A 60,948-nucleotide genomic window follows, 5' to 3' on the forward strand; every position below is an offset into this window, starting at 1 on the left:
TTATGCTGGTGTGAAGGTATAAGGGATACCATTCCTCTGGGGTCAGAGGCCTGCAGCTGATTAGCTCTTCATGGTTGTGTTTTAACATAACATTTCCTAGCAAAGACCAGCTGTTTGCAAGATACTATTGTTACTCATCCCTAGATATATTCCGTTGAGGTTAGTGTTGAGTTACATTGATTGGATGGCATGAGAGCCTGTATCACCACTCCTTGTGTCTCCTCCATGGCTAAACAGACAGCTTCATTTTTTTCAGAATTGTCAATTTGTTATCAAACTTAATCAGTATGAAATTCACATTCAGGCACAAAGGAGATATGGAAATTTTAACAATATTATAATAGGCACTTTTTATGCATCATCAAAGCTTTGCATGGAACTTCATAGCCAGATAAAATTATAGGTACCAGCTGGCCCCTCTGAGTCCCATTTTAAATCCCAAAGAACAGCTTGAGCGCCAAGGCTCCTCCGTTTATAACTCACATAAATCGAAATGTTGTATCCTCTTGTCCTAAATACAAACCAGACCTAAGCGGAACAGAAAACGTTCCAACCAGATTTTAGGTGGGTCCTATTTCAATCCGGGTTAGTCCAAAGTCATGTACAGCTCTTAAAAACACAGAGCCTTTCCTATGTGCGCCATGAGACTATGAAAGCTAAACATACTTCGGTCCTATTTCCACTTTGAGGCCCTAGGAAATTGCCAAAGGATCCACAGAGATGCCTTGCCTAGGGCTAGCCTGGAATATATCATAAGCTCTACTATGTGTTGGTACTAAAATCAGATGGTGTGCATTTTTTTGAAAAATGATCGCCTGTTAATATGGCATGATCAACAGCCTGAGCACATCCCTTTGATTTCTGAGACCATGTCTATACTACAGAGTTAAGTCAACGATCGTAAACCGCTGTAATTACATCACTTGTGCATGTTCAAACAACACTCATTGTGTCAGCGGAGCACATCCACAGTCGGTCCTCTAGCACCGAGAGCAGAGCACCATGGGTAGCTATCCCACTGTGCCAATCGCCACTTTCTCCCACTAGGAGTTCTGGGAATGGATTGCAGTGCATCTTGGGGACAGGATCACCGTCACATGATGCAATTTTCTCCATCCCGTAATTCTAAGGGCTTCCAACTGCATTTCACACTGTTTTTCAACTGCCCCTGTAAACCTTCTGCCCGCCATCTCTGCCTGAAAGCATGGATCCTGCACAACTCACCAGTCTTGTGATAAGTGTTATGAACACAATGCGGCTGATCCTGCAGTATTTCATGAGCTGAGAATCTGAACAGGAATCTGTGCTGCCTGCCCTGCTGTGTACTATGGAAAGAAACAATTCAAGATTGATGTTGGCATTTATGAAGCAGCAGCTGCACACAGTGGACTGTGGTTATTGGGCTCAGGAAATAGATTGTGATGCAGGTATGGGATGATGAGCAGTGGCTGCAAAACTTTCATATGCACAAAGCCACCTTGAACACTCTGCAGAGCTCACCCCTGCCCTGTGTCACAAGGACATCAAAATGAGAGCTGCCCTTACGGTGGGAAAGCACGTGCTGATCGCTGTGTGGAAGCTAGCAACTCCAGACTGCTACCAGTCAGTTGTGAATCAGTTTGGAGTTGGGAAGTCCACCACAGGGGTTGCTGTGATACAAGTTTGTAGGGCTATTAATCACATCCTGCTACGAAGGACTGAGACTCTGGGCAGTGTGTGGGAAATAGTGGATGGCTTTGTGGCAATGGGATTCCCTAACTGCAGTGGGGAGATAGATGGCACGCATATCCCAATTTTGGCCCCAGACCATCTTGTAATGGAGTACATCAACAGAAAGGGCTATTTCTCCATGGCCTTGCGGTGGATCACCAGAGTCACTTCATGGACATCAACGTTGGGTGGTCAGGGAAAGTGCATCTTCAGGAACACAAGCCTGTATAGAAAGCTGCATGCAGGAACTTTCTTTCCAGACCAGAAGATTCCAAAAGGGGATGTGGAAATCCCAGTGATCCTGGGAGACCCAGCCTACCCCTTACTCCTGTGGCTCGTGAAGCCATACACCAGAAACCTTGATAGCAGCAAGGAGCGCTTCAACAACAGGCTCAGCAGGTGTAGAATGACTGTCGAATGTGCGTTTGGCAGACTAAAGGGTTGGTGGCACTATCTTTTTTGGCAGATTAGACATCAGTGAGGAAATTATTCCCATCGTCATAGCAGCCTGCTGTACTCTGCATAATATTTGTGACACCAAGGGGGAAAACTTTCTGCAGGGGTGGAGCATTGAGGTGGATTGCCTAGTGGTTGGTTTTGAGCAGCCAGTCACCAGAGCTATTAGAGGGGCTCAATGATGGGCTATTCAAATCAAAGGGACTTTGAAGCAGCATTTTGACCATGAGCCCCAGTAATGCATCCATCTGCAATGAATTGAGCCAGACATTGTTTACTTGCCACATTGAATGCCTCCTGTAATGATTTCTGCTGAGCATTAATTGTCGTCTGCAAATGTGCCGATTGCCACTGTTTATGAATTTCTGTTGCAACCACCCTGCATAGGTCACAAATAATCACAGTCTTTGTAAGACTAAATTTTTATTAAACAGCAATACACAGATCATGGGTGGTGGATAGAACCCTCCCTGTGGGGAGGCTATCCGCCCCTTTCTCCCATGCCCTCCCCATGGCCGGAGCCCCAAGTTCCCCCACCCCACCCCCGCATGAAGAGGCCTCTCCCCTGGCCGCAGGAGCCCTGGGCTGGCTGAAGTCCTGAGCCCCCTCCACCTGCCCGGAGGAGCCCTGGGCCACCTGCAGTGACCCCCCCCCACCTCAGCTGGAGGAGCCCTAGGCCAGCCTCAGCCTGGAGTGCCACCCCCACCCCCCGCTTGGAGGAGCCTAGGGTTGGCCAAAGCTGCACCATGCCTCCCCCTCCTTGGACCCAACCCACCCAGGGGAAAAGCATCCATTAGAAGATGCTTTTGATACGCCCCATGCAGGTTCTGGGGCAGCTAAGGAGGTAGTATGTGCCTCCTCAGCCACCCCGGAACCTACATGGGGCATATTAAAGCAAAAACTTCACCACCAAACCCTGGAACCAGGGGTCCAGCAGCCATGACAGCGCTGGAGGAGGCAGAGCCTCCCCTGGCCTATTATACCCGCAACCCATGACATAGATTAACATTTCTTACAAGGGACATGACAGGGAGCAGCACTCTCTGAAGTGGGGAACTCACAGCTGTGTGGAAGTCCAGCTGTCGTTATGGAAAATGTCCCTAGGGGTGGAGCGTAAGGGGTACTGTGACAGGCTGGGAATGTGAGAGGAATGTGTTAGGGGAGTTTGGGGACGGCAAGGAAGGCAGTTCTTTTTGGGCTGCAGGGGGAGTCGAGCATGCATGTGTTCCACCTGCAGCACAAACTGGGACCTCAGCGGCTTTATTTGGTCCTCTATTATTCACTCCTGACCCTGTATTATCTGCTCCTGGCCCAGTCTCCTCTCCTGGCTATCCATTTCTAGTTTCTTGTTTATTGCCTCTCTCCATGCTGTGTGCTCACTATCAGCCTGATCTGACGATTGCAGCATTTTGCGAAACATGTCCTCCTTACTCCTCGGTCGCCCCTTATCTGATGGAGGCACTCTGCTGGTGTGTAGGAGATGGCCCTGAAGGGCACATCTGCATAAACAAAAGAAACAATACACAGAGTCAGTGCTGTGTGTGCACTCACAGTCTTGAATCATAAGAGTTATATACACCTCTTTCTCACTTTCCGTTGGCAAGCATGCATCATGGCCAGAGCACTAAATATAGTGAGTTCAGCCTCCAGGATGGGAGTGGTGCAAGATGGGACAAAGGGTCTAGGTAGTTTCAGAAGGGGATCAGTACAAGTGCTTATGGACACTATGCTGAATACTGACACAGTTTTACACAGGTGGCGGTGATCGAAGCTGAAATCACACTATGGAGGGTAACTGAAAATGCAAGGGCGCATCTCCTGTATGTATGCAGCTTCAGACCAGTTCCGTATGCTATTTTGGTTCCTCCAGAAGTAATTGCAGATTGGCATGGCAAAATTTCCTACAATGGGGGAAGAAACAAAGCAACTCTGCTAAGGAGTCTTCAGCAGAGGATTGCAGAGTATCTGCGAGAAAGTTTCCTAGTGATCTCTATGGAGGATTCCCAGGAGATCTCAGTGTCCATTAACAAACTTTTCCACAGGGCCCTGCTGTATAGGGGAATGTGAAACAGGTGCGAACAGTACTTAGCGTCGTTAACTTCGATCCCTTCTCCCACGTGCACCATGTAACCAAATAAAGGATACCTTTACCTCATCCTACCATGCACTATCAAAGAAAAATAAGTACTTACTGGAGCTCCCCTCCCTGCTTCAGGAATGTCAGAGCCGGACTGCTGGGACTGGCTAGACCCCTCTGGAGTCACAAAGAGGTCCTGGCTCGCCACGCCACCGGACAAGCCTGTTGTCTGTCCCACATCCTCCTCCAACTTGGCCTCCTCGTCCATCACTTCATCCCCAGGGTTGACTCTGCTGGCTGCTGCCTCCGGTCTCCCACAGGTATCCACAGGGCTCTTGGCTGTGGAGGTGGGGTCGCTGCTGAGGATGGCATGCAGCTCCTTGTAGAAGTGGCATGTTTTTGGCACTGCACCAGAGCAATGGTCGGCCTCCTTTGCCTTCTGGTACGCCTGCCTCAGCTCCTTGATCTTAGCATGGAACTGCTGCATGTCCCTTTCATGCCCCTTCTCATCTGTGCCACAAGCAATCTGCTCATCAGTGTCAAAGTTCCTATGGCTGTATCGGACTGTGACTGTACAGCCTCTTCTCCCCACAGATCCAGTAACTCCAGTGTACTCCACATGGGAGCCCATTTGCTGCAGAAAGTCAGCATGGTCAGCTGGGAAGATGCAATGTGAGCTGTCCACGCTGAGTAAACAGGAAGTGGAATTTCAAAAATTCCTGGGGCTTTAAAGCAGGAGGGGCACATGCCTGTATACCTGGCTATAGGGCAGCAGAATAGAAACTGCTTACCAGAGCGGTCATGATGGGAATTGTGGGACACCTCCTGGAGGCCACTTAGGGTGACATAAGCAAGTGCAGTGTCCACACTGACACTGCATCGCTCTAACTTTGTCAGAAAAAGATCTATTCTGCTCGTTGAGGTGATTTTATTAGGTTGGTGTAGCAGTCAGTTAAATCAGTGGGAGGAACATTGTTATGCATACACCTCCACCGTTCTGTCCACAAAACTGTGTAGTGTGAGTAAGGCCTAAGTCTACAATCCAACAGTGAAGTCTGTGCAGGCAGAATCCTGTGCACATGCAAAGCTCAGTGCAGGACTGGCACCTAAATCTGATAAATAAGAAGGGAGGCTTCACATCAGAGCTACAAAAATGGAGAATTGCTTACACTGTAGTTTGGTTTCTACAGGGAAATCAAGAACAATTAGTGGCTTTTTGATCTGTTTTAATGAAGTTTAAAAGCCATTATTTACAAATCATGTTTATTTCTTTGCTAAAAGTTTGTATAAGGGTGAGGCTTGCTGTGTCTGTGAGAGACAAATATAATTGGCTACAGCCTGGCAGGAGTTATGTAAATTTTCCCTTCAAATCACTAGTAATGTACTTCAATTGGGATCCCAAATACTAGTGTAATTACAGTCCCAGGTCCCTCATGAGCAGAAGCTGATAATCATGCAGTGGTTTTGGATGTGGACTAGGATAAAAACACAACATTAATTTCTGATCTCCATTATACCAAGCTCTTCACAATGGCTAGGGTATCCTAGTTTTACAGGAATAAAAGACCTATCTCACTCCAAAATCTAGATCCTTGGTTTATTTGCCACACTTTAAGATTAATCTGGGAGAATCTCTGTGTATATGACAAAGTGCACATATTCAGCAGCAGAAAATAGCAGATTAAAAAGGGGGTAAAACATTTGTTATCCCATGTGTGACCAAAAAGCATGGGAGTGGAAAAAGAAATAAATTCTTGGAGCTATGGAGTAATGATGACAATGAGGCTAGAAGACCAATTTAGGAAGCAAGCATAATCTTGGTAAATAGACTCTTTCAGAAAGGGACAGTCTTTTTGTTGTAAATGTGTACAGTGCCTAGCACAATGGAGCATAGGCTCTGCTGCTTTACAAATAGTAAGTAGGTTGTGTCCTTTTCTCTTGGAGGTGGAACTTCCCAAGGTTAGACTATTGCAGTGCACTCTATATGGCAGAACCTGGATTTGGAGACCTTCACGGCATCCTGCAACATCCACCTACTTTCCATAGGGAAGAGGGTTTGATTGGGGGCTCACTGAAGGATCCAAGAGAGAAGGGGCTGAGAGAAGGTTGTAGAGGTCCTTCTATCCTTTAAGATTTACAGGTATAGCTCATGTTCAGATGTCCTGTTTCGTGAGCTGTATTACAATGATTATATTACATCTACCTGCTGCAGAGTATCTTACATCTTCCTCTGAAGAATCCAGTACTGGTTGCTGTCTGAAACAGGATACTGGACTAAGAATCATAGGACTGGAAGGGACTTTGAGAGGTCACCTAGTCCAGTCCCCTGCACTCGTGGCAGGACTCAGTATTATCTAGACCATCCCTGACAGGTGTTTGTCTAACCTGCTCTTAAAAATCTCCAATGATGGAGATTCCACAACCTCTCTTAGCAATTTATTCCAGTGTTTAACCACCCTGACAGTTAGGATGTTTTTCCTAATGTCCAACCTAAACTGCCCTTGCTGCAATTTACGCCTGTTGCTGCTTGTCCTATCCTCAGAGGTTAAGAAATTTTTTTTCTCTCTCCTCCTTGTAACAACTTTTTACGTACCTGAAACCTATTATCATGTCCCCTCTCAGTCTTCTCTTTTCCAGACTAAACAAACCCAATTTTTTCAATCTTCCCTCATAGGTCATGTTTTCTAGACCTTTAATAATTTTTGTTGCTCTTCTCTGGACTCTCTCCAATTTGTCCACATCTTTCCTGAAATGTGGCACCCAGAACTGGACACAACACTATAACTGAGGCCTAATCAGTGGAGAGTAGAGCGGAAGAATTACTTCTTGTGTCTTGCTTACAACACTCCTGTTAATACATCTCAGAATGATGTTTGCTTTTTTTGCAACAGTGTTACACTGTTGATTCCCAGATCCCTTTCCGCAGTACTCCATCCTAGGCAGTCATTTCCCGTTTTGTATGTGTGCAACTGATTGTTCCTTCCTAAATGGAGTACTTTGCATTTGTCCTTATTGAATTTCATCCTATTTACTTCAGACTATTCCTCCAGTTTGTCCAGATCATTTTGAATTTTAATTAGGGCTGTCAATTAATCACAGTTAACTCATGTGATTAACTCAAAAAAATTAACTGCGATTAAGAAATTTCAATTGTTATAAGTGCGATTAAATATTTTTGGAATTTTTCCTACATTTTCAGTATTGATTTCAATTACAACACAATACAAAGTGCTCAATTTATATTATTTGATTACAAATATATGATAAACAAAAGAAACAGTATTTTTCAATTTGCCTCATACAAGTACTGAAGTGCAATCTCTTTATTGTGAAAGTGTAACTTACAAATGCAGATTTTTTTTTTTTTTGGTTACATAACTGCACTCAAAAACACAACAGGGTAAAACTTTAGAGCCTACAAGTCCACTCAGTCCTACTTCTGCCAATCACTAAGACAAACAAGTTTGTTTACATTTACGGGAGATACTGCTGCCTGCTTCTTATTTACGATGTCACCTGAAAGTGAGAACAGGTGTTCACATGGCACTTTTTGTAGCCGGCATTGCAAGATATTTACATGCCATGCTAAACATCTGTATGCCCATTCATGCTTCAGCCACCGTTCCAGAGGACATGCTTCCATGCTGATCATGCTCGTTAAAAAAAGAATGCGTCAATTAGATTTGTGACTGTACTCCTTTGGGGAAAAATTGTATGTCTCCTGCTCTATTTTACCTGCATGCTGCCATATATTTCATGTTATAGCAGTCTTGGGTGATGACCCAGCCAGCACATGTTCGTTTTAAGAACACTTTCACAGCAGATTTGACAAATGCAAAGGTACCAATGTGAGATTTCTAAAAATAGCTACAGTACTCAACCCAGGGTTTAAGAATCTGAAGTGCTGCCCAAAATCTGAGAGGGACGAGGTGTGGAGCATGCTTTCAGAAGACTTAAAAGAGCAACACTCTGATGCGGAAACTACAGAAAATCAACCTTCTGCTGGTGGCATCTGACTCAGATGATGAAAATGAACATGCGTCAGTCTGCTCTGCTCTGGATTATCATCAAGCAGAACCCATCAATAGCATGGAAGCATGTCCTCTGGAATGGTGGTCGAAGCATGAAGGGACATATGAATCTGTAGCATGTATGGCACGTAAATATCTTGCAACACCAGCTACCAGGGGTGGCAGGTTTGTAGAAATTTTGGTGGTGCCCAGAACCTGCCCGCTCCCAAACTCCACCCCCCACCTGCCTAAGGCTCTGGGAGGGAGTTTGGGTGCGGGGAAGAGGTCTGGGGTGCAGGCCCTGGGCTGGGGCAGGGGATTGGGTTGCAGGCTCTGGGAGGGAGATTGGTCGCTGGGTGAAGGCTCTGGATTGGGGCAGCAGGTGAGGGTGATTAATTTTTTTAATCACTTGACGACCCTAATTTTAATCCTATCCTCCAAAGCACTTGCAACCCCTCCCATCTTGGTATCATCCAAACTTGATAAATGTACTCTCTATGCCATTATCTAAATCATTGATGAAGATACTGAACAGAACCAGACTCATAACTCATCCGTGTGGGACCCCACTCACTGTGTCCTTCCAGCATGACTTTGAACCACTGATAACTACTCTCTGGGATTGGTTTCCCAAACAGTTTTGCACCCACCTTATAGTAGCTCCATCTAGGTTTAATTTCCCTAGTTTGTTTATGAAAAGGTCATGCAAGACAGTATCAAAAGTTTTACTAAAGTCAAGCTATACCACATCCATTTCTCCCCCCCACCCCCCCAAGACTTGTTACACTGTCAAAGAAAGCTATCCGGTTGGTTTGACACAATTTGTTCTTGACAAATCCATGCTGACTGTTACTTATCACCTTTTTATCTTCTAGATGTTTTGCAAATTGATTGCTTACTTATTTGCTCCATTATTTTTCCGGGTACAGAAGTTAAGCTGACTGGTTTGTAATTCCCTGGGTTGTCCTTATTTCCCTTTCTATAGATGGGCACTATATATGACCATGGCATTGATTCCATCTATAGCTGTATTATGCCTAGAATTTCAGACAAATGCAGTCAGACATTTGAATAAATAAGCAATGGCCAATACTGCCCTATGCACTTAATTGTTAATAACACACCTTCAAGCTGAATAGACATCCAAATTGTAGTACTAGAGATTTCATAGGCTATGTCTACACTACCACTTAAGTCGGCAAAATGTATGTCGCTCAGGGAGTGTGAATATTCCACCCCTCTGAGTGACACAAATTACGCCAGCATAAGTGGTAGAGTGCACAGCACTATGTCAACAGGAGAGCTCCTTCTAGTTTGTTTTCAAATATTTTCTCCCTTCTACAACAAATTTGAAAAAGAACCACAGCAGAAGTATAACAAGTGTTATTTTGTCCAAGAATGCTCAATAACATTGTATCATTGTATTAGCTGAACATTTTGACACCTTTATTCTTCAAAGAGATGTTTAGAACAAGTGAAAATCCATAGGCCATCCTACAACAGCTGGGTAGCTACAGGTATGGGGGTGAGTATACTGAGCCATAACCTGCAGCAGTGAAGGGACATGCTACTCAAGATGTGGGGCAGGTGGGAATAATCATGTTGCTTGCAGGGAGGGTACCCCTATTTCACCCCCTTATAGGACTATGATACATTTTGTAAAAAGTATGCCCTATGAGGTATCATTTTAAAACATATTATTTGCTGATCATTATGGTTCTGGTAAAATGTGTGGCTGTATGTAAAATCCGATTCCACTATATGATATTACTAAGCCATGTTTTGGAGGGCAGTCACACACCAGTTCCCCAGAGACAAAAGGCTAATCAACGTCTCAAGATCAAGTGGACCATCATCTGATTCAGTGGCCAGTCTTCCACAGGAAAGAGGGTGTAGGCAAAAAGTCTACATTTTGATAAAGAAGCACCTTAAGGTTCCTGTCCACACAGACTTTCCCCAGATGATTCTTGTGCAAAACAAAGTGCTCTTAGAAGAGAGGGCAGACACCCCAAATCATCCTTCCCTTTCTCTATACTAATGGCATCAGCACTTGAAAGGAAGCAGCACGGGGAAGGGGGGAGATGCTGACTGAAGGATTCAGCCAGTTAAGACTGTTGGAACTTATGGTGAGAGAGACCTTTGCTTAAAGTTCACTTAGCTTGTTAAGTTAGATATTAGTTGCATTTTACCTTTTTATTTAGAATCATAGAATTTCAGGGTTGGAAGGGACCTCAGGAAGTCATCTAGTCCAACCCCCTGCTCGAAGCAGGACCAACCCCCTCTAAATCATCCCAGCCAGGGCTTTGTCAAGCCTGACCTTAAAAACCTATAAGGAGGGGGATTCCACCACCTCCCTAGGTAACCCATTCCAGTGCTTCACCACCCTCCTAGTGAAAAAGTTTTTCCTAACATCCACCCTAAATCTCCCCCACTGCAACTTGAGACCATTACTCCTTGTTCTGTCATCAGTTACCACTGGCACAGTCTAGATCCATCCCCTTTGGAACCCCCTTTCAGGTAGTTGAAAGCAGCTATCAAATCCCCCCTCATTCTTCTCTTCCGCAGACTAAACAATCCCAGCTCCCTCAGCCTCTCCTCATAAGTCATGTGTTCCAGTCCCCTAATCATTCTTTATTTGTAATCACTTAAAATCTATCTTTCTGTAGTTAAAACAAATGTATTATCTAAACTGGTGTGTTTGGACTGAAGTGTTTGGGAAACTTCATTTGGGATAACCGGATTTGTGTATATAATTTTCTATTAATTAAATGATGGACTTCATATGAGCGTGTAGTGTCCAGAAGGTTGCTCGGAAGTATAAGACATACATTTCTGGGGGAAAGTCTGGGACTGGGAGTTTGCTGGTGCTGCCCTGCAGTGAAATTCAAGAGTTGCTGGCTACCGGACTTTTACAATATAGCTGAGTGATTTACATGTTGGAGACTGTGTGAGCAGACCAGGAGTGGTTGCTCTCTCAGTTGAGCAGTGAGAAAGGCACCCCGGGTTGGAGAACTGAGGGGACACAGCTCTCCATCACTCCAGATTGTATCCTGGGGTATGTCACTGGGTTCTTAGTTTTAGAAAATGTTAACTTTCTAAGTAAGCAAACGCGATGTTGCTGATGCTATACGACGCTGCTGAGCTCCGCTCGAGGTCGAAGGCTGCTAACTTATCCCTGCAGAGGAAGCCAAGCCTCCTTCAGTCTCTTTGCTCCTGCCCAGGCTGTTTGCATAGCAACCCCGCGCCCAGCAGGAGAGCTGTCCCGGGAGTAGGAAGCGCCGGCAGACAAAGCCGGCTCAGTGCAGCCCGCTTTCCCCACCGCAACTCCAGCCGCAGGGCAAAGGGCCGGCCACAGCCAAGCCCTGCCGTGCGACGTGGGGCAGACCCTTCCTGACCGGGGCGCCCAGGGAGATGGCGAGCGCCGCTCTGGCCCCGGGGCTGCCGCGCGGAGCGTCTGAAGGGCTCCGGAAACACCACCTGGTAGGCGCCCGCCCCACCCCGGGCTTCCCCCCCCGCCCCTCCAGCCCGTGTCCCCCCCCCCGCGGGGAACTGGGGGCGCCCCCCCCGCCGGGCGAGCGCGGGGGGAGGGGCAAAGGTTACGCGCCGGGCGCGCTCTGCCCCTGGCCAGCTCGCGGGCTCCCCGCGCGGCGACGGTGGCGCGGAGACATTGCTTCCGGGCTCCCCGACTACATAACAACCACGGCGCATGCGGAGAGGCGGTCCGTTACGCTCTTGCTTTAAGGTTTGTCAGAGGCTGACCCCGCCGGCCAATCAGAGCGCAGCGCCTCAGACTCGTCCGCTTCTGAGGCCGGGGCAAGCACCCAATGGGCGGTGAGAGTGGGCGGGACCTGTCATTCTCCGCGTGAGACCCCGGAGAAGGAGTTCGGTTCCTTGCAGCCGGATCCCGAACAGGGAAAGGGGCGGGGTTCTGGGAGCACGTGACGAGTGTTGGGTTTCTCGCCCCCCTCCCGTCGCGTGATCTGGATCGGTCGCGGCAGCGTCCCCCGGGCTCTCAGCCTCCTGCTCCGCGCGCTGCCGGGGTGGCGGGTTCGGGGCAGCAGCGACCCTGCCCCCCGCCGCGGGCCGGGGCTCGGCCGAGCAGGACGCTCCTAGCTCATTTTCAGGTATCCGGCGGGGTGCGGGCTGCTGCGGCTTCCTAGCGCCGGTAACGGGACCGGCCCAGCGCCGCTGCTAACCCGCGGGCGGCCCTGAGCAGGGATCGTAACTAGTGGGGGGGGGCCCTCTGCATGCAGCGCAAATTAATACCCCCCTCCCCACCCCCAGGCTGCTCGGGGTCCTAAGCAACAACTGCTTGGTTTGCGTCTGTGTAGGGCTGGCTGCGGCCGGGCCGCGCTCTGCCCTAGCGGGGGTTTCGGGGAAGTCTGGGGTGATGGTGGGGAGAGCGTGGGAAAGGGGGGTGACTGGGCGGGTAGCTGCTGAGGGCAGAGCCTTTGACCCCGGGTTGCTCTGTGTGGGGGCTGATCTCCCCCGCTCTGTGTGGGGGCTGGTCCTTGCCTGGTGCCTTGTCTATAGCTCCCTCCTGGCCTTGGCTGCTCTCCCCAGAGGTGGCTGCATTTCGGCGCTGCTGTGCTACGGCTCCGGCGGGCCGGGCCCTGGTTGTTACAGATGCTCCGGAGCGACCCCCGGGCGGGCGCCGCGGTGGAGCAGGTTGAATGGCCTGTGTCTGGCGGGTCAGCGCTGGAGGCGCCTTTTCTCTACCTGGGGGTTTGGGTGGGTTGCACCTCCCCTCCCCCCCCAAATTTCTGCGGGAGACATGTAAGAGGGGGTGTTTGCTTTGGATCTGAACTAGTTCTTGCTGTTTCTTGGGTGCTCCAGTAAAACCTAGGAAAAACGGGAATGAAAAACAGTTTACAGAGCTTTGTGCTTAAGCTCATGGGTGAGCAAATATCTGTTAATGCACAGGGCTCTCTTTGAGACTGCCACAAAAGAAAAAACAAGAACTTAGGTTCGTGTGATATAGTTGACTTAAACCCTGAACTCCATGACATTCAAATTGAAATTAAGGCTGATGCTCTGCCTAGGGCACTGCAGCTATCCTGTATTGTGTAGCCATTTTAGCATATATGGTATGTCAAGCCATGCACTGTTCCGATATCTCCCCCATAAATAGAGAATTGTGCTACCTTGGATATAACAGGAGTGAGTTAAAGACGAAGTGACAGCCTTTACCCTTTCACTGCACTGTAAGACTGAATGTTCTTAGAGTTTAAAATACTTGTTTTAATTCCTTACACTTTTTTGGAACGTGACTGTCTTATGAAATCTCTCATGTTTTTCTGGGGTGTCCTCCACTTCCCTCATTGAACTTTAAGTACTGCCCTTTCTGTTCTCTCCTGCCTCCCACTTTACCTTTCTCTCCATCAAGGACCTCAGTTCTTGAACCCTTCTTTCTTCAGAGAACTCCACAGGATTCTTCAGTACTTGTTAATGCATGTCCATAGATGGATGACATAAATAACTTCTTCACCCTTAAGGGATGAATGTTTTATGACTGCAGTACTCTTAATTTATAAAGGAATAGGCCAGCAATCAAACTGGGATTAGCTGGATGGCATTGCAGAACACTAGTAAGCCAGCTTCTGGCAGAAACCTGAGTAATTCTCCAGTGATTACCTGAAGGAAAGATCAGGAAATACTTAATGTGTCAGAACACACTACTAGAGGAATACATATAGCACCTTACAGACTAACCAATTTATTTGGGCATAAACTTTCGTGGGCTAAAACCCACTTCATCAGGCTCCATGCATCTGACGAAGAGGGTTTTAGCGCACAAAAGTTTATTCCCAAATAAATTTGTTAGTCTGTAAGGTGCCACAAGGACTCCTTGTTGTTTTTGCTGATACAGATTAACATGGCTACCACTCTAAAACTTGTTACTCTAGGAATGTTTTCTGAAAGGAGTAGGTACCTGATTCAGTACCGAAGAGAGTAAAACTGGTAATTAGTCACAGAAAGGTACTTGACACTAACAACCATGTTATTTTGCTGTGATAGCTATATTATTCAGGTTTCAGAGTAATAGCCGTGTTAGTCTGTATTTGCAAAAAGAAAAGGAGTACTTGTGGCACCTTAGAGACTAACCAATTTATTTGAGCTTAAATATTTATGCTCAAATAAATTGGTTAAGCTATATTATTATTATTATTTCCAAATTTGAGTAGTAAAGATAATGAAATATGTCATAATTTAGAGTATTGCTGTTGTATAAGATAAAGAAACCATTATATTTACTGTACAGACTCTGAACTGTATTGGCCAGTATAGAAGCATATAACTTTTTCACCAAAGAGCCATATAAGAGTGTAGGGTTACAAAAGTCCTGGGAGGTTGTTCCCTTGTTCCTGGTATGCAAGCGTCTTAGAATCATAGAAGATTAGGGTTGGAAGAGACCTCAGGAGGTCATCTAGTCCAACAACCTGCTCAAAGCAGGACCAACCCCAACAAAATCATCCCAGCAGGGCTTTGTCAAGCTAGGCCTTAAAAACCTCTAAGGATGGAGATTCCACCATCATAGGATTCTTACTCTAATCCTATGAGCACAGATGCTTTTTAAATGAAATAAGTGTTTGCTTTCTATAGTGCTGGTACTTAGATTGATAACATGCTTGAATTTTTCATTTATGCTGGAAGTTTCCTTCCAACACTTTTTCTTCCCTTAGCAACTATCACAGTGTCTGCTAGCTAAATATTTTTGTTCAGCTCATCCTTCTTTCCTGCTCCATGGAAATAGAGATGTAATTTCTTGAGAAATTTGGACTTTGGACATTTCTGTAATAAGTCTGTCTCTTCAAGTGACATCTGTGATGCAGTGGTTGTTGACCACCGCCTTCCATCTCTTGCAGTCATGACAGAGTTGTAAAACTTCCACTCAGGTGGGTAATTAAGGTTTTCAGATCCTTTCTAACGTAAACCCTTAGTCTAAGGAACAGGATTTTTTTCCCTCATATAAAGGTTTTTGGGATCCTACTTTTAAAGAATCTTAGTATAGGAGTGAATGGAGAGATGACATTTGTATCATTATAGCTTTCATTGCACATGAAAGGATCCTAACAAATTAAATATAAAAAGAGCCTTGTCTCTCCCTCATATTTACATAGCAGAGGCTAGGAGAAGTCATGGAGCAACCCAAAAGTTTTTGAAGGAACGTAACATAAGAGAGGGGTTATTGCACCCTTCTAAATTTCAGGTAATTGTAAACAAACACCTGTACATTTTGAGAACCAAATTCATCATTGATCTTCTTGGGAAAACAATCCATAGAAGGGACAAACAATAAGTTTAAAATTACTTCCTCTGTGTTTAGCCAAATTGAAATAAATACTGTCTTAGGAGCTATTTAGGATAATTGGGCTGCTTCAGAAGTAATGATGAGTCAGCTAAACAAAAATCAGCATATTGTAGCCATAATACGATATAAAAATGTTTGGCATTCAACATAGTACTTAAGTACTTTATATAGTTAAATCTGTTAAAACAGTTATATCTGTTTATAGATAATAACCTAGGATCTAATGCTGACCCCATTTTATTTATCTATCTATCTATCTTGCAGTTACTCAAGGCAAATAGTTAGGAATGTTTAATCAGTGTAAAATTAACAAACTTCATCTCCACACTGGTCAGTGGAGGATATTTAAAAATAAAGCGGCAATGTGCAGGGGTTTAAACATATGATTGTATTCTAGTAACTGCCTTTATGGTAAGGCTTATGTTTGGAACACAAAAGAGCCTTAGACCAAACAAATACACTTGGAAAGAGTATAAATTAGTGGTATAGGAGAAATTGCACACTTTAAAAATATCTGATTCAAATGTCTAATGGCAATCTTTGTGTTCTTATTGCTCTTTCTTTATGTTTAAGTTGCTATTATAAAATGGCAAAAGTAAGAAATGCCATACATGTGAGACTGACCCTCTTTAAGCTTGAATTTTCACATTTTTGTTGGTGTATCCCTACTTAATTCTTTTTAAAAATTGGTTAACTTTCAGTTACTGCACTTGCTCTTGAGTCCCACTGCCAACTCGTACGGTTTTACAACCAGATTTTCATATTTTTGTTTTGTTCTGGGTTTTTAAGATGTTTCTCTCCCCTGTTAATTTATGAAAGACCTACACAACTAGAGGAAACTGACTAAAATTCCGACCCTCCCAATTTTTCTCTGCAGATGCAGGGCTTTGACTATAGGAACAACAGTTGCAGGATTGGGGTGCAATTGAGGGAAACAGTGGAAGTGGATATACCAACAATACACTAACAAATGCTCAAAGCATATAAGTTTTAAGACTTGTTCAGTTTGTCCTCTTGGGTGTGTTTCTTGTAATGATAGTAGGTACACCATTTTCATGCAGAAGTGTGTTTAAATTGATTGTGTCCTTTTAAGTATAGTTTAATTAATCTCTATTATAAAATAATGTTAGGAATAGTTTTAAAAAATCAGTTGAAAGCATTTTGTAAATATTTCTGGCATTGACTTTGTAAGGGGATGGAGAGGGAATCCTAACTGCCCAAATGATCCTTCTGCACATCCGTGACAATCAGCTTGCAAAATGTTGTTGTGAAAAGTAAACTAACGAGAAGAATTCATGAGCAGTTCAGTCTTTTCAGATTTGTTCAATCTGTACAAATCTGGATATCTGGGTTTTTTTTTCCTCCCCAGATGTTAATAAAGATACTGGATTTAGCTTCTCTGATGTTTTTAAAATTTTTTATTTTCAGGACAATGTGTAAACGCTTCAGCTTTATTCCCCGGCAGTCTCCTCCTTTTGTTTGGTGAACACTTTTGTTCATTTGTTTGTGTTTCAGTGGAGCTGAAATTACCATGGCTTTTTTGTTTTTGTCCTTGTTTGAGCACTAGTACATTGGATCATTTCAAAGATGTCATCACAGCCCTGGGAATGGAGTGAATGGACTTATGCTCCTTCTGCTGGCTAGTTCTGCCATAGTGGAACACAAAGCATTGCAGGTCCTGAAAACTTTTACTTTAAATTGTTTGTTTGTCAGTGGATCAGATGACAAGAATGAAAATGGATATTTGGAATCTGGAGGACTTTATCATTGCTTGCCATCAGTTTGATCTTTTGAGAGGGCCTAGAATGAAAATATTAACTTGTTCATATGCTATTTTTCCAGGAATATTTTGGTACAGTAATTTTTAAAATGTGCGCTTCAGGTGCGATGCTGAATCTGATACACGGATGAAGTTCAGAATCTTCCTAGATCCTCCTTAAAACTGACCTCTGCCATGATGCCTTCAAATCCTGTCATGTCTGTTTTCACCTGTTGTGTCTTCTCTTATACTTAGAATATAAGCTCCTCAAGGCAAGGACTGTCTTTATGTTTGTATAGTGTTTAGCACAGTGGACTGAGGCCTCTAGGGGTTGCCACAATACAAATAAATAATCAAACGTTACATTTCTGATGAAAGTGGACCTGGAAAAGATCACCAAATAAGGTAGTTTTCAGAGTAGCAGCCGTGTTAGTCTGTATTCGCAAAAAGAAAAGGAGTACTTGTCGCACCTTAGAGACTAACAAATTTATTTGAGCATAAGCTTGTGTGAGCTACAGCTCACTTCATCGGACGCATTCAGTGGAAAATACAGTGGGGAGATTTATATACATAGAGAACATGAAACAATGGGTGTTACCATACACACTGTAACCAGAGTGATCACTTAAGGTGAGCTATTACCAGCAGGAGAGAGGGGGCACAGGGGGGAACCTTTTGTAGTGATAATCAAGGTGGGCCATTTCTAGCAGTTGACAAGAACGTCTGAGGAGCAGTGGGAGGGAGAGGGATGAACATGGGGAAATAGTTTTACTTTGTGTAATGACCCATCCACTCCCAGTCTCTATTCAAGCCTAAGTTAATTGTATCCAGTTTGCAAATTAATTCCAATTCAGCAGTCTCTCGTTGGAGTCTGGTTTTGAAGTTTTTTTTGTTGAAGAATTGCCACGTTTAGGTCTGTAATCGAGTGACCAGAGAGACTGAAGTGTTCTCCAAGTGGTTTTTGAATGTTATAATTCTTGACGTCTGATTTGTGTCCATTTATTCTTTTACGTAGAGACTGTCCAGTTTGGCCAATGTACATGGCAGAGGGGCATTGCTGGCCCATGATGGCATAGATCACATTGGTGGATGTGCAGGTGAACGAGCCTCTGATAATGTGGCTGATGTGATTAGGCCCTATGATGGTGTCCCCTGAATAGATATGTGGACACAGTTGGCAACGGGCTTTGTTGCAAGGATAGGTTCCTGGGTTAGTGGTTCTGTTGTGTGGTTGCTGGTGAGTATTTGCTTCAGGTTGGGGGGCTGTCTGTAAGCAAGGACTGGCCTGTCTTCCAAGATCTGTGAGAGTGATGGGTCGTCCTTCAGGATAGGTTGTAGATCCTTGATGATGCGTTGGAGAGGTTTTACTTGGGGGCTGAAGGTGATGGCTAGTGGAGTTCTGTTATTTTCTTTGTTGGGCCTGTCCTGTAATAGGTGACTTCTGGGTACTCTTCTGGCTCTGTCAATCTGTTTCTTCACTTCAGCAGGTGGGTATTGTAGTTGTAAGAATGCTTGATAGAGCTCTTGTAGGTGTTCGTCTCTGTCTGAGGGGTTGGAGCAAATGCGATTGTATCATAGAGCTTGGCTGTAGACAATGGATTGTGTGGTGTGGTCTGGATGAAAGCTGGAGGCATGTAGGTAGGCATAGCGGTCAGTAGGTTTCTGGTATAGGGTGATGTTTATGTGACCATCTCTTATTAGCACCGTAGTGTCCAGGAAGTGGATTTCTTGTGTGGACTGGTCCAGGCTGAGGTTGATGGTGGGATGGAAATTGTTGAAATCATGGTGGAATTCCTCCAGGGCTTCTTTTCCATGGATCCAGATGATGAAGTTGTCATCAATGTAGCGCAAGTAGAGTAGGGGCATTAGGGAACGAGAGCTGAGGAAGCGTTGTTCTAAGTCAGCCGTAAAAATGTTGGCATACTGTGGGGCCATGCGGGTACCCATAGCAGTGCTGCTGATTTGAAGTTGTACATTGTCCCCAAATGTGAAATAGTTATGGGTGAGGCCAAAGTCAGAAAGTGTTATCCTGTTCCACAATTTGTCGTAGTATGGATGGATTCTGAAGGATGCGCATTCATCCCTATGCTTTCATAGCTGTGTAGTTTCCTCTGGGCTGTTCCTGCAAAAATAAAAAATGATTTACGCAAAGAGCCTTGCACAGGAATCTGAGGTTGTATTTAGAACATGGTGAGGGGTGGGACAAAAATAATATATTGCAAATTGTCTACATAGAACATAAGAACGGCCATACTGAGTCAGACTAAAGGGCCATCAAGCCCAGTATCCTGTTCTCCGACAGTGGCCAATGGCAGGTGCCTCAAGGGGAGTAAACAGACAGGTAATCATCAAGTGATCCATGCCCTGTCACCCAATCCCAGCTTCTGGCAAACAGAGGCTAGGGACACCAACTAGTTCCTGGAAGGTTTGCTTCACCCACTGTCAGAGGATTCAGAAACTAAGTGGGACATTACTTTGATAACAGGCGTAACTATAAGCTGACATCTTTCCAAAACAAGTTTTTATTCCCCTGTATGGAAGTTTTATACTATCTTTAGAGAGGAAAAGGATGGACCTGTGACCAGGTTGGGAATTAATTTTCCTTCAACAACAGAGGAAGTTGTAGTGTACAACTAATAGAAACTAACAGAAACAGTTAGGTGCTCTTAAAGCTGTCAAAGCAGTAGGTCAGATAGTGTGAAATAATGAGCTTTAAAGTAAGTTTGATTAATTTAGGCTTAATCAAAAACAAAAAGAGCCCCTGACATTAATGTAAAAAAATGCCAATTCATAACAAAATACTGTAGCAAACTGCACCATCTACTGGCAATAGCTAACCACTGCAGTGACGTGGGTGTGGGAAACCCACCATAATAAAGGGTACTGTACTCTCATATCACCTAGCAGGCAGGAAGCCGTTAACTAGGACATCTGTAAATTTTTAATTGGTCACTATATTTCAGAGAGATTTGAGGGTTGTGAATTGGTAAACACAATTTCATTATAGCAAATGGTCATGAAAGAAACTAGAAAATTATAGGCAAAGGACTCATTTGTGATGGGAGGGGAAAAAAATTCTTGAAACTAATTTAAGAAGAATAATGGTAAGCCTTAGACAATCACACTTTTAGAGAGAGGGAATTTATATTTGAATAACCTGCTGGAGTTCTTGTTAAATACTACCACTATGGATGAGAAATGCAGGGACTATAATGGAGCTAGATTTTTTTTTTTTTTTTTTTTTGGAAAAGCATTTGACAAGATCCCATGTCAGAGATCCGTGGATAAAATCAGATTATATGATGTGGAATAGAAAACTAAACTGAAGATCAAGAGAAGAGAACCAGTTTTTTGTTTGTTACCCACAAAAGCTTATGCCCAAATAAATTTGTTAGTCTTTAAGGTGCCACTGGACTCCTTGTTGAGTAATGTATGGTATCTTTCTTGCTTGAGATGCTCAAGTGGGGTACATAAGGAGTCCATTTTAGAAGGCTGTTCCCAACATATAGTAAAATAGGCAATTATGGTTAATAGCACATCTTAATGGCCAGTAAATTTTTAGTCCTCTTGAGAGTGCATGTTAGTCACACTGGTGTCTTCAGTTACTTACTACAGTAGCCAGAAAAGAAATATCCATATTAATAGATTGCACTCTAAAGTAAATGTTTTAAAATGAGACTTCCAAATTTGCAGTTAATGTTAGGAGTGCTACAGTTAATAAAAGAACAATGTAGCTGTTCTTTAAAATATTTTGATCATATAGGTGGTAGCACCAATAGATGGTAAATAAATTGGTCACTTGTAAAAATATTAAGTATCGGAGCAAGGGGCTAGACAAAGGCTTAGTCTGTACTTAAAAATTAGAAGAAAAATATCACACCATGAGCACCATAGTTAGCTCAACCTAACCCCCAATGTAGATGCAGCTAGGTCAACAGAAGAATTCTTCTGTTCAGCTAGCTACTGCCTCTTGGAAAGGTGGATTAATTATATCAGTGGAAAAACCCCTTCCCTCATAGCTGCAGCTGTGCTGCTGAAGTGCTTGTAGTTTAGAGGTAGCCTTAAAATATAAAGGCTGCTAAGAGGTGTACTGACAAAACAGTGGACAATCAATCCTGGACATGCAAGGTGAATCTGAAGTTTCAGTGAGCCCAGATACCTTTCAAGCTATTGCTGTGTAAAATGTTGATCTCAAGGGATTCCTTCTACTCTTGAAAATAACAGGCAGACTTAGCTTTAATTTCATTCCATGACAAATCTGTTTGTAACCTCTTTTCCATAGCACTTTGCATCTTTGAGTAGATTTGAGGTCTTGTATTGCTCAAGCTTGTCTGTATTCCTATAGTGTTCGCCTCCAGTCTTTTTACTTCTGTGTGCCAAATAGAGTGTGCACAAGAGCCTATCTCATGTGAGCCTATCTCTTGAATCATGTGGGTAGTTTGTCTGAAAATATGCCAAGTAAACTCAGAGGTCAGCCATGAATTCCTAGGAATTCTAAGGGTATGCATTGCAGTAAAAGACCTGTGGCAGCAAGCCTCTGCGTCTGGATCAGCTCTGTGCTACTGTGCTTAAAATAGTAGTGTAGACATTCGGGCTTGGGCTGGAGCCTGAGCTCCAATACCCTCATTTCCTCTCCTTTCCCCCACCCCTCTCCTTCCCCACTGGGTTTTGGAGCCCATCCCCAGCCCAAACATTTACACTGTTGTTTTTAGCCGGGTAGTGTGAGCTTGAGTCAGTTGACCGGGGTTTAGAGACTTGCTGCCTTGAGTTTTTGTTTTTGTTTTTTGCAGTTTAGACGTACTTTCATAGACCACCATTTCATAGAAAGCAACATGTTCTGGGTTGAAATTATGTTTGTTGCTGTGATCTTTATAACTCAAATACATTTAAAGGTAGTAATTCATCTACTGAAGAAAGTTTTTAACAAAAAAAAAGAAAAAAAAAAAAGCTTTCCTAATGGCTTGTCAATGGAATGTACATGATTGCCAAACCTATGCATGTAGGAGGAAATCCTAATAGATTAAGGCCAGAAGAATCTTTTATGATGATCTAGTCTGACCTCCTGAATAACACCAGTGAACCCAAAAAGAAAAGGAGTACTTGTGGCACCTTAGAGACTAACCAATTTATTTGAGCATAAGCTTTTGTGAGCTACAGCATTCCTGACTCAAAATCCTCTGAGCAAGCGAGTTGATCATGTTCCTCTCCCAAAGCTTGTTGCTGAATTAAAATTTGTCTATCTGTCCTAAAGCACTTATAGTGTAAAAGAGTGGTTTTCAAACTTTTTTTCTGGTGACCCAGTTGAAGAAAAGTGTTGATGCCCACAACCCAACAGAGCTGGGGATGAGGGGTTTAGGGTGTGTGTGTGGGGGCTCTGGGCTTGGGTTGGGGTGCAGGAGGGGGTCAGGGCTTTCAGTTGGGGGTGCAGGCTCTGGGTCGGGGATGAGGGGGTTTCGGGGTGCAGGAAGGGGCAGGGGATCGGGGCATGGGGTTGGGGCGTGGGCTTAACTTGGGTGGCTCCTGGTCAGCGGCGCAGTTGGGGTGCTAAGGCAGGCTTCCTGCCTGTCCTGGCACCGCGGACCGCACTGCACTGTGCTCCGGAAGTGGCCAGCAGCAGGTCTGGCTCCTAGGTGGAGGTGCACAAGCAGCTCCGCGTGGCTCTAGGTCACAGACACCTCGCCCCCTGCCTGCCCCAGCATCCAATGGGAGTGTAGAGCTGGTGCTTGGGGCTGGGCAGCGTGCAGAGCCCCATGGGCACCACGCTCCCCCTACCTAGGAGCTGGACCTGCTCCTGGCCGCTTTCGGGGTTCAGTGCGGTGTCAAAACAGGTAGGGACTAGCCTGCCTTAGCTGGGCAGCACCGCCGACAGGACTTTTAATGGCCTGGTTGGCGGTGCTGACCAGAGCCGCCACGACCGAGTGTCTTACAGTACTGGGTTGTGACCCGCAGTTTGAAAACCACTGGTTTTAAAAGTAAAAGTCTTATATATAATTGTTTGGTTGCCATTTTGTATCTAGCAGGAGCTGCTTCTTTAGTTGGGAGCAAATACAAATAGCATATCCTCTGCAGCTGGAGAGGTCTAAGAGATACGTTATCCTCTGAATAGACCTTTCCCCTCTTCACATAGAGTAAACAGGATGTTGGACTGCAATGGTAGAGGAATTCAGTATAAATCAAAGGTGATGGTTTATAAGAGAGAGCGTGATTCTAAGTATGGTGCTGTGTGTGCAGTCTAGGTTAAAGATTTGTCGAAGCTGGTAAACGATTCTGAGGGTTTTTAGATCTTGGCAACTAACTAGCTTCCAATAGATAATTGTTACTGATTAAGAGAGTCTAAATGCAAGCTCATTGTTTAGCTGTATAAATTACAGTAATGTGTAGGTCTTTCTGGTGTTTAGTTTTGAAAGAACTTTGTAAACAAGCTTTTGTGGAATGAGTAATAACTATATAGAGACTATATACACTTGAAATCTAGGCCACAGTTTTCAGATATAGTAGCCTAAAGTTAGGCTCCTAAATCCATATGTGGGCACCTATGCTATTTTTTCAAGAGTGCTGAGTATCTAGCAGCCTCCTCTTGGGTGCTCAGTGCTCTTGAAAATGAGGTAGATGCCTTACTATGAATTTAGGAGTCTTACTTTCGGCTACTATTTTTGAAAAATCTTTGCTGTAGTCAACTTTTAAAAAATGAATTAAAAGTAGTTTCAGGTACTAAATTCGCTGCGGAGAGGTTTGCCAACTTCTGCCTTTTTTAAAAAAAGGTAGGAAAACAGCTAAATGTGTATATTCCTGTTACTGCGTGAAGATCCAGGAAGGCAAAAGGACGAACTGAGTACTGAAAGTACGGTCAAATGCACAAAGTAAACAAATAAAATAAACATACAACTTTTTTGCTCTTATAATTTTAGGTGGTGGTTGCATTATTAGTCACTTTTTTTAACCTGATGTTGGAGGTGTCCCTTTAAAACATGTACATGAATACTTATGATTTTATAGCCTTTAAATATCTTGTCAAAGATTTAGAGATAAGGTTGTCATGGTTTCATAGCTTTTTTTACATTAAAAAACAATAACAAACTATTTACAGTAACTGAGTGTTGAAACTTGTCCTGTGCATTGCTCTGCAGCTTAGGGTCACAGTTTACCTAGGATGGCTGCTTATTTAGGACTTCCCTGCATTAAAGAATTCCACCGAAACATTTCCATTGGTTTAGCTGCATTGATGACAGCCCTCCCTGTAGGTAAGGTAAGGATGCCAGAAGTTACCATCAGTGCCAAATTAGCTCCTGCAGCTGAACTGAGAGTATCCTCAATGGAGAACTTGTTGGTAAAATTCTGTATCATAAATGTGGCCTTTGATTCACTGTCTCTCAAGGTAAGTAGACAAAGGGGAAGCAAAGTCTCTCAGATTTGAAGGGACAAGCCCAAGGTCACACAGTGCTTCAGTGGCAGAGTGGGTCTTGTTAGGTTTTTAAAAGTTTTATAAACTGTCTGGTCAGGGTGGTAGATGACACTTGCATTCCTAACTACTGAACTATTTACATGCATCTGCTTTTCATTCTTTCTTCCATTTTGAGCCTACAAAAGGTCCTCTGGACAAAGCAGGCTCTTCAGTGTGGGCCTTCTCTTACTTTTAAATTAATGTAATTTTCCTTTCCAAATCTCAAGGATTTTTTGAGGTTTTGCAGTAAACTAACTCTGGTAAGAAGAGTTTGCCTAAGATGACTGTAAACACAGAATGAAGCACGATAGTATTGTCGACTCTGAGCATTCAGATATTGTGTCTCGCCCCAACCAATCATGACATTAAAAAAAGGGTTCTTTGTTTTTCAAGCATTTAGTCTTGGGTCTCATTTTCAGTCTTTCCTGCACAACCATGCAGGCTAGCAACTTTCATCTTAAAAAGCTGAGATTCTCATGTAATAGCTTGACTCAAGAATGTGGGGCTTCAAGAAAAACACCTAAAATTGTGAGATTTTGCAACATCCAGAATAAATTTTTCAGATTTGTATTTTGGTACTTGACCACGTGCTAAAGTCATAAACAGCCAGTCCAGATAATTTACATGACTTGGCTTATAGTGTTAATCTCATGTGAAAGTAATTTTTAGGTTTTATATAGCACTTCCTCGTGTAGTGTTCTGAACATTTAACTCTTCATTCTCTACGTGGCAGAGGCAAGTGTATTCCCCATTTTACAACCGCATATGTCTTTAATTCTGAGTACCATCAACTTCTGTCACTCTGGCTTCTGATCAGGAATAGTCTTCCTGAGTCGGAGTAGTTAGTAGTTGATGTGTTTAATCTGCACAGGCAGACCCACTGACTCCATTGAGGCTCCATACAGATACAGGGGTCCGCTCACTCAGAGTGACTTCCTGCGTCAGAACTCTAGTTGATAACTGAGAGCTGCACAGTTGTGAAACTTTTGTGATGGACTATAATCAATAATACTGCATTTAACAGAATGTAGCTACGCAATCTGATTTTTTTTTTTTTTTTTTTTTGAGGAACATAATCTCTTGTTTTATTGTAGGCTGAGTTTGTAGTGCCAGCTGTAGTTAAGGTCGCCTAATACTTGCCATTATAAGAACTTGTTTTCAGCTGCTTGTAACTCTTGCAAACTTTAACTGTTCATTCAATTTTTGAAAAATTTCAGCTAGAGCAGTTAGTTCATTTCCAAGTGTGAGTTGAGCAAACAATGTGTCTCTCCATAATATTGGAAAAAATGCTTAAATCCGTTTAATTGAGAAGCTCTAGCACTTCTTTGTGTTGGAGTAGACACACAAAATTTGGCAGTGAGATTGTGTGGTGTCAGGGGAGGTGCCTTTTCTTCAAGTGTCCTGAACATATTTACACTCTTGAGTTGCACTGACAGCTTGGACAGTGCAGTGTTCTGGTTGTATTACGGGTTAGAATGTTCACAAACCCCTCCTGCACCCTTAATGTTCTAACACATTCTGAGGGTGTGGCTATAAAAGGGAGCATGGCTCTGGTTGCTGCCTCACTTCCTTCCAACTGCAACGGTGAATGTACACAGACCTCTCCAGACTGCAGGGATCCATGGATATAAAATAATCTTTCCATTCTTAGATTAGTTAGTAGTTAATAGTTTTAGAGTAAGCTCGTTTTAGAAATAGGTTTAGATTAAGTTTCAATTTAAAGTAAGTTACTTATACAATATCATGGTAGATTTGAAGATCAAGAAACATTGTTTTAAAGGGTGTTTGTCATGCCCGGCTGTCTTCGCCACATCTGATGTGCATGTTCAGTGCTGAAATGCCTAGGAGAAAGGCATTCTTGTTCGTACTGTACTATTTGGGGCCCTCCTCAGCCCCACAGAGCTAGACAAGACTTCAGGCTCTTCTGTTACAAGAAACTTTGTCAGTCAAGCCTCTGGGATCAGATACTTCTAAACAGATATCTGATACCTCACTTTAGGAAGGAATTTGGGGTAACTTAAGACTTTTGATGTAAATCAGTGTGTAAATTTACCAGTATTCTTCCCCAACCATGGGCATGTAAGGGCAAATCTAAATTACATTATTTAGACACAGAGAATGCATTCTGATCTGAACAGAACTAAAGACTTTAGGTCCTCTGCTACATTGTTTATATCATATGTTGGTCAGGGGTCAAGCTGTCTCTGCCCATTCCCTGTCAGTGGGTCAGACAGTATATAGAGGACCGTTATAAAAGTTCTTCACTCTCTCCTCCTGCAGTTCTTAAAGTTCATTCTACCAGTGCAGTTGCTACGTCTGTAGCATATGGTAGACATGTTCCCGTTATTGAAATATGTAAATATGGAGTTCAGCTCACACTTCCACTAAACAGTGTGCCTTTTTAGATTTGGCAGCCAGATCTGATGCACAGTTTGCCAAAGTGGTGCTTCAGTTGTTTTGTTTAATTAGGACTCAGTGTTCCTACATCCACCTTTTATGTACTCCTTGCCAAACTATCCCAAGAGTAGGAATATTCAGAGGATTCTTGAAGGAAATGGAGGTTACTTGTAACTGTAGTTCTTCGAGATGGACTCTACATACTTCCATTCCCTGCCCACCTTCCCCTCTTCTGTGGAGTCCCAATTAAGGTTATCACTGGATTCTGTAATAGGGATGGAAGAAACTGAGGCCACTTGTGTCACCAAGCCCTTTTGATAGCCATGCCCTCAGAATGGGCTAGAATATTTAGGGAAGTGGGGAGAAGGGCATGTGAGCACTCTAATCGACCCTGATAGCAGAAGTTCCACTAGCCAAGCTGCACCAGTTGGCGCATCCCCAGAGTGTGAACTTGCTGACTGACTCTGCATAAAGTATGGTTACAAGTAACTAACCTTCATTTACTCTGTGTGGAAAATAGTCAAAACTTGGCCAAGTTACACATTTTTGAAAAAACTCAGACTTGTAAGTTTGGAAGCTATGTCTTCTGAAGATTCTTTATGCACTAAGCATGCTCCAGCTAAGGGCTGCAGGGACTGAGCAGGACTTTTCTTGCAATTACTCCTCTTGGTGTCCTGAAATGCTATGGTATCAGGAACTGGGAGTAGGGGGATTCTCTTCCTGGGCACCCGAAGTAGAAGCAGTGAGAGCAGGGAAGCATGGACGGGGGGGGTGGGGTAAGGGGGAAAGCCTGTCTTGAATTCAGAGGGATGAGAAATGGGAGGAGTGAGGGAGGAGAAAATGGGATTGTGGGGTGGGAGGTTGCAGGAGCCAGAAAGTGGGGGAGGAAGAAAGGGAGCAGCTGGAAGGGGTTGGATAGGAGCTGAGGAGGACAGGATATAGGTTGCACTTCTTAACTGAGTGTTTGGCTCTGCAATTTTAACTCTTTTAACATAGTCTTTTAGGTATAATAGATATTATGTTAACAGTATTATTTCTATGTGACGGTACTCAGGGTCATGAGGCACCTCACCACCATCTGCCCATAGCATTAGGAAGTGTTGTCTGGACCTTCTGTGGGTCAGCTCCTTGAAATCATCAGCCTCTGGCAATCCAGACCTCTGCAGGCCTTGCTGTGTCTGTACCAGGTAGTTATAGGCATACATCAATTCCTGAGTCTTCTGAGCATTCCCTGTAGTGCCCAGCCCCTTATCCACTGAGCACTCAGAATTACTAGGCCTACTGTTCCCAAAGGAACAGTGAACACCAACTTATACCTTAGAACACAGCTTTGCTAAACACTTAATTTTTTTCACTATAAATGCATCTGTTTACTGTTAAAGAACTGACATTGAAGTGAATAAGAATATTGGAAACAAATGGTTACATATAAAACAATCGTAAAACGCTTTCTAGAGACTAAACATAACTAACAGGTGAATATCTTGTTTAAAGAAGCTAGTCTCACCCAAGATTCTTTCCAGCATTTTCAACTAAGTGTGGTTGAGATCCCTCTTGCATGAAGCAAACTCATTATCCATTTGCTTCCATAGTGAAGGATGCTAGGGTGTCTTCTTTGTCCTCCAAATTACTAGAGCAGACCTTGGGTGTCCAGACAGTGGTGTAACCAGGTGGAAAAAACAGGGGAAGCGGTAATGATAAAGGCACCACCCGCTTGTACTCACCCAGCGGTGCTCCAGCTGTTTGGCGGCGGCTCGGGCGGCGCTCTGGGTCTTCAGCGGCACTGAAGGACCCGACGCCGAAGTGAGTAAAAATTTAAAAAGGCGCCACTTGTGCTCGGTGGGGAAGCGGCCGCTGCCCCGCTCCCGCCCTAGCTACGCTCCAGTGTCCAGGTCAGAATAGGGTTGTCTCCCCTACTCTCTCACTGCTTGCTTCCTCCTGTTACTTTCATCTTTTGAATCTTTCATAGTCCTTCATTATCATTCAGTTTAGACTGGTGAGAAGAGGCCCTTTGTTTACTTGTAAATTAAGCACTGTATAGTTCAGACTGCTAGATAACAATTTCTCTTCTGACAGAACCTGTATTTCCTCTTTGCTGGAGATCAGTTCCAAAATACAGACCTTAACATAATTTTGTGTGTGCGTGTATGTCTGTCTATAGACACACATACACGTAACCCCTTAACAACATGTTTCATGATGATTTTGATGACCAGTGTGTGACAGCAGCTTTTATTTCGGACCTCACATGAGACTTGCCGGTGAACTAGAATGTATATTCCAGACCCAGGAGGTCCCTGTAACATCTAGGCACCCCTCTGTGCCCCTTTCTAGTTGGCACAAAGAGGTTCCTGGGTCATACATGACCAGTGCGTACCATAGTGCTGTCATTTTATGGAATGCTCTGGTGAGAGCACAGATCTGTGCCCAGGAAGTACTAGCATGTCACATAAATGTGGAGAAATACTAACAGCAGAATCTCTTTGGAGCATCAGTGCTAACATGACTTTTCTTTTGTGTGAGGATCTGATCAGATCTAAAACATCTTGCATAGTTGCTTCTTTTTTTGAGTATTTTTATCTCCTTCTTGAATCCACACAGTGTTCATGCGCAAACTAGAGGTGATGAGGGTGGTAGAAATTTGTAAGTTATACAGAGTGATCTTGTTTCTCTGGCAGATTTGATGATACTTTTGTCCATCTTCCAATGTTCTAACGCAATCCAAAGTGTTTCCCAATTAACCAGTAATGACTAGTTGCTCTGCACAGAGTTCTCCAATGTTTTTCATTTAGTCTGAAGCAAACAGATCATGGTTTTGTGCTGTAATTCTCCCATGCTCAAAAATAGTTATTTTTGTCCACAAGGAAAGTTTTAAATCAGCCCCCGTCCCCAGGACATCCCCAGTACTTTAACAAAAAACCCTAACAAACTGGCATCGTGTGCTACTTGCATATATTGGGATTTCACACTGTCCAGAATTAAACTGGGATTGCACACTCGTTATAGGAGACAGATATTTTACTTTAAGATCTGCTTGTTTTTATTTAAATGGAATCTAGGCTTGGAATACTGTTTCACGTTTACAAGAGAATTGAATGTAATACAGAAGAAAATAAGGTCCAAAATAAAGCTCAGAAATATACTGCCCCTGAAAGGCAATACTTGCTAGGTTGCATATTTTATCAACATATGGATTTTTCAAGTAGAACGGTGTCTTTATCAGGGTTTTTTCAGTAGTTATTAATTCAAAGTAGCCCAGCAGGTATTTGTTTTTAATGACATTTCTCTAATATCCTGTCTAGGACTAGCTATTTGTTCTTCCTTGGTATGTTGTATGATTACACATCTTAAATAGGAATAGAATATTCATTCATCAGAGAGACTAATGTCTCTGTAGTTAAGTTTTAAGTGCTATTTTCTTTTCTAAAGAAGAATATCTTGTGCCTTCTGTTGAAAACAAATAATAAGCCTTTTTAATAGTTTGTTTTTGTTTCCCCCCTCCTTTTTACAGCAGAAATGTCAACTTTCTTATAGGAATTATATGAAACCCAACATAGTCATGGTGGATGTAGGAAAGTGGCCAATATTTACCTTGCTTTCACCTCAAGAAATAGCATCTATTAGGAAAGCATGTGTATTTGGCACATCGGCCAATGAAGCTATATACATTACCCATAATGATGAGGTAAGTCTATAAGGAAATGAAATACCTGATCTATTTTGGGATGTAATTCTAACCCCTTTGAAAGCCTGTAAATAAGCAGCCTACAAAAGACACTATGCATGAATCTGTGTCCCATTCTGTGAATGAATGTGGCGGAAATGAATTGCAAATATTTGAAATCTTGCATGGGGACAAAACTGGGAAGAGAGTAAAAGGAGTCACAATAAAACACTCTTAACAACAAAAATTATTTTCATTACTATTAATGTCCTAGATTAGAAAAGATGGAAAAAATAAAAACTTGCTACATAAACTGGGTCTCTTTACATTTCTTTTCACTCGGACAACTGAACTAGACTGGTCAGTTTCACTTCTTGGATCTCTTATGCTAGCACACATTTAAATATAACCGGGCAATTATTATGACAAATGTTAGAAGAACTTACTATCCTTTAGATCGCTATTGGGTATAGCAGCTGTAATAAAAAGGAATCTCCAGTCCAGGATATGCCCATTAGAGGTATCCTTTTAAATTTAAGTAACTTTTTTCTGAATCAAAATAGAATGGTCACAGCTTTTTTATGGAAGAAGTCGTAGTAGTGCATTGCCCTAAATAAGCTTAGGCACCCAAGAGGAGGAGATATTTGGATGCCTGACTTTAAAGCGTACAAAACACAACTAAAAACGCTTCCGTAAACATTTAAAGACCTATGATTTCAGTAGAATAATTTCCGTTAGGGTTCGTAAACCTTCCTTCTGTGTGTATTAAACAAAAATCGAAATTTGAATCTAGAACTAGCTGTAGAACCCTTTGAACCCAGTAAAGTTCTATGGACGAAATCTTTGCCCCGTTGAAGTTGATGGGAAAACTCCCGGTCACTTCACTAGGGTCGGATTTCACCCTATATATCTATATCTGTCTCTCTCCCTCTCCATAAATATGAATCTAAATAGTTTAAAATGCAAATTGTTTTTTTTTCCCTTTTTCCCCCCAGGTGTTTGTGTTTGGACTAAACTGTAGTAATTGTTTGGGGACTGGAGATAATCAAAGCACCATAGTACCAAAGAAATTAGAAGCCTTATGTGGAAAGAAGATTAACAGTCTCAGTTATGGAAGTGGACCACATGTTCTACTTAGCACTGAAGGTAGAAAACATTTAGTATGTGATATAATCAGTTACCTATTCTATAAGGGTTAACCAAGAACAGAAGTGGAGATATGTTGGTAGATTGATACTTGGCCAATGTGCTGGGTTTGTTGCTCTTTGGGGAATTCTGATCCTGGGCCAACAAAGTTCAAAGGCCAGATCTCTCCACTTACAGAGATCATAGCTTTGCTGAAGTCACTTTACACTAGCTGAGGAACTGGTCCAAAGCATACCATGAGGGTGACCTGCTTAATCTTCTCTCTGGGAAGGAGGAGCTACGTGCATTCCTAATTATCAGAACTTAATGATCAGATAACATTTTCCAAACCTGGTGGCCATCCGAATCAAATAGTATTTTCTAGTTTTTGTGGCCTTCTAACCAGCCAGCTTTTACAAAAGAAAGAACGCAGGTTATTTCTCAACACTGGGTGGGTAGTAAACAGCGGCAAGGAAATGAATGCATTTTACCTTTTGAACATAAAATTGGAAACCAGACTCCAACATGAAGTTGTGAAGTTCATTGGCTGACTAGCAAGGCAGTGCTGATTAAAAGGGTCTGGACTTGATGGCTTCAAACCTTAACAGTAGACTTTTCTTTGTTTTTAAATAGTTGTTTTGAGTTAAATTTGTCATAAGAATAGACTGTGCTTGTAGCATGTGACTTCAAGCTTCTGAAATATTATGAATAAAATGACAGACCGCTCACTCTCTTCTCTAAATTGTTTGCCTGGTTCCTTTATTTAATGTTGGATTTTGAGAACATTGGAACACCTTGCTCAGTTGTTTTTTTTCTGGGAAGGGGGTATTAAAAATAATTTAACATCAAAATTAGTTAATGTGGACTCACTGGACAAAGCCGCCTTTGCCTTGAATGGACAAGAGGCAAGATAGAATCTGTTTAAAGGAAGTCTGGTGAAGGCAGAAAGTCGGAGAAGAGCAAAGAGGTTGCTTGAGAAATTCTCAAGGGTAAAGAATACTGAGCCCAAGGAAGGGAAGGAAACTAAATGGAGTCCAGGAAATGTCCACTCAAAGTTGGCTTCCCTTTATAGAATAGCAAATTCATATAGAAAGCTGGTTTGGTTTGGGGAAAATAGCTTTTGTCTGTGTTGCCTGATCAGGCAGCTGACATCAGTTTTAAATAGTTAATGATATTTACTGCCAATTATAGTAGGGTGATGTGGGGAAGCAAGCATTTTCATTCTGCAATAAGGTTAGTGAAACCATTTAAATCTGTCTGTTAACAATGTCCTCAATTATATTGAGGTGCCACCATTTATCTTTCTCAATTAACCCAGAGCTCATGCTATGGTATAGTCACGAATAGTTAGACTTGAGAAGGAAGGCTAAATACTGTACAAAGAATATACTGTAGAACAATTACTACACTAGTCTCACTACTTAGTTATTCTACTCTCGCTTTCACTTATAGCACTGTCTGTACTCATGCTTTTATAGAAGTTAAAGAAGGAGAAGACCAGTGTTAGAATCAATTAACATCTTCATTAATTCGGAATCGGTGGAGTGATATCACAAACATGCATGTTTTGTGCAGATGGTGAAGTTTATGCTTGGGGACATAATGGATACAGCCAGCTTGGGAATGGAACAACCAATCAGGGCATTACTCCTATTCAAGTCTGTACCAACCTGCTAATTAAGAGGGTGATTGAGGTAGCTTGTGGTTCTCATCATTCTATGGCCCTATCATCTGATGGAGATGTAAGTCTTACATTTTCTTATTTAACTTTTTCAATAAACTTGGAGTTCCTGAAAGGAATCAGATAGATAGCTTTGGAGATTGAAGTCCTTTTCTATCCACAGTACAGGTACAAAATAACCTTACCGGTGCGCTTCAAACCCAACGCATCCTCTCTTTAGGGGTGGGAGGGGTAGTTCATTCTCCTGGCCAATTTTAATTCTTCTTCCTACAGTGATTTGAAAATTTAGGCCAGTGAGTATTCTTGTGGGTTTTTTGTGCATCAGACGCCTATCAGTAAGACTGAAACTGGAAAGAACACTGCACCTAAAAAGCAATGTAATTTTGAAAGACTTTCTTTTTCACTAGCATTCCCTATCTGTATAATAGAGAATTGTACCAGAAATGGTAGAATCTTTCAAAAGATACAAATTTAAGGTTGCCCTCTGTGTGCGCTGTTGTAGCACTTAAGATGTGTGCCTTGGGCAGATGGGTCAGTCTGCGGTGTCTTTAGTGTTTTGGTTCTCTTTAATACCGCATCTGATTTCTGCATTATTCATTATTGTGGAAGTATTCTGCTCTGTCCACCTTCACATACATTTAGAGGGATTGGGCATAGTTGGCTTTGTATCTAAATTCTGCTTTGTGCTATATATGTTGAAGAAAATATATCCCCGCAGAAATGAGTGGAGTCAGGCTTGGTTTGTCCATGTGTAGTTACCTGGAAAGTGTAAATCACAAATTTCTTTAAATACTACTGACTAGTCAATGTTTCCTTTTTAATGAGTGGTCAATGTTTCCTTTTTAATTAGTGTAAAAATGGTATTTTTAGACTGAGTAATCAGCCTGATCTAATGCTGTTTTAGGGCTTCATCTGAATTGTTTGATTCTAAAATCAACTTAAAATAGTTAAGACGAGGAATTCAAAATAGCCATAATTCTGTCTATGTATTGGGCCCCCAGAACTACAGTATCTGAGCACCTCCATATCCTATTCTAATATGAAATCATACTACTGCCATTATGACACACAGTAGCATATCAATATCTGTAATGAGGGGGATGGAAGGCAGATTCAGAAGCTAGTTTTCTGTTGATAATGTGCTGCTTTTGAGAGGAGCTTGTGCTTAGGAAAGATCTTAAAATCATAGAATATCAGGGTTGAAAGGGACCTCAGGAGGTCATCTAGTCCAACCCTCTGCTCAAACCAGGACTGATCCCCAGTTAAATCATCCTAGCCAGGGCTTTGTCAAGCCTGACCTGAAAAACTTCTAAATCTCGAGATTTTTCACCCCTTTGCCTTGCATAGGGTATGAAACTTGGAAGTGTAGTGCACCTAGTTAGGCAGCAGTGCTATGGTCCAAACAAGATAAGATGAGAAATAGTAGGAGGGATGTTCTACAGGTGCGAAGAATGAGACCTGAAATGCATATTTTGAATATAATGTATATTTAAACTGTACTTAATTACAGTGTTAACCTCCTGGAATTTAGACATTTAGTTTGATCTATAGTCTGCTGCATTCTTAGTGGTTGTCTGAGGCTTTATTGTCAAGATATATAACTCTGATTATACAAAACGTAAGGGAATGTGGAATAATATTTACATATGGAATATGTAATATGGAATAATATTTACAGAAAGAATTGGCTGCAAAAGTAAATGACTTTAATCTCTGGAATTTCAGAAGGTCTTTGAAGTGTCACATGACTGTTCATGTGACGTTAAATGATGAGCTCTAGAGTAGATGAAGAAAGGTAAGTGAAGGGCAAACAGACCACCAGCAATTGCCAAACTGGGAGAACTGTTGAACAGATGAATAGAGACAGCTAGTTCATTCCATGGTTTAAAGAGCAGAAGCTGTAATCACAGATGGCTGTCTTATATAATGAGAATATATATATTATAACAGTGGCTTAAATTTCACATTACTGTGGTGGTTTGCTAAAAGGTGGGGAGAAAATTATGCTTAAGTTCACTCACAATTTAACCTCTAGGAAACTTTAAATTTAGAGTCTCACTTTTCCATTATAATTCTGAAAAATAAAGCTGGTAAATAGTCTTCTTTGAAAACATTTTCATTATACCTTAACACATAGAGGATGTTTGTTATACAAAGGATACATTTAATACAGTAGAATCTCAGAGTTACGAACACCAGAGTTGTGAACTGACTGGCCAACCACATACCTCATTTGGAATTGGAAGTATGCACTCAGGCAGCAGCAAAGACCAAAAAAAAGCAAATACAGTACTGTGTTAAACATAAACTAGTAGAAAAATAAAGGGAAAATTTTTAAACAATTTTTTGAGAAGGTAAGGAAACTGTTTTTGTGCTTGTTTCATGTAAATTAGAATCCTAGAAAATTAGGGTTGGAAGAGACCTCAGGAGGTCATCTAGTCCAACTCTCTGCACAAAGCAGGACCAACACCAACCAAATCATCCCAGCCACGGCTTTGTCAAGCCGGGCCTTAAAAACCTCTAAGACCATTGCTCTTTATTCTGTCATCTGCCACCACTGAGAACAGTTGAGCTCTACCTTCTTTGGAACCCCACCCCACCCACCAGTTGAAGGCTGCTATCAAATTCCCCCCTCGCTCTTCTCTTTTGCAGACTAAACAAGCCTAGTTCTCTCAGCCTCCCTTCGTAAGTCATGTGCCCCAACCCCCTGATCATTTTAGTTGCCCTCCGCTGGACTCTCCCTCCAGTTTGTCCACATTCTTTCTGTAGTGGGGGGCCCAAAACTGACACAATACTCCAGATGTGGCCTCACCAGAGCCAAATAGAGGGAAATATCACTTCCCTCGATCTGCTGGCAATGCTTCTACTAATGCAGCCCAATATGCCGTTATCCTCTTGGCAACAAGGGCACACTGCTGACTCATATCCAGCTTCTCATCCACTGTAATCCCCAGGTCCTTTTCTGCAGAACAGCTGCTTAGCCAGTCAGTCCCTAGCCTGTAGCGGTGCATGGGATTCTTCGGTCCTAAGTGCAGGACTCTACACTTGTCCTTGTTAAACCTCATTAGATTTCTTTTGGCCCAATCCTCCAGTTTGTCTAGGTCACTCTGGACCCTATCCCTATCCTCGAGCAGATCTACCTCTCCCCCAAACTTAGTGTCGTCCGCGAACTTGCTGAGGGTGCAATCTGTCGCATCATCCAGATCATTAATAAAGATATTGAACAAAACCAGACGCAGGACTGACCCTTGGGGGCACTCTGCTTGATACTGGCTGCCAACTAGACATCGAGCTGTTGATCACTACCCTTTGAGCCACCAATTTAGCCAGCTTTCTATCCAATTACATTAAGATGGTTAAGGGCAGCATTTTTCTTCTGTATAGTAAAGTTTTAAAGCTGTATTGAGTCGAAGTTCGGTTGTAAATCTTAGAAAGAATAACCATAATGTTTTGTTGAGACGTTTGTAACCATAACGTTACAAATGTTTCAGAGTTATGAGCAACCTCCATTCCCTAGGTGTTTGTAACTCTGAGGTTCTACTGTACCATTTCCCCCCTCCAACCCTCCATATATTTAGCAGGTGTTTAGTTTTAGATTAATTAGAATAGTTAATAAAAGCAAAGGATGTGATATAGTTATGGACAAAGAACCTCATGCTTTTTATTTTTTTTCACGGTGGTAATGTTATAATGTGTGTGGCTGATGCTTTTGCACAAAGTTTTTCTCCATTTATCTTCTATCCATAGATATTAAAGTAAAGCGATCAATTAACACCAAAAAGGATACGTAGAATTTATGCAAAGGCAACCTCGTTGCAGTTGCAATCAGCAGCATGTCTGGTAACATCTTTTTCATAAGGGTAAATTTAAATCAGGACAAAACACTGGACAGTAAACTGTAGGAAATATTCCTACATTTGCCTCTGGGGATGGACTAGATAACCAAATATGAAATAACATGACTTTAGAGGAGGAGAAAAAGTCTCCTGAGGGAGTATATATTTCATGATCTTTTAGGGTTTTATGAACACAGACAACATCTTGCTTGCTTAATTTTAGATATTTTCAGTAGCAACAAATTCTTGTACAAAACTACCACCAAAACCAGTACTTCCCTTAATGCAATTTTTATCAAGTAACATTGCTGTTGAAACTTGTACAGTCAACCAGAACTTCCCCATTCACAAGCTCCAGTGGCAGGTTGGGGGAAATAAGGAACCCCAAGGACACTCTAGATCCTTATCCACCTGAAACAGACTGCTAAGTGAGAAGGGGGGAGTTCTGTAAAGCTGGAAAAGAAAATGACATCCGTCACTGCATTCCCCGTTGCGCTTAACTGTCTTGAAATGTATTGGAAGAGGTGTGTTCAAATTCATCCCCTCAAAGTTGTGTATGTCCTTCTGCCACCTTTATCTTTTACACTGGAAATATGTCCCATATTTTTGACAAAATTTGGATGCTCCTGTTTTGGAATAAGTAATTGAAAAAAGTGCCATGTTTATACTTACAGTACCAGATCTAGCTCATAATCTTTAAATTAAAAGAAAAAGTCAGTGATTTGGTTTTAGCTAGGGTTGGACAAGTCCTATTTCTTCAGAAGAACCTAGTCGCGAAACTAAACATTTTAGCTCTAAACTATTCAGATATGTATCTCTCTCTTTTCATGGGCAGGTATATGCGTGGGGCTATAACAACTGTGGTCAGGTTGGATCTGGATCTACAGCAAATCAGCCAACTCCTCGCAAAGTCTCAAATTGTTTACAGACTAAAATGGTGGTCAGTATTGCTTGTGGTCAGACCTCCTCTATGGCTGTAATAGACAATGGTGAGGTAAGCTTTCTCCACTAACCTCATAATATAATACATTTGTTGTCCGATTATGACTGCATAGAGATGAGAAATGTTGACATGGAGAACACTTCAGTTACGGAATATACATCAGTAACTACTGTGGAATTTTATGGTCCACAAGAAATACCTTGGTGTAACTGTTCAATGGTCACAGCTTGAGCATGAACAGTAGGAAGTATCTGTTAAGGGAGAGTTAATTGCTTACTTGTCCAATCTGTTAACAGGGTTTTTCACTTAACAAAATTCACAGAATGGGTTACTCTTTTATAGAAGTTATTTTAAGTCTCCACCTCCTAGTTACCATTCAGGTGCCTTCTGTGCAATAAGAAATAACTTCCAGATGTGGCTCAAAGATTGAGTAACCAGTTTCCAGTCTCTAAACGATATATTGATCTGTTTGTATTGTAAAGTGGCTTCTGTATTTTTGTAACCAGAGAAAATAGAAAGTCACAGGCTCTGAAAGTCTGCAAATTTATAATACCTAGTTCTATAAGACTATGAGAGTGGCCATACAAGGTCAGAGCAATGGTCCATCTAGCACAGTATCCTGGCTTCTGACAGTGACTGGTGCTAGATGATTTAGAGGGCATGAGCAGAACAGGGCAATTTATCGAATGACCCATCCCATATCATCCAGTCCCCGCTTCTGGCAGTTGGAGGTTTAGCAACACCCAGAGCATAGGGTTGCATCCCTGACCATCTTGGCTAACAGCCACTGATGGACCTATCCTCCGTGAACTTATTTAATTCTTTTTGATCCCAGTTATACTTTTGCTTTTGACAACATCCCCTGGCAATTAGTTCCCCAGGTTAACTGTGTATTGTGTGAAGTAGTACTTCCTTATGGTTCTTGTATTACATGTTACTATCATGTACCCTTCTTAGTCATTTCTTTTTCTAAGATACAGTCCCTGTCATCTTAATCTCTCCTCATGTGGAAGCTGGTCCAGATGCTTAATTGTTTTTGTTGCCCTTCTTTGCACCTTTTCCAAAATAATCTTTTCTGAGATGCAGTGACCAGAGTTGCATGCAGTACTCAAGATGTGGGTGGACCATGGATTTCTATAGTGGCATTATGATATTTTCTGTCATCTTATCTATCCCTTTCCTAATGGTTCCTAACACTGTTCAGTTTTTTGGCATCTCAGAATTACCGCTTTTTCTTGAACGGTAACAGCTAATTTAGACCCCATCATTTTGTATGCATAGCTGGGATTATGTTTTCCAGTGTACATTACTTTGCATTTATCAGCATTGAATTTCATCTGCCATTTTGTTGTCCAGTCAACCCAGTTTTGCCAGATCCCTTTGTAACTCTTTGCAGTCAGCTTTGGACTGAACTATCTTAAGTAGTTTAGTTTTGTTTCATCTGCAAATTTTGCCACCTCACTGGTTTAATCCTTTTTCCAGTTAATTTATTAATACGTTGCACAGCACTGGTCCCAGTACAGAACTTTGGGGGACCCTGCTATTTACTGCTCTCCATTGTGAAAACTGACCATTTATACCTACCCTTTGTTTCCTATCTTTTTAACCAGTTACTGATCCATGAGAGGACCTTCCCTCTTATCCCATGACTGCCGCCTTTGGTCCAAGGCTTTCTGAAAGTTCAAGTACACTATATCCATTGGATCACCCTTGACCTCATGTTTGTTGACCCCCTCAGAGAAGTCTAATAGATTGGTGAGGCATGATTTCCCATTACAAAAGCCATGTTGACTCTTCCCCAAGAAATTGTGTTCATCTGTGTCTGATAATTCTGTTCTTTACTATAGTTTCAACCAGTTTGTCCGATACTGAAGTTAGGCTTCCCAGCCTGTAATTGCCAGGATCATCTCTGGAGTCTTTTTTAAAACTTGGTGTTCCATTAGCTATTCTGTGGTCATCTGGTACAGTAGCTGAATTAAAGGATAGGTTACATACCACAGTTAGAAGAAAGACCAGTAGTAGTTCTGCAATTTCATATTTGAATTCCTTCAGTGAATTCAATACCATCTGGTCCTGGTGGCTTATTACTGTTAAATTTATCAATTTGTTTCAAAACCTCCTCTATTGACACCTCAATCTGGGATAGTTCCTCAGATTTGTCATTTAAAAAGAACATTTCAGGAGTGAGACTCTCCCTCACATCCTTTGCAGTTAGGACAAGATGCAAAGAATTTATTTAGCTTCTCCACAATGGCCTTGTCTTCCTTGAGTGCTACTTTAGCATCTTGATCATTCAGTGGTCTCCCTGATTGTTTGGCAGGCTTCTTGCTCTTGAAGTACCCAAAATATATAGTTTTTGTCTTTTGTTAGTTGCTCTTCAAATTCTCTTTTGGCATGCCTAATTATACTTTTAAACTTACCTTGCCAGAGTTCATGCTCTTTTCTGTTTTTCTCAGTTGGATTTGACTTCCAGTTTTTAAGATGTCTTTTTGTCTCTAACCACATATTTTATTGTTGGTTAGCCATGGTGGCAGTTTTTGGTCCTCTTGCTGGTTTTTGGTTTTGTTTTTTTGTTTGGGATATATGTATAGTTTGAATCTCTGATGGTGTTCTTAAAAAGTTTCCATGCAGCTTGCAGGCATTTCACTTCTGTGATTGTACCTTTTAATTTCCATTTAACTAGTTCCCTCATTTTTGTGTAGCTCCCCTTTTTCTAAATTAAATGCTCTCTTCCCCAAGAATGTTTAAATTTAACTACATTGTAGTTGCTATTACTATTGGTTCAGCTATATTCACCTCTTGGACCAGATCCTGTGTGTCACTTAAGACTAAATCAAGAATTGCCTCTCCCCTTGTGGGTTCCAGGACTAGCTGCTCCAAGAAGCAGTCGTTAATTATGTCTAGAAATTTCATCTCTGCACTCCATCTGAGGTGATGTATACCCATTAATATGGGGATAGTTGAAATCCTTCATTATTACAGTGTGTTCTGTTCTCTCTCATCTCCCTGAGCTTTTCACAATCACCATCACCCTGGTCAGATGGTCAGTATTATATTCCTACTGTTGTAATCTTATTATTCAAACATGGAATTTCTATCCATAGAGATTCTATGGAACAGTCTACTTCATTTTAGATTTTTGCTTTATTAAACTTTATGCTTTCTTTCACATATAGTGCCGCTCCCAACCAGCATAACGTACTGTCATTCCTGTATATTTTATATCGTGTGCCATTGATTATTATCATTTCAACAAGTTCCTGTGATGTCTATTAATCAATATCCTCATTTAATACCAGGTGCTCAAGCTCACCCATAATAGTATTTCGACTTTTTGCATTTATATACAAGCACTTTGTCAATTTAGTGTTGTGCCTTCATGTGATATGATTAAATGGGACTCTCTCATTTGACTGTTTCACTACAGTTCCTACCTATATTTTATCAACTTTTATCCTCTCCTCTTTACTAAGATATAGACTCTCCTTTAATAAAACCTTCCCAAGGGATGTCTGTCCAAACCATATGCTCCTGCCGTACCTTTCCCACAGCTTTGTTATGAAGTGCATTTCATCAGAAGCTCTCAAAGTGCCTAAATAACGCCTGTCTGTACTTCAGCACTTTACATTTACAAAATGCTTCACAGACATCCTCACAACAGCTCTTCCCACAGTTTTATACAGAGTTCTTCTTAATTGAATCATAGAAATGTAGGGCTAGAAGGGACCTCGAAGTCAAGTCCAGCCACTTGTGCTATGGCTGGACCAAGTAAACCTAGACCATCGCTGACAGGTGTTTTGTCCAACTTTTTTCAAAACCTTCAGTGATGGCGACTCCACAGCTACCCTTGCAAGCCTATCTCAGAGTTCAACTATCCTTCTAGTTTGAAAGCTTTTCCTAATATATAAGCCAAATCTCCCTTGCTTCAGAGTAAGCGCATTACTTCTCATTCTACCTTCAGCAGACATGGAGAACAATTGGTCAGCGTCTTGTTTATAACAACCCACAGTATATTTGAAGAGGGGTTATCAGGTCCTCCCCCCCTCAGTTGTTGTGTTTTTCTCAAGACTAAATATGCCCAGTATTTTAATCTTTCCTAAGAGGTCTGGTTTTCAAAACCTTTTATAATTTTTGTTGCTCTCCTCTGGCTGCTCTCCAATTTGTCTGCATCTTTCCTAAAGTGTGGCATCGGAATTGGACACCGTACTCCAGCTGAGGTTTTATCAACGCTAAGTGGAGCAGGACAGTTACCTCCTATGTCTGTCATACAACACTCTCTTGCTGATACACCCCAGAATGCTAGCCTTTTTTGCAGCTGCATCAAATTATTGACTCCTATTCAATTGGTGCTCCTCAGTAACCCCCAGATCCTTTTCAGCAGTGCTGGCACCTAGCCACTTATTCCCCTCTTTATAGTTGTGCAGTTGCTTTTTCCAGTGGAATACTTTGCACTTTGTTGAATTCAGACCAATTCTCCAATTTGTCAGGGTCATTTAGAATTGCAAACCTGTCCTCCAGAGTGCTTGCAACCTTGTGTCATCTGCAGATTTCATAGCATACTCTCCGCTCTGTTATCCAAGTCATTAATGAAAATATTAAATAGTTCTGGACCCAGGACTGATCCCTGCAGGAACCCACTGGACACTTTTCCAGTTTGACACTGAACCACTGATAAATAATCTTTAAGTAGTCTTTCAATCAGTTGTGCACCCACCTTATAGCATCCCATATTTCCCTAGTTTCATTATGAAAATATATTGATTTTGACAGTTGCACGTGATATTACATCTATTTCTTTCCTTCCCTATCAATCAGGCTAGTAACCCTTTCAAACAAGGAAATTAAGTTTATTTGGCATGATTTGTTCTTGAGAAATCCATGATGGCTATTCCTTATAAGCCTATTATACTCCAGGTGCTTCTGAATTGGTTGTGTAACAACTTGTTTCAGTATCTTTCCAGATATGGAATATGATTTTTTTCAGTGTAACTTCTAGTTTTTCTGGTTGCAAAGATTGCATTGATACATATATTTTCCTGAGTCTGTAGCTAGAAGGATTGAAACTACCACACAAAGTATAAATTTATTTATTCATCTTAATAGGGTATTAAATGTGAAGCTTATTTATGATAATCTAAAAGCTCGTATGGTTAAACTTCCATTTAATACAGTGGTCCTGTGTACTTCAATACACCATGCAATCCCATTAGTTGAATTATGTCTCCTGAGTGGAGTTCTAGTGTTATCTAACTGCACTTAGGGATCCCCAAAAAGTTTGTAATGCAGCCTTGCTGGAAGCAGCCAATTGGATATCTGTTTCACTTTGCTTCAGATACCCCAGTCCAAGAGCACAGCATCACCAACTGACGGATGGGGCTGTGAGGATCCTCAGTCTTTCCAAGGTTTTAGTTTTCCTGAGAGACTTGTGGATAATTGGGTTGCACTGTACGTGTGCTGTTCTGAAGTGTCTATCCTAATGAAAACTAGGAGTAAAGTAACAAGTTCAGAACAGTGAAGTAATGGATTACTCTGCTGTTGGACATACCTTAAGTTGATCCATTGATCAAGATGGTTGCTTTACAGTTCTGTCCACTAAAAATATTAGACCAGCACAGTAAGACTGATGTGTGGGATTTTGTGGTATTGTATGTCTTCTGGGAAACTAGATCAGTACGGTAAAGGCAGGCATCTTTTAAAAAGCAAACTTTCCTTTAAAACCTGGAGAATAGAGAAGTTGGAGAAAATGATCAAATTAATATAATATGCCCTCCTCTCCATTCCCCTTCTTCTTGTTAGGTTTGTGAAGATTTGACATTATCTCAAAGGTCTTTCTCCAGACTTCTATTGTCTCTGGTTACAACTCATATTTTCTGTATTCCTACAAACAGAACAGGTAGCTTAATCTTTGTTTTTCTTAAACTAGGTATATGGCTGGGGTTACAATGGTAATGGGCAGCTAGGTCTGGGAAACAATGGCAATCAACTCACACCTTGTAGAGTGGCAGCATTACATGGTGTATGTGTACTTCAGGTAAGTCCAAAGTAGAAGTAAACCATGCATTAATATTGTATACATCTCCAAAAATTTAACCCAGTCTGAGTCATAAGCACGTTTCTAAATTCAGGATTTCAGTGTTCTAGTTCTTTTAAAATCTATTAAAGCTGAAAGATTGTGGACAATTTTTGTAATGCTTGCTTTTGTATAACCTCGTGAATGTGTCAAAATGCTTCATTGCTGAATAACCTAAATAAACTATGCATACAATTTGTCATGCAGGTACCATCTCTATATATTGTGGGGCATGATGAAGTGAGGTATAATGGGCAAACTTGTAAGGAATGATCAAGAACAGGGAAACTAAGAGGTTCAAAGGATTTGTCTTAATATCCTATGTAGACAGTGGGTTAGGAGTGAAAGGCTAGCGAGAAGTGTCTTACCGTGAAAGCTTAGGGCTAGGAGTCAAGAGATCTGGGTTCTAGTTAGGACTGTGTCAGACTTTTGTATAACTTAGGTTAAGTGGTTTTGTGACCCCACCCAATTTTTTTTCTCCATTTCTACAATAGATAACCACCCCCCTTACAGGGCTGTTCAAGTCTCAGTTCATTACAGTTTGTAAAGAACTTTGAGATCTTGGGATGAAAAGTTCTGTGTAGTTGTCTAGTGTGAAAGATTCAACCGTTGTTTCTGGAATAATTACTGAAGTTTGTAACTTAGAAGTCAGAGAGACTACAAGGGGATTCTCCAAAGAAGTCCAAGGTTAAAAACCTAGGACCAATTGTTTAGCTATTGTGGACAAAGAATGCTAAACTAGATTTTTTTTAAATCTATTTATTAAGTGAAGAATTAACCAATGAATACTAAATTACCAGTACTTGGGGTTTTCTAGTACTTATTGCTAATGTATTTCATGTTAGCTTTAAGTATCCTAAATGGAGACTGGTGGAGGTATTTAACGTTGTTCAGTCAGATTAATGTAATGAGTGTAATAATTTTGTCTTCCACTTGTAAATTTACTTGCAGATTACCTGTGGCTATGCGCACACACTAGCCCTAACAGATGAGGGTTTGCTCTATTCCTGGGGAGCGAACACTTATGGGCAGCTGGGAACTGGCAATAAAAGTAACCAGCTAAGTCCAGCGCAGATCATGGTGGAAAAAGAAAGGTAACGTTGCTACAGCTAACCTATTTCTAGATTGGGTTGTGTGAGCATGCATTATGCAGTCTGTTTGTAGCTCTAGAAAGGTGTCTTGCTTTGAGTACTTGTTCCTATTGTTTCTTAATCTTTTACTATACCATACTCTTATCCTACCTTTTTTTCCCTCTAAATTCTGGACAGGGCGCTTTTGGTATTTGTAGTGGCTCCTATGCTAACCTTTGAAAGTATGTATATTCTATACATATCTGGTGCAGAGATGTAATGGACAAGGAGGCCAAATGTTAATTACAACAAGCTATTCCACCAATGACCTCTCTAATCAAAACATTTGGATTATATGTGCCAAGTTGTTATACTACATTGATTCCTACATTTGAAAAAAATGCCTGGTATGTGGTGATTCACTGGAAAGTCGGCTGTCTGAGATTCTGTAGTCAAAGCCACCAGTGTGTTCAGTAAGTTCCTCTTAACTTTGAAACACTTGGACTTATGTCAATTTTTAATAAGTGGTCTGTTCTCATTCTACCTAGTTCTGTTTGTGTAGTTCTCTAATGGGCAAACAGTCAGCATCTGGCTGCTTTTTCTTTATACAGCTAAATTTTCCATTTGGGAAACCAAGGCCATTCATAAGATGTCTTTGCATCTTATAAATGTGAGGTGGCAAAGCTTCTCAGTACTGAGCCTGCTAAAAGTTCAAAAAACTAAAGATGGTAGAAAATAGTGTGTTTTGTGAAGTACTTCTTGAAGTGATAAAGAATCAGAAACCAAATTGGATGATGGAGAACACTGGTGGAAGGAAAGATAATACAGAATAGGGTTTTATTTTTTCTTAAATAGTGGTTCAGGTGAGGTGCATGGAGAACTTAAATTCAGAACTGATCATGTCTTCAGGCATGTGTGCTTTTTTTTTTTTTAAAAAAAAAAAAGTCTTCCTTTCAGAAATATAAAGTGGATAATGCCTTGCTAATGATAAAATGGAAAAAATGTTCCAGAAAAAGCAATTTGTGGTACTAAATTGAGATGAATCTATCCTCCCCTACTGAACTTACCTGACTAGTCTTTCTTGGAGTTAGTGCCTATGTAACAGTGTTTTCCGGTGGGATATATTTTAATGCTTGCTGCTCCTGTTGGCTATACATACTACCCAATCTGCCGTCTATGCTAAATGCTACTAATAGAGGCTACTAGCAGATCCTGTTGAAGCGGCGTGCCATGCTGTCCCAAGGAATAAGTATGGTGTATCACTGAATTTGGGTTTTACATCCAGGGTGAAGCCTAATAGCTTAAAAGGAAGTCTGAGTTAACCTGGAGATGCAGCCTTGAAGGAAAGGATTTGAGTGCAGATGTCCAGCAGGTAAAGGACCTCTATTTATCAAAGAAAGAAAAGGTGATGTGCTTAGTGCTCTACAAGACACATGCCACCTTTGACCATAGGCACTTACATCCTAGAACAAGGACGCAGATAAGGCAAGACGAAAAAATAGGGTAGTGTCTGTGTTGGTGGAGTCCAGTTGGGGAAACAGGTAATCGAGGCCACAGTGGAGTCATACATGGATTTGAAGGCAAGGAGTGGTTGTGACCTCCGAAGGAGAGGAAGAATTATTAACGGAACTTAATCATTTTAATGTTGAGAGAGTTTGCTGTTGGTGGCTGGGATGGGCAGTCCTGGTAAAGATGAGGTTATAGTAGTGGTATTGTGGGGGGGGGTGAATTGAGAGTGAGAAGAGGGAGCATGCTAAATTGTTGTAGTTACCAGCTGGTGATCCTATGTGATGCTCCAAAATCTTGGTGTCTGATGGGTCTTAATACTATTTTAAAGTGAAACAATGATTGTGTGTAAAATAATAACTTGTTTTCTTTGTAAATTAGGATTTACTCAATACTTAATTTGTGCCAGGGCTGAGCCCTGGCACCTGTCGGCTTGGCAGTTCATAGCCCCGGTACCTCTGGGCTTGCTGCATCAGTTATGAATGTAAAACAAGTTGCTTGTGCACCAGCACCACTTTCATTACAAGTTAAACTCTGGATTTACCACTGGAAGTACCAAAATTCAGGATGATTTACCGCCTGATACTCTGTGCTGAAAGACCAGTTTTGCACTATAATCTGATATTTGTGCTACTCCTAGATTGTCATATTGGGATACTGACTTTTGATATACAGAAGAAAAACTGCCAGAAAATATGAGAAATTGGGTTTTATTGGAAATTTGTCTGTCCTCCGCTGACTTCTTCTTCTTCTTTTTTTTTTTTTTAAATGCGGAAAAAACCTGAAACCCTGGTATGCATATTTTTAACATGGGAGGAAAAACAAGAAGACCCAGCTTATTTTAAAACTAACTCTAGAACTTCCCTCCCAACTTTTCATTTCTGTGGCATTGTTCACCAGCTGAACAGAGATTCTGGATACGTCTTTGCAATTCTTTTAACGGGAATGTGATTCTTCTCTGTTTGTATATAATCACTTCAGATAACAGTTTAGGGATTATTTGAGCAAAGGGAGAACAGAATCTGTAAGAGTACAGCAGCACCTACAGTTCTTTAAAACAGTGTGGACGTAGGTTTTTTTAAAAACCGTGAAACGATTTTTTTTTTTTTTAAAGAATGTGCTTATTGAATAATGTGAATATTTAAAATGATGATCCTGTCAATTTGTTGTTTTCCAAACAGGCTTCAAACACTGGGGGAGGGGACTAAATACAACATGAGGCCAAAAATAAAGGCATGTTTTACAGCAGGCTATATCTGTCTAACTATCAGAGCCCATCCGAAGAGGGACTGGGAGATTCTTTAGTGAAGTATTTGAAGTGCTTGCTTCAAAAGGCATTTTCACTGGTACTAATAATTTAAAATGAGAGAACTAGCTCATAAAAGTGCTGTTTGGAGACAGAAGGCCTGGAACATGCACCATTAATTTGGGAATAGTTTTCCAGGCTACTTCTCAAATCTTGTTTTGTTACAAAATATAGATGTTGTAATTTCTTCATGCTTATCCATAGATTTTGCTTATGTGTACTGCGATATTTGGCGATGGCTCTTCATTTTAGAAATCTCTGCCTGTTAAGTGCCTATTGTGGGTGAGGTCTGAAGAATGTTTCTTGAAAGACTTGTGAATATCACTTTCTGTAAATGTCACTGTAATCTGATATTGCATTGGCTTATATCTCGGTAATTTAATACTGAATCTGGTTATGTGAAGGTTGTTCAGTTCAAAGTGATATCCAGCCAAAAGAAAACACAGGACTACAGGTAGCATATTCTCTGCTTTTCCCACTAACACAATTAGGTTGTCTTTAATTTTATGCTTCTGTGGTTTTAAATATACGTTATAGACAAACTGCGTTTTCTTTTGATTTTTTTTTCTATTCATAGGGTTGTAGAGATTGCAGCCTGCCACTCTTCTCACACTTCTGCTGCCAAGACCCAAGGTGGCCAAGTGTATATGTGGGGCCAGTGCCGTGGCCAGTCTGTTGTTGTTCCTCACCTCACTCACTTCACTTGCACTGATGATGTGTTTGCTTGCTTTTCTACTCCTGCTGTGATGTGGCGCCTCCTTTCAGTAGGTGAGAGCGAACTGGCACATGTTATGCAGTGCTACAGTACAAAAAATCTAATGCTTGTATGGAACAGATTTCTTGTTTTTAAATATTTGCACCTTCTGAAAATGTGCTTTCTTCTTAGAACCTGTATATTCTAGTGGGGCAGGAGCTCCACGGTAGTGAAGGGTGAAACCAGCTTACTGTTTAGCAATCAATGTTTAAGTGCTCTAAAAAGCATGTGCACTTACCATTGTCATGTATGCGACTGGACTGCTAGAAATCCACCGTGGGAAGAATAGAATAGTCCACTGTGCTGCTCTGCTTGCATGACTCACAACTCAGCATAGAGATGAAGGGTCTGTGTTTCCTTTGGGTGCAGATGCACCTCTCATATCACACCATGAGCAGTGGCAATTTCCTGCTACTAATCCCTGCACCAATCAGCATAGCTGTCACTAATGCAGGGAAGGGCAGTTGGAGCGCACTCAGATAAATAAAAGAATAGCATTGTGGGGCACAGCACACCACATGAAATGACAACTTACTTAATCATCCTTCATGCCTTCTCATTGTAGGGCAGCCTTGGCTGAAACATACTTGCAATATATTCCAAGGGGCTCTTGCCAGTTCATGGTGGGCAGAGTTAAGGTTGCTAAGCTCATAGTTAGGTTTCCTGCAATGCCACAAGTCTCTGAAAGCTTGTGCTACTACTGACTGTTGTACATATATTTTTTTTTATAGGTAAATGGAGGACTTCAATCCCCATTAATCAAACACCTTTCAGAAATGCTAACATAAGTTTTTTTGGGGTTGTTTTAAAAAGTAAATCTGACTTTTTTTTTTTTTTTTTTAAGTTATTTTTTGGAGAGCAATGTCAGCTTGGGCACCACAGGCTCATAATACGTGAGGACACTATTTTTTTTCATAGTTCGGTCCGATGTACTGCACTTCCTCGCAGGAAGGTTAATCTACATTTTCCAGACCTCCATAGGATCTGTCCAAATGCTGAAGAAACTCAGTTTGGGAGTTTGCTCAAGTGGACAATTTTAATAGTTTTCCAATAGTCTTCCAGTTTTAATAGTTTCCTTGGTAGCAGTTGCAAGGCTGTTGTACCAACCTCATTTTTCATGACACACTTATCGGATGTTATACTCTCATAATTGGCTCATAAAATGGGTGCTGACAACACTGAACCTCAGTCAGGACTACCAACATAGATCTGCCAGACACTTACTTCCTAAACATGACATAGTTACCCAGTGACCCATGTTTTCTTGACTAGCCTGTTTAATTAAGCCACTCTGCAAATGTATGTATTATTAGGCAGAATGTATTTTGTTTTCAAAACCTTTTGGTGTTTTTTTTTTTTAAGAGCATGAAGACTCCTTAACAGTAGCTGAGTCTCTGAAGAAAGAGTTTGACAGTCCAGAAACCTCAGACCTAAAATTCCGCGTAGATGGAAAATACATCCATGTGCATAAAGCTGTTCTAAAAATCAGGTAGTGTTCATGTTTCATGGCTTCTTGGTCAGCAATCCCTCTACTGCATAGAGAGCAACCCGTTAACTTGTCGTCTCAGAGAAATCCATCTGCAGTGCTGTCAAAAGTGAAGGTGTACTTAGACTTTTTAAGACTGTTCACTATTATTGAAATTGTTTAAGCTTGTATTTTGGACTGCTTGGAAGGATGAGGTTGACACACAGAGATCTTTAGAAATGAGGGGATTTGTCTGAATTAGTGCGTTGTTGTCTTTCTATTTTTCATGGACCAGTAGCTGTCGTAGAAATCTCTCAGGTAATATCACCACACAGTTACCAGATCTTTTAAAAAAACAAAGATAAGTAACTAAATCGTTAATTGCACTGACTTTGAATACACATGAAGGAGACATGCTGTTTTTACATTTTATTTCTCTAAGTCTAACTTATTAGAATGAGATTGTTACATACTAAATTTGAGAAGGGGCTGAACTGAAATACCAGTTCTTAACATTTTCTGTGTGTGGATCAATATCCAGACTTCACAGCAAGGGCCTATTTCTTTATTTAAAAAATTACTAAAGCCTTTTATTAAATTCCATGTGTACAAAACTTAATTCTTTCAAATTCTCATTTGTTGTATCACATACAAAATAATTGCTTTATTCTCTTGATGTACCAATATTACTTGCATTTGATGTACCCCAGGATTGGGAAGAGAACATACCCTTTTGGTATTTAACGACATTTGTATTTAGAGATCTTAATTTATTGTAGAGAAAATGAAGGGAAGCTTTATTTCAAATGGTCTCTAATATAGTGTTCATGTATCATATCAAGGTATGCCAGATAAATCTTCTGCCTTTCTGTTCTAGATGTGAACACTTCAGAACCATGTTCCAGTCATATTGGAATGAGGACATGAAGGAGGTGATAGAAATAGACCAATTTTCTTACCCAGTGTATCGTGCCTTCCTTGAGTACCTATATACAGACAGCGTTGATCTGCCACCTGAAGATGCTATAGGTAGCAACAGCCTTCTTTGGCCAAATTACATGATAAATCCAGTGATTCGATAAATGGACAAAAAAGTGGGGGAGTAAATGGTGCATGTTGGTCTTAGGACCACACATATGATCGGTTTCATTGTGATTACTTTTAAAGTGCAACTAAAGTAAACTCTTAACGACTTGCTACAGAAATAGTGCTGTGTAACTCTGAATAAATTGAGCAGCAAGTATCGGAGAGTAAAAGGTAGAGGAGGTGTTTACATTTCTCTTCTGAAATAAGCATTCATCCCTTTTGCTAAATGGAATCAATTATGCTTTGAAATGACTTCAAGAAAAAAATTCAGTTACTCTATTCTACTCGGTATAGTCCCTGTAATGAGGTAATTTTTACCCAGCACAGTGGACAAGCTCTGAGTTAAATTCTAGCTTTTATAGCAACAGTTTGTGCACTTGATACTTTCCCTGTTCAATAAGCAGGGCCCCTATCTTGCAAGCACTTACACATGTACTTAACTTTTATGCACGTGTGTAGTCCTGTTGGTGTCAGGGGAACCACTTATGCTTAGGGATAAGCTCCTGTGTAAGCATTAGCGGGATGGGGCTTAAAGTAGTGAAAAGGCCTCTGTTTGTTTTTGTATGTCAATGAAGCTGCTTTTCTGAATAACGCCCAGTTTAACTGAGATGCTGTTGCGTGTTGGGGCATGTCTATGCTGCAGCTAGGGGTGTGCTTCCCAGCCTGGGGAGGCACAGGCATACACTAGCTCCACACAAGCTTGCACTCCAAGAATAGCAGTATGGACCTTGTGGCCCTGGGTGGCAGCTTGGACTTGCTCAACCCCTTGGTCCTCATGTGAGTGATTAGCCTGATTCACCACCTACTCCGCAATGTCCCCGCTGCTATTTTTAGTGTGCCACTTCAAGCACAGCTAGCCCGTGTCTACCCAGGCTGGGAGGTAGGCTCTCAGCTGCAGTGTAGACAGACCATACTTCACACGGAGAATGAAGACTCAGCCCTGGTCTACACTAGGACTTTAGGTCGAATTTAGCAGCGTTAAATCGATGTAAACCTGCACCCGTCCACAGGATGAAGCCCTTTATTTCGACTTAAAGGGCTCTTAAAATCGATTTCCTTACTCCACCCCTGACAAGTGGATTAGTGCTTAAATCAGCCTTGCCGGGTCAAATTTGGGGTACTGTGGACACAATTCGACGGTATTGGCCTCCAGGAGCTATCCCAGAGTGCTCCATTGTGACCGCTCTGGACAGCACTCTCAACTCAGATGCACGATTTGTTTGCCATTGCTCTGACGCAGGGAGGGGCGACTGATGACACGGCTTACAGGGGTGGCTTACAGGGAGTTAAAATCAACAAAGCGGGTGGCTTTACATCAAGGAGTATTTCAGGCAGGACTTCACGGAGGGTTCCAATGAGAAATGGTGCACCTAAGTTATTGTTCTTATTGGAACAGGGAGGTTAGTCTGGCCTCTGATTGATACATGGCTAGATTTACCTCGCTGCACCTTCTCTGTGAGTGACTGCAGTGTGACCTAGAGGAATGAGTCCCCTAGACGGGGGGCGGGGCGGGGTTTGCAAATGAGTACAAAACAAATCTGGTCTATTTCTTGTTTTGATGCACTCCATCTATCTTTTACATCTTTGGCTGGCAGCAGACGGTGCAGAAGGACTGCATGCCATCCACATCTCATGGCTGCTCGGCAGAAGATGGTACAATAGGACTGCTAGCCATCCTCATCTCTTGCCTGTCCAGCAGAAGATGATGCAGTAGGACTGCTAGCAATCCGTATCGCCTGCCTGCTCACCATAAGATGGTTCAATAGGACTGACTGCAGGACTAAAGAGAATGACCTGATCAGGTCACTCTAAATTTAGTCCCTGCGCCCATGTCTGCCCAGGTGCTCCTGATCGACCTCACATAGGCGACCAGGAGCACCTCGGACACAATGATGATGGCTACCAGTCCTGTTGCACCGTCTGCTGCCACAAGGCAATGGGTTGCTGCTGCTGTGTACCAATGCAGTACCACGTCTGCCAGGACCCAGGAGACATACGGTGACAGTGAGCTGAGCGGGCTCCATGCTTGCCGTGGTATGGCGTCTGCACAGGTAACTCAGGAAAAAAGGCGCAAAACGATTGTCTGCCCTTGCTTTCACGGAGGGAGGGAGGGAACGGGGGCCTGATGATCTGTACCCAGAACCACCCGCGACAATGTTTTAGCCCCATCAGGCTTTGGGATCTCAACCCAGAATTCCAATGGGCAGTGGAGACTGCGGGAACTGTGGGATAGCTACCCACAGTGTAACACTCCGGAAGTCGACTCTAGCCTCGGTACTGTGGAAGCAGTCCGCCAAGTTAATGCACTTAGAGCATTTTCTGTGGGGAGACACACTCTCGAATATATAAAACCGATTTCTAAAAAACCGACTTCTATAAATTCGACCTAATTTCGTAGTGTAGACATACCGTCAGTGTGGAGCTTGCCTTGATGCTGTAAAAGCAGAGTTTGAAAGTGGCTAATATAATGGCATTTTAATTTCAGGACTTTTGGATTTGGCTACATCTTACTGTGAAAACAGATTGAAAAAACTGTGTCAACACATTATCAAGAGAGGAATTACTGTGGAAAATGCATTTTCATTGCTCTCTGCTGCAGTGAGATATGATGCAGAGGTAAACTTCTAAAGATTAAACTCACTAAATGGACTACCTCTTTTTGACCAGAACCATGGAGCATAGCAGACAGCTTTTAATCTCCATTTTGATTTGAGGGAAAATTGCTCGTTGCACTGAGAATTTGAACAGTAGGGTTCTGGTGCTGTTCCTTGGACTTTGTAGCCATTCTGTTCAGAGTGAAAGCCATATCTTTGTATTAAACTTTTAGTAGACGACAAATTAACTAGCACGTTATATCTATATATACACACACAAGACTTATTTAATCAAGCCATAGAATGAGGCACAATATAAGTAACTTTCATATTGTCTAGTTCATGGTGGCCATTTTACGCTGTTTTGCTTAGCTTCATAATGCATCGCTCCATGTTATCTGGAAAAAAAATTCTGTGCTGAAAACTTTCCATCTAGAGGCTGAAAATATTACCTTGCAAATAAAGGGCAGGCTTTAAAAAGAAAGCAAAACCTGGAGATTCTAAAAGTCCTGCTGATTGGTTTTAGAACACTAATCTTTGCTTAATACGTTTAAATATGTACACAGTACAAGTTGCAGCTTTTTAAATCCTCTTCATGTGTTTGGGATTTTTCTTGTAATATTATTGATGGGAGGGTACTGACAGCTGCGTCCAAACTTTTGTTAACAAAGTTGTTTAGAAGTAGGTGACATAATAGGCATCAGATGGATCTATTTGCTCCCTCTTGATTTACACTTGAATATAGACATAGACATCAGAGTTTTTGGTGCCATGGAAACATCCATTATCTTGTACTCAGGGTAGACTGATTTAAATCAAAGCAATTTTAATCAGCAATTTAAATCAGCAAGCAGGAAACTTTGATTAAATCATTGATTTTAATCTTGTTTTGCATTTGTACTTTTCTTTCCTAAAGAAATTGAGTCTCACTGGTTGGTAACTATTAAATGTTGATTTGCAACTAAATGTAGCCTTTACACTAAATGTGGTACTTTCTACTCACCAGAAAGGTACATGATATAGATATCCACATTTATTTAAGAAATTATGTATCTTAAAATAACTGTATTCTGTCTTAATTTTTGCCTTTTAATAAGTTAGAAAATGGTGAATGATGCTTTACATATTTCTTAGATTTTTTTATTCAATAGATTAATTTTTTAGTCATGACTTTGTGTCGAACTGCATTTGGTTGGAAGTCGGAATGCAATTAAAAACATACAAACATGGTAATTTAAAATTGCTTTTCATTAGTTAAATGAAACTACCTTAAATGTGCTAGATGCATAAGAAAATATAAGTTTCTATCAATACCTGTTTTGCATTTAAAACATTGATTTATGCAACAAAGATAGTATCTGTAATTAGTGAAATAAACTGTTCTCCTGGTGACCCATCTCCTTCAAGATTTTAGAATTAGTAGAACTCGTCCTCTCACCTGGTTTTTGTTTTTCTGGTGTATGGTTTCTGAGGGCACAAACAATGAATTAGATGTTGAGTAAGTGGTGTAGCCATTCTCATGGCAGTTCTTATTCATAGATTGGAAGAGGAAAACAATATTTCCTGTTTTTTTCCAACTCCCAATCAGTGTCTTGGTTTTGAAATAACCAGGCATTGAGCTGAACTAGCTGAACAAACTAAAATGAATAATTTCCTCTGTACCTGTAATTCTCTACTGCTGTCAAAGCTGGTTTAGCGCTTCAACAAACTGGTTATATATTGTTTAGCCAGTGACTTCTACCAACTCACTGGTTTGGCTTTTTTTAAAGGTTTGGCAGCAAATATGTACTGCTTTAATATTTGTATTCAATTTACAATTATTTTAATAGACTATATTAAGTTTAGGCTTTTAATATAGGTTGTCATAACTTTATATATAATTTTAAATACACTTTTCTTTTTAAAAATAACTATTTTTCATTTAAATCAGTTTTAAATTAAATAGGCTTATCTTGACTTCTTGAATTTATTTTTATCCTCCCTGAATTTAAAGTGCATTTTCCTTTTATGTAGTGCGTAGTTCCTTTAAATATTTGGGAACCAGAGACTACAATTCTTGAAATAGAAAGACAGTTGTGTCTGGGTATTCAGGCATCAAATGTTTTTGGTCACATCCAGAATGACCATATCCAAATTCTTTAATTATTGAACTGATAATGGAAATAAGTTTATTTCATTATATTTAACTTAACAACAAAAATCAGATTACAATCAAAGTACAATACATTTCCAATCCTTCCATGTAAAATCTGTTCCTACAATGGAATAAAATGGCAGGAAGTAAAGCTCATCATGGAGCCAGCTAACTGAACTATGAAGTCAGATAAGTGGTATATGAAGGGGAGATAAAAATGACATTTTTCTCATTATGAAGTTAATATTTAACTATTTTGCTGTTTAATCAGATCAGCTGGCAGACTACTCTCCTAGGGTCTGCAGGTCCTGAAGGTATTTACTTGTTGATTTCCTTTGGCATTTGTTACTCAGACTAGCCTTTGTTACCAAATGTGCAACTCTGCTGCAGCTTGCTTATTTTCTATAGGTTGTTCACTCTTATGAAAGAGTGTGTTGCTTCGTAGATCACACATCACGTGCTTTGTAGCAACCAAAATGCACATATATATCCATGCGCCGTTGTGCGTTCCTCAAAGCTTAACAGCAATTCTGTTAACAGATGAAGTTATCTCAAACCTTTTTGTTTTGGAGATAATAGACACAATACAGAGCTTTTTATTTTAAATGGAAGGTTATCTATTTTAATTTCACAAAGGCAGGTGTGACATCCATGAATGTGGTTTGGGAGGTGAAGGTGAAATAGTCCTGCAGAATGTGTTTCCCATGTGCCATCATGATTCTCCCTTTTAAAGAGTGGGGGAAGAAACCGTTACTCTGCTGCAGGATGTACGTTCTGCCTTTTGCTAATTGAGGTTTGTGTACACAGTCTGCCTTACTGATTGTCAGGTGTAAAAGCTAAACCAAAGAAAGATGGAAGGCACTGCACTGTGGTTCTGAGCTTTTCTTGGGCATCTACAACATTCAGAAGACTGATTTTGAAATGTCTCTAGAATCTATAATTACATATGCAGTAAGCTAACTGGCAAGTTCAGATGACTTTAGTAATGAAGTTAGTTCCTGGGATGTCCTTTCTCTAGAAAGCATCAGTTAAAACTGCATCATCTATTTAAAATACTTCCATATCATGAAATTATATACTTTTCCAGTACTGAGGGTGCAGTATGTTTCTCTGGGATTAATGACTGGCTGAATTGTAATGGCCAGAGTTACACTGTAGGTCCAGTTTCTCCCTGTAGCTAACTAATCACTGGAAGTATCTTGTGCCTCTATCATTTATACTATATACACTGAGGTTTTACTTTGTGATCCAGTGTGCAAATATGACTTATCTAATTTTTCTGCAGAATTCTGAACTTTCCAAAGTCTTATTGTAATGATAACACTGCTTGTATTTTTGTTACTCTGACTTGGAGTATGGGAATCTTATTAATAAAGTACTGTAATACAGTAAATGTGTACGTGATGAATTTTTATTTAAAATCAGTTTAGTCCATTTGTTATGAAAATTCACAGCTATGTTCGGCCTTTCATAAACCTGTTTCTTATTACAAAGACACAACACAAGCCAAGACATGCATGCAGCTCCAGAGATCCTAATCTTAAACCAGTGCATTTTCTGTATTGCTGTGTCAAGAAATGTTGACTTGGTGTCAATGAGCTAACTTTCCATCCTGGCCTAGAGTGCAGAAATGCAAATATGGCTTTACCTAATCACACTTGCATATTGTACGTGGCTTGACTGTCTTTAAAACTATTTTATATGTTCAGTAGGCTGGATACTGAAGTTAGACGAGACTAGATGGAGTCTGTCACATTGACGTTCTACTCGATGGGGAGGCGGGATGGAGGGGGAAATACTTAAATAGAATGCAGTAGTCCTTACTATAACAGATTATCTGAACCTAGAATTGTAGCATGAAAGAGAATGTTCCTTTCTAAATGGAACAGTTGTCTACTTTAATCATCTGATCATCTGGGGTTTATGGCTGACTTTGCTGTGGGCTGCAGAATTAGTAACTCTGTGTGTAATATTAATAATATTAATACCTCTGTGGGTGCAGTGTGAGAATTGTTTGAGGCACTTTTTGATCTTTAGATGAAAGGCACTATGTAAATAGTTAGGCACTATATAAATAGTGGGTCAGACTTTAGTGAGGCGTAGAATTAAAGTATGGGACTTGGGCTGCCTTGTACCCAATACATTCCTGCTAAATATTTTCATGAGAAACAAATAGAGCCATTTCAGTACAGGTTTATTCCTAGTGGACATAAAGGTGTCCTGCATGAACTTTACAGATTTCTTTAAAGACCTCTCCATCTAGATATACTATGCTGTAATTTGCTTTTTCTCTAAACCAGTGCAACATCACTCCATTAGGGAAACCAGTGCAACTTTGTATTTAGACCGGGCTTTAATGTGGAAATGGAAGAACTGAATTTTCTCAATGCAGTCTTGGGTATCATTTTTCAAAGATGGCTTTTACTCATCTTTCCATTAGCTGTCAGTGGAATGTAGATATAATTTCCACCCTGGATGCTTCCTCTGAAATAGCTAAAACCAATCTAGTCTACAAACACTCTTAACAAGGGTAGGGGAAACTTTTGAGGTGAGATAAGGCAGTTCACTCTGTCTTAAGTAAAATATACTAGTTTGAATAGTACATGGCGTCTCAAACTGAGAGTTGTGAACATGTTTGAAAGGGTCAAGAGCACCTTCTTTTCTTTATGGCTAGTTTGGAGGATCTATTTTTTTGTTGCAATGTGGGGCACGATATGGAATAGGTTGAGAACATCTGGGAAAATGTATTTACGTAGCTCTCTAATCTGTTTATAATTCCACTGTAATTACAAAAGATATGTAAAAGCATTTGAGCCTGGTTCTAAATAGTCTCTTATGGTGTAACCAAAGCTAATAAAAAGGCTTTTTTGTTTTGTTTTGTTTTGTCTAGGATTTAGAAGAATTCTGCTTTAAGTTTTGTGTCAATCATTTGACGGAAGTGACACAGACTACAGCGTTTTGGCAAATGGATGGCCCCCTGCTAAAGGAATTCATTGCTAAAGCCAGTAAATGTGGAGCCTTTAAGAACTGAAACACATGGCTGTAAGTTTTGGATGACGTAGGGTTGTACCAGTCATAGTTGGTTTGCTGTATTCATGTGTAACAGGCTTGTGTAACCCTGCAGGTGAAGAAAAACAAACCAAACCTAATTGATTGCATTATATTGGGGTTATAAAACTCTCTACAGAAACTGCAGCAAATATTCTGTGTGCTGTATCCATGTTTTTAAAAAAGTGAACTGTTGCAAGAGATGCAAGTCAGAAGGTTAACATTAACTCTCATTTGGAGAGCTGGAAAACTTCATGTTGCTGTTTTTGAGTTTACTGTACTTTTGAGGTGGGGAAAAATTGAAGCAGGAGGATGGTTTTGAGTGGTGATGAGAGGATTAATCATTTGGTGCCAGGAATTGGGATTTCTTAAATTGATCTGTTGGGACCTCCAGGGAATTTCAGCATAGGCTGAACTGAGCCATTGAAACATTTCATATAAATGTTAGCTCTGTAGCATTACCCTGAAGGAACAAACAGGACTGATTTCTTTGTATTGTGGTTGCATGATTATGAATTTGTAACAATTTCGCTATGTATAAATAATCAAATGTATTCAAGGCTTAGAGGAAACTGCAGAAGACATAATGTCGCTACAAAATATGCTCAGAGCAAATTTACTAATCGAGTTGGAAGTAAAGCTGCCCATCGGGGATACCTTAACATGCAAATGGCAACATATAACCTAGATGTTCAAACATTATTTATAATAGTCATTGAAGGACATATTGCCCTGTTTTGAGGTCCAAATAAAGTTAATTAGGCTATTCTAAATAAAAGAGCAAACTGTTGGAAAGGTTTTTTTTGCATTGGAGTATTATATAAAAAACTTTAAAATTACATGTAATAAAATTACACTTTTTTCAAATTGTCTGCTGTAAACTCTTCTGACTTGAAGAAATGTCATTATCTTTTATTACATCTACCACAGAATAAAGTTACAAATAGTGTGGCAAATGTGTATTGACAGAATCCAGTCCCAGTCCAGCTTTACATGCCAAACAAGCGGTGCTACACCTGCAATCCGTACTTCAGGAAATAGAAAAGAATTTATCCATGTACATACTTGGCCTCCATCAATGGTAATATGTCTCTCTCAAATGTCAGTGAATTTATCATGACGCTCCCATGAGGTCAGGGCTTAAGTGTTTGGGAAGTGCCTAGCACATAGTGGATGCTATTTTAAATAATTAAAAATAGTAGAAAAATATTATGCTCATTTCTCAGAACTGAGGCACAGTGACTACCTGCCCATGGTCACATAGAAGAATGTGGCAAAGCAGTGAACTCAGAGCTCTGAAATCCAAGTTTCAATGCTTTAACCACAGAACCATCCTTCCTCTCTGATTTACGACAACTCTCTCGCATAGCGTTGCAGAGATCAGTATACCTGGCTTTTATCATTATTGTGCCAAATAATCTTTGGCGTGTGATATTTTGCATTGTGGATTCTTCTTCTAAAGTAATGCATTTAACTGCCTCAAAGAATTTATTTTGCAAGCCAA

The 60,948-nt window shown here is 41.1% G+C and overlaps 1 protein-coding gene across 10 annotated transcripts; it reads left to right on the plus strand.

Annotated features, from left to right (window-relative positions):
• The first annotated feature begins 11,484 nt into the window (after window positions 1-11,484).
• Window positions 11,485-60,311, plus strand: RCBTB1 (RCC1 and BTB domain containing protein 1). 10 transcript variants are annotated; one of them, XR_012158856.2, is made up of 12 exons: window positions 11,485-11,733; window positions 30,674-30,847; window positions 31,822-31,972; window positions 33,527-33,693; window positions 38,304-38,462; window positions 44,335-44,442; window positions 45,433-45,575; window positions 48,941-49,131; window positions 50,480-50,606; window positions 51,460-51,611; window positions 53,267-53,719; window positions 54,154-54,236. XR_012158856.2 is itself a non-coding variant. In XM_073343627.1 (12 exons), exons 1-12 carry the CDS (start codon window positions 11,665-11,667, stop codon window positions 59,425-59,427), a joined length of 1,713 nt encoding a protein of 570 aa, XP_073199728.1. In that variant the 5' UTR covers window positions 11,492-11,664; the 3' UTR covers window positions 59,428-60,311. The 10 variants fall into 10 exon arrangements, 9 of the variants coding, with proteins under 9 accessions (XP_073199790.1, XP_073199782.1, XP_073199728.1 ...); XM_073343627.1 differs by lacking the exon at window positions 53,267-53,719 and adding an exon at window positions 59,287-60,311 and having other exon boundaries at window positions 11,492-11,733; window positions 54,154-54,284; XM_073343636.1 differs by lacking the exon at window positions 53,267-53,719 and adding an exon at window positions 59,287-60,311 and having other exon boundaries at window positions 11,492-11,733; window positions 30,677-30,847; window positions 54,154-54,284.
• Window positions 60,312-60,948: the final 637 nt, after the last annotated feature.

This window comes from Lepidochelys kempii, chromosome 1 (assembly GCF_965140285.1).
Source record: "Lepidochelys kempii isolate rLepKem1 chromosome 1, rLepKem1.hap1, whole genome shotgun sequence".
Taxonomy (NCBI): domain Eukaryota; kingdom Metazoa; phylum Chordata; order Testudines; family Cheloniidae; genus Lepidochelys; species Lepidochelys kempii.

Coding starts and splice junctions, on each gene's coding strand:
- RCBTB1 (XM_073343627.1), top strand. CDS start 11,665: ATGGCGAGCGCCGCTCTGGCCCCGGGGCTGCCGCGCGGAGCGTCTGAA. Junction 38,463..44,334: donor CTGTAATAGACAATGGTGAG/GTAAGCTTTCTC, acceptor TTCTTAAACTAG/GTATATGGCTGGGGTTACAA. Junction 51,612..54,153: donor GCCACCTGAAGATGCTATAG/GTAGCAACAGCC, acceptor TTTTAATTTCAG/GACTTTTGGATTTGGCTACA.